The sequence below is a fragment of the Brassica napus genome, chromosome C3 (assembly GCF_020379485.1).
Source record: "Brassica napus cultivar Da-Ae chromosome C3, Da-Ae, whole genome shotgun sequence".
Classification (NCBI taxonomy): Eukaryota; Viridiplantae; Streptophyta; class Magnoliopsida; order Brassicales; family Brassicaceae; genus Brassica; species Brassica napus.
This window is the reverse complement of record NC_063446.1, coordinates 66633119-66705207: the sequence shown is the minus strand read 5'-3', so window position 1 is coordinate 66705207 and position 72089 is coordinate 66633119. Positions and strand designations below refer to the sequence as shown.

The 72089-nt window shown below is 36.8% G+C and overlaps 4 protein-coding genes, 1 long non-coding RNA gene, 2 other non-coding genes and 1 pseudogene across 12 annotated transcripts; 4 read left to right on the top strand and 4 right to left on the bottom strand.

Annotated features, from left to right (window-relative positions):
- Window positions 1-6044: 6044 nt before the first annotated feature.
- Window positions 6045-10083, bottom strand: LOC111211086. The gene is made up of 3 exons (XR_002662271.2): window positions 6322-10083; window positions 6151-6191; window positions 6045-6076 (listed from the first exon to the last, which is right to left on the bottom strand). It is a non-coding gene; the product is annotated as an uncharacterized LOC111211086 (long non-coding RNA).
- A 2029-nt stretch (window positions 10084-12112) lies between these two features.
- On the bottom strand, window positions 12113-13138 carry LOC106357666. Its single transcript, XM_013797352.1, has one exon. The coding sequence runs from the start codon at window positions 13136-13138 to the stop codon at window positions 12113-12115; it is 1026 nt and encodes a 341-aa protein (XP_013652806.1).
- Window positions 13139-34992: 21854 nt separating this feature from the next.
- LOC106421788 (protein SPIRAL1-like 5) lies at window positions 34993-37506 on the top strand. 6 transcript variants are annotated; one of them, XM_048752899.1, is made up of 4 exons: window positions 34993-35351; window positions 35448-36799; window positions 36922-37005; window positions 37096-37506. In XM_048752899.1, exons 1-2 carry the CDS (start codon window positions 35130-35132, stop codon window positions 35523-35525), a joined length of 300 nt encoding a protein of 99 aa, XP_048608856.1. In that variant the 5' UTR covers window positions 34993-35129; the 3' UTR covers window positions 35526-36799; window positions 36922-37005; window positions 37096-37506. The 6 variants fall into 6 exon arrangements, with proteins under 6 accessions (XP_048608856.1, XP_048608858.1, XP_048608860.1 ...); XM_048752901.1 differs by having other exon boundaries at window positions 37093-37506; XM_048752903.1 differs by having other exon boundaries at window positions 36898-37005.
- A 262-nt stretch (window positions 37507-37768) lies between these two features.
- LOC106427278 (short-chain dehydrogenase TIC 32, chloroplastic-like) lies at window positions 37769-40257 on the bottom strand. Its single transcript, XM_013862652.3, has 8 exons — window positions 39758-40257; window positions 39030-39261; window positions 38870-38949; window positions 38627-38780; window positions 38475-38553; window positions 38312-38399; window positions 38178-38224; window positions 37769-38056 (listed from the first exon to the last, which is right to left on the bottom strand). Exons 1-8 carry the CDS (start codon window positions 39861-39863, stop codon window positions 37874-37876), a joined length of 969 nt encoding a protein of 322 aa, XP_013718106.1. The 5' UTR covers window positions 39864-40257; the 3' UTR covers window positions 37769-37873.
- On the bottom strand, window positions 40094-40256 carry LOC125584651. The gene has a single exon (XR_007321561.1). It is a non-coding gene; the product is annotated as a U1 spliceosomal RNA (small nuclear RNA).
- Window positions 40258-42423: 2166 nt separating the features above from the next.
- On the top strand, window positions 42424-48406 carry LOC106426785 (cysteine-rich receptor-like protein kinase 18). The gene is made up of 8 exons (XM_013867668.3): window positions 42424-43545; window positions 43631-43762; window positions 43840-43940; window positions 44039-44249; window positions 44326-44563; window positions 44643-44796; window positions 44889-45124; window positions 47219-48406. Exons 1-8 carry the CDS (start codon window positions 42663-42665, stop codon window positions 47331-47333), a joined length of 2070 nt encoding a protein of 689 aa, XP_013723122.1. The 5' UTR covers window positions 42424-42662; the 3' UTR covers window positions 47334-48406.
- A 6766-nt stretch (window positions 48407-55172) lies between these two features.
- On the top strand, window positions 55173-59565 carry LOC106421774 (annotated as a pseudogene).
- An 11911-nt stretch (window positions 59566-71476) lies between these two features.
- On the top strand, window positions 71477-71583 carry LOC125584765. The gene has a single exon (XR_007321674.1). It is a non-coding gene; the product is annotated as a small nucleolar RNA R71 (small nucleolar RNA).
- The last annotated feature ends 506 nt before the right edge of the window (window positions 71584-72089 follow it).

Genomic DNA, 72089 nt, shown 5'->3' with positions numbered 1-72089 from the left:
TGTTTTAAAAACTCGATAAAACTCGGTAAAATTCCAAAACCCGCCATTAAGTCGTAACTTGATAATTTGTTTTTAATATTTTTGAATTTTATTTAGATTTATTAAAAAATTATAATCGTAATTATTAATTAATTTTTAGCTAAAATCCTAATTTGGTAGAAACCATGATGTGGAATGAAGAAAATGTTATTGTTAGGTGAAGGAAGATGTTGTCGATTAGATTGTTGCATTGAACATGAATAATATGATTTCTTATACCCGATGCCTAATTAATTGTAAAATTATATTTAGTTTCACAGCTATGGCTCGTGTATGTAATGTAATAGATTTAAATTATAATTTTATTATAATAGAGTAATATGGGTTAATCATCCTCATTTGGTAGAAACCTATAGGAATCAATGGGTTTGATTGGTATGGACTGTAACTTTATATTTTTTGCTGTAGAATTTAGTTTTTAGATTTATTTGCTGTATTTTCATTGCTGTAACTTTCTAAAACACTAAGTTTTTGCTTTGAAAATAAATCTCTCTACAGCTATATTTTGATTTTGCAGAGATTTTTTTTGCTGTGAGTTTTTTAAGGAAAGAAAAATTCGATTGGTTGACATATATAGCTCTAAACTAAATTTTATCTGTTCAGAGCATCTACAGCCACAACCAATCATCCCCAGTATTATTATCGTCCTTTTTCAGAATGTATGAATATTATTTCATAACCTATATTAGTTATATGAAATCGTAAGCTTTGGATTAAATTTAGTCGACAGTTTTTAAATATTGAGGAAGTGGGTCTCGAGTAGTGGGAGAATTGGGAACTGACTATCTTGGAATTAAAATGGAGGTAACAAAATGTGTATTCAACGGACGGTAATTTACCGTTGTTTTATTATCTTTTATTTAGTATAAAATGAGAATAATGATCTATGTTTTTTTTTTAAGTTGGACTCAACTATTATCAATAGGACATGTTGCTAATTTAATCGTATTGATATTTGTTATTAATTATGATCGTTTTCCTCTTTTATTCTTTGCCTTGTATCATACATTTGTTCATGGAAAAAAAAAGTAAATAGATTCTGTTAGAATTTCTGACATTCAAACGTCTCTCTTATTAGTAATATATGCTATCCATTATGTGAGGCTTTGTGTCTCTTGGGCCTGCTGGTGGGCTTCGGAAAGGACCTGAAACAAGACATAAGAGATATGGATTAATGTAGGTTCAATAAGGAAACTATTTCCTTGTAGTATTAGGAATAATACAATCCTTTTTTATCTAGGAAAACCTACTATCTATTTTGTATAAATAGAGGTCTAGATTCTCATTGTTAGATACAGAAACATATAAACTCTCTAAAGCATAGAACACGCAACTAGTGCGAAGCTTGTAACGTTTTCGATTCATAGTGATACAGAGTTCGTCTCCGGTTTGGAGAGAACTCGCCAAACATATTGGTGTATCGATTTACTTATTACAAGAACAGCCAAGGTCGATTCTCTACAAGTGGTATCAGAGCTAAGGCTAACCTAGATCCAAGTACAGAGATTCGAAGGCAAGATTCAATAAAACAAGCAAGCAGAATACTTATCTGGTGTGGTAAGAAGGTCTCAGCTCGTGGTTATTGAAGCTTGAAGGTCACGGCGCGTTACATCAACCTGCAAACAAAGAAACAAATAGTTTTCGGGTTAATAGAGAGATGGAAGCAACATCAAAGAAATTTGAAGTAGAGAAGTTCGATGGGAAGGGTGACTTTGGTCTATGGAAATACAAGATGCTATGTCAGTTAGAGATTTTTGGTTTGGGGTCTGTTCTTAAGGAGAGAGATCCTTCTACGGTTGTTGAAGGTGAAGAACAGAAGGATACTAAACTTGATCCTAAGGAGCAAGACAAGGAATTGCGTACCAAGAACCTGATCAGTGTCTGTCTATCTGATCTCATACTACGCAAAGTCATGCACGAGACAACAGCATTAGCTATGTGGAAGGCTCTAGAAGCCGAGTATCAAACCAAGACGTTACCTAATCGAATCTACATGAAGCAAAGATATGCAGGTTTCAGAATGGATGAACATAAGTCTATTGAGGAAAATTTAGACGTGTTCCTGAAACTTGTGGCTGATCTAGCTAGTCTGGATATCAAAATTAGCGAAGAAGACCAAGCTATTCAGATTCTAACAAGCTTGCCTAAGAAGTATGAGTCTCTCGTGGATGCTCTCAAGTATGGAAGCGGGAAGGAGACTTTAACAGTCCGAGATGTTACAAGCTCTGCCTATTCTAAGGAAGTAGAATTAAGGGAGAAGGGACTTCTTAACAAGTCTAAAAATAACTCTGAGGGGCTGTTTGCTGGCGACAACAGAGGCAGAAGTGAGAAGAAGAACGATAAGACTTGGAGAGCTAGATCTAAAAGCAATAACAGATCAAAATCAAGACCTAAGTTCTCTAAAGAATGTTGGACGTGTGGCAAGGAAGGACATTTTAAAAAGCAGTGTCCAGAAAGAAAGAAGCCATCAAATTCAGTCAACATAGCAGAAGAGAAGGAGGAACCATTAGTATTAGTGGCTAGCCAGCAAGCTACTAAAGACGAGTGGGTACTTGATTCTGGTTGTACATTCCATATCACTCCAAATAAAGATGTCTTATTTGATCTTGAAGACATAGAAGGAGGAAAGGTTTTGATGGGAAATAACACTATCAGCGAGATTAAAGGGATCGGGAAGATCAGGATCATGAATGATGATGGATCGAGCGTGATTCTCACTGATGTTCGTTACATGCCTACAATGGGCAGAAACCTCATCTCCTACGGTCTATTGGAGAATATGGGATGCAGATACGAAGGCAAAGACTTCATGGTGCAGTTTTACAAAGGAAATCAGAAGGTTATTTCTGGAAAATACTGTGATGGCTTGTATTACTTACAAGGGACAGTATTGGATGGTGAAGCTGCAGTCGCAAGGCCTGATATCGATTTGACTAAGAGGTGGCACTCTAGGCTTGGACATATGAGTCTAAAGGGCATGAATATTCTAGTTAAGGAGGGATATTTAAACGCAAAGGATGTGAAGACGTTGGAGTTTTGCGAGAATTGCGGTTTGGGTAAAGCACACAAGCTAAGTTTTCCAAAAGGCAAGCACACGTCTAAGGAAGTCCTAGAGTACATCCATTCAGATTTATGGGGTTCACCTTCGGTGGTAGAGAGTCTCAGAGGATGTTTCTATTTTGTTACATTCATTGATGATTTTTCTAGGAAAGTTTGGATCTATTTCCTAAGATCAAAGAATGAAGTGTTTCAAAACTTCAAGGAATGGAAAACATGCGTAGAAACTGAGACAGGAAAGAAGGTGAAGTGTCTAAGGACGGATAACGGATTAGAGTTCTGCAATACACAGATGGACACATTGTGTAAGGAAGCAGGGATTAAAAGACACAGAACATGCGTCTATACTCCACAGCAAAACGGAGTATCAGAACGTATGAACCGTACGATTATGGAGAAAGTGAGATGTATGTTGACAGAGGCAGGCTTAGAGCAAAAATTCTGGGTGGAAGCGGCTTCTACATCTGTCTACTTAATCAACCGATCTCCCAGTACAGCTATTAACTTCAAACTACCGGCAGAGGTTTGGTCTGGAACCAAAACAAACTTAAATCATCTAAGAAAGTTCGGGTGTACAGCTTATGTTCACGTGACTCAGGCCAAAACCAGTCCAAGAGCGATGAAAGGAGTTTTCATGGGATATCCAGAGGGGACTAAAGGTTATCGAGTGTGGTTACCAGAAGAGCTAAGATGTACAGTGAGCAGAAACGTGATTTTCAATGAGGAAGAGATGTTTAAAGACATTAAGGGAGTCAGCGAGAAGAAAAGGAAAACGAAAAAGGTAACGTTTAATCCTGTGCTGATTCAAGGACCATCAAACACAACTACAGACACTGAGACAGAGGATACAGTTCAAGGTGGAGTTTCTCCACCATCAGAAAACTCGGAACCTGAATCTTCAAGCTCAGAAAGTGAAGAAGAAGTTGTGGGAGCTCAACAGGAAAATCTAGACAACTACATTCTTGCTAGAGATAGAATCAGGAGAGAAGTAAAGAAACCTTCTAGGTTTGATGATTCAGATTGCGTGGCTTATGCTCTAGCTACAGCAGAAGAAATAAATAAGGATGAGCCTAAATCCTATTTGGAAGCAAGAAGGAGTAAGAGCTGGAAGTTATGGAACGAGGGAATGCAAGAAGAGATGGATTCATTGGAGAAAAATCAGACTTGGAAGATGGTTGAGAAACCAGAGAAAAAGAAGATTATTGGCAGCAAGTGAGTTTTCAAGCTGAAAGAAGGCATTCCTGGAATTGAGAAACCGAGATACAAAGCTAGATTAGTAGCTAAAGGGTTTTCACAAGTTGAAGGGATCGACTACACAGAGGTGTTTGCACCAGTGGTGAAACACGTGTCGATTAGAATTATGTTGTCACTTGTTGCAAATTATGATCTAGATTTGGAACAACTAGACGTGAAAACGGCTTTCCTATACGGAACGTTAGACGAGGAGATTTATATGGCACAGCCAGAAGGTTTCGTTGAGGAGGGAAAAGAAGATCAAGTTTGTCTCCTGTTGAAATCCCTTTACGGATTAAAACAGTCACCAAGACAGTGGAATAGGAGATTTGATAGCTTCATGAAACAACAAGGTTTCGAAAGAAGTGCATATGATCCTTGCGTCTACATGAAAGGTTCAGACTTATCTTATATGGTTTATCTCTTGATCTATGTTGATGACATGCTCATAGCATCTAAGGATTCTAAAGAAATTAAAAGAATCAAAGATAGCTTGAAGAGAGAGTTTGAGATGAAGGACCTTGGAGCAGCTTCAAGAATACTTGGGATGGACATTATCAGAGACCGGAAGAAAGGAACTCTAAAACTATCACAAGGAAAGTATCTACAGAAGGTGCTTGAAAATTTTAACATGGCAGAGAGCAAAGCTGTGGTTACACCTAGCGGACCACAATTCAAACTTAAAAGTTTGACACAAGAAGAAGAGCACGTGGAAGCAAGTTTCATGAACGTGATTCCATACGCATCAGCCGTTGGAAATTTAATGTATGCAATGGTGGGATCTAGACCAGACTTATGTTTCGCAGTGGGCTTAATCAGCCGTTATATGAGCAAGCCAAGAAGAATACACTGGGAAGCTGTTAAGTGGGTGATGAGATATCTTAAAGGAGCTCTAGATTTGGATCTATTGTTTACTAAAGGAGAAGGTTTTATGGTACGAGGATTCTGCGATGCAGACTATGCAACAGATTTGGACAGAAGAAGATCCGTGACAGGATATGTGTTTCAAGTCGGAGGCAACACAATAAGCTGGAGATCAGGTCTCCAACATATTGTCGCACTATCAACGACAGAATCAGAATACATGGTTTTAGCCGAAGCTTTTAAAGAAGCATTATGGCTTAAGGGGTTTGTTAGTGAATTGGGATTCAAGCAAGATGATGTGAGAGTGTTTTCAGATTCTCAAAGTGCTATACACTTAGCTAAGAATGGAGGATTCGATGAAAAGACTAAGCATATAGATACTAGACTACACTTTATGAGAGACGTAATTGAGGCTGGCGATGTTACGGTTCACAAGATTCACACATCTATCAACCCTGCAGATTTTCTAACTAAGTGTGTACCTGGACAGAAGTTCGAGACATGCTTGGAGATCCTCAAGGTTCTGCCTTAGTAGGTCTCGGTGGCTGCAGGTGACACAGCTGTCGAAGTGATCACCTCGCGGAAAGGCCACAAAATGTATCAGTTTCGGGAAAAGAAAACTGATGTTTTTCGACAGGGAGTTATAAAAGGCTTGGGATGAGTTCAAGAAAAAAAAATTATTATTACCTTTGAAGAATGGTGACTGTAGACAGGAGTTGTCTACACAAGGAATCTGCAAAGTTAGTTCAAATACTAGTCAACCGAATGATTTTGCAGGATAATAAGCTTCAACAGAAGTTGAGATACCATTATAAAGAAGCAGAATCAGATGTCATACCTGAAGGATACGTGTGGCTGTAGCAAGGAAACGTCTACAACAAAGCTGTGAATATAAGGTTATTAGTTTACAGATTCAAAGCTCTTAAAGGGATTGAAGAAACAACTCTGTTTGATTACCTAATGGAAGTGAAGTGGTGAAGAGACGTCAACACCATAAGCTGTGGAAATTAAACAAGGAATAAGTTTAATTTTTCAGCAAAGGAATCTTTCATTACAGGTTTTCTTTAAGAGAGCATGAAGACACGGATGCCTACAGGAAGAAGAAAAAGTCAAAACAAAAGGAGTTACCTTTTGAAATTTGACGTGTCTGATTTGGTCCGTATGAAGGTCGTGTGGTGTAGGATTCACCGGAAGAACACGAAGACTCAAGGGATTTTTTATTGATTTCATCAAGGGACAAGCTGGAAAATTGAGAAATCAAAGGTTAGGGTTTGTTTAAAATTGTCTAAGGAAACAGACAAATAAAACAAATGAAACCTGAGATTATCATGGTGGAGGCGGTGAGAGCCAACGCCGGTGAAGACAAGCGGCGGTAAAGTCAGGATCTTGTCTGGTTCACGGAGAATCGAAGAGAGGAAGTGTTCAGAGAAAAGAAGAGAAGCAAGGATCGGAGAGGGCATGCCACTCCGGTGAAGCGACGTCGAGGAACAGACGAAGCTTGAAGAAGACGAGGCAGCGAGCTCGTCGGTGCTTCGGTTTTCATTTTCGCAGAGAGAGAGAGATGGAGAAGCGGAGAAATCGAGGAGTGACTCAAGAGCCAAGGTGGAGAATGTGAGGCTTTGTGTCTCTTGGGCCTGCTGGTGGGCTTCGGGAAGGACCTGAAACAAGACATAAGAGATATGGATTAGTGTAGGTTCAATAAGGAAACTATTTCCTTATAGTATTAGGAATAATACAATCTTTTTTCATCTAGGAAAACCTACGATCTATTTTGTATAAATAGAGGTCTAGGTTCTCATTGTTAGATACAGAAACATATAAACTCTCTAAAGCATAGAACACGCAACTAGTGCGAAGCTTGTAACGTTTTCGATTCATAGTGATATAGAGTTCGTCTCCGGTTTGGAGAGAACTCGCCAAACATATTGGTGTATCGATTTACTTATTACAAGAACAGCCAAAGTCGATTCTCTACACATTAATGTTTATTTTTCTAACTTGTTTATGTACCAATATAACATGTGGTAAACTTGATGACAAAAAAAAAAGCATGTGGTAAACTTAGCCACGACCATTACAAGAATCATTTGACAAGAATAGAGAAAAAATGGGTTAGTCTCAAGAATATACTGACACTGTTGTGGTGTATTCCAAATATTCTTAGGTGAGATGGGTTAATCTCAAGAATGTACAGAATCATTTGTGATCAGAAAAATCAAGTTATAGGAAGGACGATGAATGCATCAATTACTTTTTGAAGAACTGTTTGAATTAATTTTGTTCGCATATTTGTTAACAAAGTGATTCTATTTGTTCATCTAAAGTTGATTTTAACGTAGGGAGTGGAGATCGTGGCCTGGTAGAGGCAGTTAAAATAATTAGTTTGCTTTCTTTTTGTTTTAAGTGGAGAAGACGTAAACTGTTTTAAATTTTAATATTTTCAATTGTTTTTTTTTTCGTCATTTGTAAATTTCAATCAAAGACCATAGCAGGTCATAAGATAGTTACAAAACACGAAGGAACCTACAATTAGACCCAACAACAACCAAGCCTACAAGGACTAAGCTCCTTTCCAAAAAATATGAGCTATCATGAAGATCAACATAAAGCCAACCAATGAACTTCACCCAAAAAACAACAAACATTTTCAGCCATCAGCTTAAGGAACCAACTACACACAGGGAATGACTTCCTCACCTTCAAAAAATCACGCAACCAAAGCGGGGCGCCCTTTGCAACATATGATTGATAATAACCCCCTCTGATGACACTTTGAGCTACGAGGAAAGCCCATGTATTAGTTGATCTATCTTCCTTCATCATCCTCCACCACTCTAATTTCTTTAGTCTAGTCATGATCTCTGCATACTGACACCTAAAGTTCGGCCATGCTTTTGTTCTGAGGATCACATTAGGTAGTGTTGCATCATCTATCGCCAAGATCACTCTGTTTAGATGATGTGCATGGCAACGGTCCAAAGCCCAAACGAGACCATTATAGTTTGCGTCCTGAAGAGAGTTCGTGTCCGAGAAGGCTCTCCGACTGTGCATTTGAACCTTTCCACGATCATCCCTTACCACCCATGAAGCTCCACTTCTAGCTTGATTCTTGTTCCAAGCTATTCCAACATTGCATTTTAGCCAACCACGCGGAGGAACGAACTAAGATTTTATAACTTCCATCTTTGCCTCATGTTCTTCCTTCTTTCTCCTTGACTCATTTCGTTGAGCCAAAAACCAAAAGTCTGTCTCTTCCTTTATTTTCGACATTAGTTCCATCAGAGAGTACTTTTTCCTTCAAAGATCACCTTGTTTCTATATTTCCATAAATACCACACTATCCATGGAATGGTATTTCTAACTCTCTCCTCGATTGCTCTATTCTTCATCACCAAGAACAGACAGTGGAAATTAGAGTAATGCGAGATACTGTCAAAACCAAATTGAGGAAGAGTGACATTGGCTAAGGCCCACACTAGTCTTGCTATAGAACATCCAAAAATGATGTGATTGATAGATTCGCCCTGAAACCCATAAGCTTGGCACACTGGATCCAAATTAATTCCTCTTTTGACCGGCAGCTCACCAACAGGGATTGCATTACTGATTGCTCCCCATATAAAAGTCTTGATCTTAGGGACAGTGGCCATTTTCCAAACTTCATCTTTCAATTCATTCAACGAGGGTCTCACTTCTGCTATTCTGATCTCCTCTTCTCTGTTCGGTTTGTTGATGAACCAATACCCGACTTGACTGAATAGCTACCATTTTTGTTATGTAACCAGACCCAGTAGTCTTGTTGATCAAACGCAGTATTCATCGCCAGAATTCTGTTGATATCTTCCTCATAAAACAGCTCTTCCAGTTTTTCGATGTTCCAACATTTATTTTGAGAATCAACTAGTTGATCAACCGTAAGCAGCAAGTCAACAAATATATTTTTTATCAACGGTCTTCTTCTCACATCTCCTTCTATCCAAGCGTCCACCCAAACTGAAACCGTCGAGCCATCACCAATATTTTTTCTCAACCCCTGACTTAACAACTCCTTTCCGAACTGAATACTTCTCCATCCATACGATGGCCTAGAGCCATTTTTAGCGTTTAGGAAGTCTGACTTTTTGAAGTACCTACTCTTAAAGAATCTTGCAAACAAGGATTCAGGATGATTGAGGATCCTCCATGCTTGTTTGGCCAAAAGAGCTTGATTGAAGCTTTGGATATCTTTAAACCCTAGACCTCTATGTTCCTTAGCAAGGCAGAGTGTAAACCAGCTAAGCCAATGCATTTTTTGTTTGTGCTCCAATGAATTCCACCAGATGTCAGCCATTGCTTTTGTGAGATTCTTGCATGATTTCTTTGTCAGCTTAAAGCATGACATAGCGTACACATGCATAGCCATGGCGACCGCTTTGATCAATACTTCTTTTTCCCCCTAGAGATAGTTGTTTCATGAACCATCCAGAAAGCCTTGACTTAAGTCTGTCGTATATGTAGGCCATCATTTCCATTTTAGAACCACTGAAACATTCAGGTGATCCCAGATACCAACCCGTTCCTCCTTCTTTTACAATCTCAGTAATCCATTGAATCGCAGCTTTCACATCCTCTTTCACCTTATACCAAAGGTGATAGCCGATTTCTCAAGGTTCACCTTCTGTCCTATAGCCTGCTCATAGACCTTTAGGACTTTCATCAGTTCAACCGCTTGCGCAGCAGAATCTCTACATATCAGTAGACTATCATCAGCAAATAGCATGTGATGGATCATCAGGCCATTTGATGTGAATTGTATGCCTTGAATCCTATCTTCCGCCACAGCTCTTTCAATCAAGTTGATTAAGCCTTCAGTACAGAGTACAAATAGAAAAGGAGATAGAGGAGCTCCCTGTCTAATCCCTCTCTCAGGCTGAATACATCCAAAGGGTTGATCATTGATTAGCGTTGAGTATTTGACCGTTGAGACGCAGAACATAATCTTCTCAATCCATGCTTCTTCAAACCCCAGAGCATTCAGCAAGGCACGCAAACAACCCCATTGCACTCGATCATACGCCTTGGACATATCTGATTTTATTGCCATAAAATCCTTTGAAACGTTTTCATTTGTTCTCAAGGCGTGTATAATCTCATGGGCTATAAGAATGTTGTCAGATATTAATCTCTCTTCCACGAACGCTGACTGAGTCGGAGATACAATATCTTCCATGAACGGCTTCATTCTGCTCACTATTATTTTTGAGATAATTTTGTACAAGACCGAGCATAGACTGGTAGGTCTTAAATCTGCCATGAGCACAAGATCTTCTATCTTCGGGAGTAAGCATAGATGGGTGTAATTCCATTATCCTGGGAAATGATTAGAGATAAAGAATTCTTGCACCTCCTTAGTTACCTGCTCTCCAATGGTGCCCCAGTACTTTTGAAAGAATAACCTTGTCATCCCATCAGGTCCAGGAGCACTACTTGGTTTGATTGAAAAGTCTGTATCTCTAACCTCTTATGTACTCACCTCCCTGTCCAAGAGTTCATTCATGCCTGGAGTTACTCGTCTGGAGAAGCCTTCAAAGATCTTAGAAAAATCTCCATTGTTAGCAGACGTAAACAGCTTGAGGAAATAGTTGATCACCACTGCTCCTTTCTCTGCTTCAGAGAAATGTTCTTAGCCTTTGTCATCTATCAGCTTGTTAATTCTTCTTCTGGATATGTTTGCCTTAACAGAGGCATGATAATACTTCGTATTCAGATCGCCTTTAGTTTCCCACTTATCTTTACTCCTTTTTGTTGCCAGTACAACTCCTCCTCCTTGTAGGCCTGAATTAACTCAGCTTTCAAAAAATTGATTCTGACCACTGATAATCTTGTAGATGATTGTTCCTCCTCTAAAGCCACTTCAATCTGTTTGATCTTATCTCTGGAATTCATCACCTCCTTCCGTTTCCATTTACTCAACGCCTTCCTGCAGCTTTTAATCTATCTGAAACTTTAACCTCGAATAAAGGGTGAGTGGTAAGCCACGCTTTTTTAATCTCCTCTTTTACCTCTTTTTAAACAAAAACCTTGAGTCAAAGCTAAAACTCCCTCTATATGTTTATGAGGACGAGATCAGCTTAGTCAAAACTGGTATATGGTCAGAACCTTGCTTATCCAAAAAGACTTGGTTAGATGCAGGAAACATCTGAAACCATATTTTGTTCCCAAAACTTCTGTCTAGCTTGGATTGAATCGAATGAGTCCCTCTGATTCCTCCCCACGTAAAGCTATTTCCCGTGCTAGAAAGCTCCACCATCTCTCCTATGTCGAGCATGTCATTGAACAGCTGAAATGACACTTCACTTCTTGTAGGACCTCCTATCTTCTCTTCGTTATTTCTTATCTCGTTAAAATCACCCATCATACACCAAGATTCTTTTTTATGAGATCCAATACGAGATAACCTTTCACACAACCTGGGTCTGTCACTTCTAACCATTTCACCATATACACAAGAAACAAAAAAACCGATCCTTCCCGAACTGTACACTGAAGTCCACCAAGTGCTTATCTACAAACTTGAAATCAATATGCACATAATTCTTCCAAAGCAACGCTAATCCTCCACTGTACCCAATAGGATTAACTATCAAAATCCTATCAAAGCCTAACCATGTTTGAAGATCAACCAACTCGTCCCTCTGCCTCTTCGTCTCCATCAAAAACAAGATGTCTAGGAAATGTTCTTTACGCATTTTCCTCAGTCTTGGAATCACCAGATCTTGTGCACGGCCCAACCCCTGGCAATTCCTGCTCACCATCACCATTTAGATATTGGACGGTCCCTCATTTGGGACCACCAATGGTTTCTTAAACCTTGTAGAGCTTTGAGATGGCTCAACATCATCATCCACCTTCCTTTTTAAATCTGTGATCACACCTTCTCCTATCTTCGTCCCCTTAGCCGAATCTCCTCCGAGAGCACGTTTCCGTTTGCTTTTCTTGTGTAAGTTTCCGGCCTTCTTCTGGATTTAGGTTTCTTTAGAGTAGTCCTGGAAGCATTAGTTTCAAAGAAACTAGCACTATAACCCGTTGAACCCTCCATCAGCAAACCGGATTGGGTACTACCAGAATACTCATTCAGGTCTAGCAGAGCTGTAACCACCTTCCCAGATCGTAGGACTCTGACACCCGCAGAGATTGCACTCGCCATTAACTTCTCAGGTTTATGAGCTACTTCCTTTTTCTGCTCAAAGTTGAAGACGATTCCTTTGCCTTTATCAAGATCATTTGTCACAGTAGGCATAGGTTCCAATCTGAGCATGGTTTTTTGACCAATAGGATCATTCTCAAGGTCTCTCAAAGATTTCCTTATCCTTTCGATCCTAGCTATCTTTTCGGGTCCATCAGCTACCATCAGATACATTCTCATCCCTTCCAGAACTTCTTTCGCTATCTTCGGTTTTCCGGACAAAGGATCCAATCCTAACTGATCTTCCGGAATCACCCTAAAAAGCGGATCAGATTCATCCATAGTCTCCATCCTCCATGGTGGAATCCTCTCTGTCGACGCAACTATAAGCTTTTCTGGCACAATATGTACCTTCTTGAAGAAAGGGCATTGAGGTTGCTCGTGAGTAAGACGCTGACAAGTATAACACCTTTTCTGAATTCTTTCATAGTCATATAAGATGTTCAACTCTTCTCCTCCTGGAATCGTAAATCCCTCCCCCCTTCTCAGAGGTTTAGACACATCAAACTTTACATAAACCCTTATGTACTCTTTAACCTGTGGCTTTTCTAGATCAAAAGCAACTTCAATCACTTCTCCAGCAAAACCTCCCCCAGGACCAATAGTGCTTTCTTTGTGTAGTGATTGATCGGAATATTCCTCATCTGAACCCACACATATATATATTGGAGATAATCTGCAGGCGGCTTCTCCACCCATCTTTCCAGAACAAGCGGCCATAAATTCGGCGTGTGGACGCCTTTGTTCAATACATCTTGCAAGTCATGCTCATGTTTGAATATGAACTGAAATCTTTCTTTAGAAAGAGCCACACCTTTAACTCTATCATATAATTTCCACTTCCGACGCATATCCAAAATCACATCTGACATTTTCTGACACTGAGGATTCAAAATACGCCCCACCAGACTTAAAGAGTTTCGACCCGTAGAGTGGTACTCCGGATGATCAGGAAGCACAAACGGTTCCTCTTCTTCCTCTAAAAACATATGTAGTAATGGCTTATCTAACTGTGACGACATCTCACCACTTCTGAAACTCAGATTGACCCCACTCCACTAGAAAAGCCTTACCAAAATTAAAGCCCTTTGATTTGAGATTTTCAACTAAGATCACCTAAGAGAAAATCCTAGATGGTAAAGTAGATCTGGTTGAAGAAGTAGAAAATATCTCTGAAACTGGACGGAAATTGATGAAAGAAACTTGTTATTACACACTGAGGCCTCACTTTGCTAGCGAAATGTATGTTAGCAAACGGGGAATAAAGCCTAAAAGAGGGAATCACTATCTTTTTAATAATTGTTTTTCTGAAAAGTAAAACATTAATTATGTGACAGAATTTGATTGGTAGGATGACTTGTGCTTTATTATATTAAGGATGTCCAAAAAAAATTAATTCGCTAAAATCTTGATATATATATATACTAGGTTAAGACTCGCGCCTTACGCAGGATAAACATTATATATATTATATGTTTATAACATATTATGAAATAATAAATATATATTGAATAATTAAAAAGTCATTATCTACTACTTATATAATTAAATTGGTGCAAACATATAAATAAATTTTATAAATCAAAAAATATTTTTTCTATTTGATATGATATATAATTAAATTTAAATGATAGTAACATATATATGGTATATTTTAATATTAATATTTATTAGATGATGCTTTTTACTCATATTTTTTTATCATTTGTATCTGTTATAGCAAAAAGTCTAAATTAGTGATAACAAAATTTTCACTGTGGTATTAATGGTTTAAGTAATTTATAATATTTTAAAAAATTAAGTTGTCAATATTTTTTCAAATTTTTTATCAAAAAAATGTTCAAAGTAAATTTCAAAATTAAGATATTTATATATTTTTATATGGCATATAGTTTAATTTAAAATGATACATATATTTATATATCTTTTATTTTTGATACTTATTAAATGAGACTTTCAACTTATATTATTTTTTAATTATTTGTATCATGTCATAACAAAAGTTTTAAATCATAGATCACAAAATTTGAATGTGAAGCTTTTAACAGTTTTAATAATTTATACTCGTTTTTAAAAATTCAAAATATAATTTATAAATAATTTTTAAAAATTTTATTATATAGTTACTATGATTGTTTAATTTATTTTAATAGCTTAAAATTAAACAAATATAATTATAATGCACACTTATTTTTATCAAATCTTTATTATTCAAAATCATTAATTGTCATATATACTTTAGCCACATTAGGCAATTCTGTAATCTTATTTAAGGAAATAATGAAGCACATTTAATATTGTATTTATTGTGGTTTAATAAAAAACTTATTATATATTTAGATGGACCAACCTATTTCTCTAAGGATTCTAAGAATCATTATAGTGTTGACATGTGGCTACAAACAAATGTTGCAATGCTTCTCAAATAATATATAGGGGATATTTTGCAAACAAAGGTGTATATCATAGGGTCACGCTGTTTATACAAATAGCTTTACGTTTCTGTCGGTCACCATCTCTTACTTGGTGTTGGACTGTCCATGCCCATGAAATTTTCATGTCTTATGTGATATCATATCATTAAATGAAATGTAAGGCATTTTCTTAATGAAGAGGTCTCTGGGTTGAGATCCAACTAATTCTCCAAGAGAGAGTACTGACAAGTGACAAATAAGTTGATTTCGATTTTCTAACGAGGCTTAAAATATAGGTTTATTTGTGTCTGACCAAGCAAATGACAATTTACGTTTTGACAGAACTTGAACTCTATTTTGAAGCCAACGATACGATCTGGAGGTCGGCAGTTATTCTTAGCACGCTCTTAAACCTTAGCATAAACTGTCCATCAAATTGAGAATTCTGAGGTAACAATGAACCTCGAGATCGTTAAGCAGGAGTATATACTAGTATAGGCGAAAATAGTGCGATCAAAGAAGGGGAAGCGGCAATTACGGGTATCTTTGGTCTTTTGCATAATTTAATTATGGTCGGTGCAAAACAGAACAAACTTTTCTCGGCGATAACTACCAGCCGGCGCCGACTCCGGCGTCGGTTCGTACTTGTTTTTTAATTATTGTTTTCAATTTATCTGTGTTATAGTGTATTGTATCATTAAATATGGTTTCATCGAAATCATTATCTTCGACGTATTTTCGTTTCAAGCGACATGTCTTCTCGTCACAGTGTCTCTTCCCTTCCCGCCGCCGTGGTGAAATTGTCTCGTCATGGACAAACAGTCTGGTGGTTATCTATTGGTTCATTGCGCCGGTATGGGATTTGGAACAGATCTTTCACGAATTAAGTTTCTCCCTAATTGGTGAGTCTATTACCTCCTTAATTGTTGAGTATCATCTCCGGACAAACAGAAATTGGATGTTCTGCGTTGTCGGCGTGTTTCCGTGGCTAGTCAGGCACGACGGTTTATTATCTCCCATAAGTTCCTCAAAAGAATCACTAGTCCTTTGGAACAAAAGAAGAAATCTTAAACCGCCATGGCTGTGGGGACTAATATGGATATCATATTCATTTAAGAATTTGATATGGACGATTGTGTCTTCACTACGTCAAGGAGATGGGTCACGTCTTTACTCGATAATAGGAGGAAAGATGGATTGGTTATGCGAAGACATGTGGTGGAAGATGATGGTTTCAAATGATTATCAAAGTCAATATGAGGGGTGTCTTTGGAAATGGATAGAGATTGCAACAAAACATGTTATCTCCTGCATCGGGAGTGTACGGAATGGGCAACGATGTAACAGATGGATCGTGCCTCCTGATCTATTAAGTGATGAAAGGTGTTGGATCACAATGGATGACAGCCAAACACAAGATCATATAAGACCGAGAACAACGATAGAAAAAGTTAGTGAATCAGTCTATCCTGCAATAGAGTTAGGAAGCATCGTGTTATTACTTTTCTATTATCATGTTCAGCTTAAAAATGTATTTGTTGTATGTTTCGATTATGGTTCTCTGTTAACTCTTTTGATATTAATAAAGTTAAGATGTTAAAAAAAAAAATAATTATGGTCGGTGAAATTAACCGTTGATGACGGTTAGAGAACAATAAAGATAGTGCTTAAAATTGAAAGAGCAATGATGAGAAAATCACGTGGCAGTATAGAGTCAGTGATCTTTAGTTTTTTCAGGAAATTAATTATTTATTAAACTTTAAAGTTTAATCCATATTGGTTCCACAAATAACGGGCACAATCAATATCATATCATCGACTACAATTTCTACATACATGAATGAAATAAAATAACATAGTTTACAAACAAATAAAATCGTATTATTTAATGTTTAGTGACGCTGTACCTGCAAAAAACAAAAATTACAGTGAAATTTGTTCTATATAATTTTTGATATAATTGTATCTGATTTAGTTATAAATTAATTAGAAAAATTATTACCATAGACTTGTATTTTCCATGACTTAATAAATAATATTTTATTATAATCCATGCATTCATTTTTTTATTTTTCATATTTTAAAAAATTAATAAAACAAAGAAATTATCAATCAAAAATTAAAACAGTGTTATCAATCAATAACACTCTATATATGAACTAACGGTGATACTGAAAATGTTCCATGTCTTTTCGGCTGCATGTGTTTTTCAATAATATGATGAGCGACTAGTTTTTTGGCCCAAAAGCAAAGCTGTGATGAGGTGAGATCAGTTAGGTTGATTGGTACGACAAAAAAATGGTTAGGTTGATTAGCGAAAAACGTTCATTGTCAAGAAGTTAATTGGATGATGACGCCAAAAACAAAATTAATTAGATAAACATTTAAATGGCCGAAGAACATTTTTAATGGTGGGCTTGGCTAAATCGTGATAAGGCCTTGCCATCACTACTGCATTTATGTTATTGCAGTGAAAACTGAATTTTAGAAATTGAAAAAAAAAACAACTTTTCAAGACGTTAATATACCTATCGTAAAGTATTACATCAAGTAGTACAAAAAATGCTACGTGAAACGAAGCTGTGTAACTGATGTAAAGATATGAATTGAAACTGATTTAGAGCTAAATTAAAAGTTATTTGGAGGCTAAGCAAACTCAGTTTTACTTTTTTTTTTTTTTTTGACAGCAAACATTTACAGATTCATGTAGACTCTGTAAACAACTCAGTTTTACTTAAAAACGATAAATCATGAAAAGATTTCTAAAAGACTTTGAAAAAAATTTGGAAATATTCCATAAATAAAGATACGAGATCTTCCTTGTGAAGATGGCTAAAGCTAACCACAAAATCTACTAGTCTAAATAGATAGAGATGTAACTCAGGTACAACTTAAAAAAAAGGCCGTAAGCATTTTGATGTTGAATTAAAATAGACACAAAGCATAAAGATAGGGATCATGAAGAGTTCTTGGATTAGTTTGATCTTTGAATACGTTCTCTAGTATCTCTATTTGAGTGTGACATGTTAGACAATTTGGAAGAGAGTCGGTAAAAACATATTTTTTTGTAAAGAGAAATTTTCATCATTATTTCTGTCGTAGTACTTTGTGAAATAAATTAAACATTATATTTATACATGTTACTTTCAGTATCAGATCGACTTAATCCAAACAATTACTCCCCAACCTTTACTTCGAAAGATTCTATTTCTATATTGAATTTAATATTTTCTTTCAAATTTTTATTGAATTATATATTAAGGAAAACAAAATATTAATTTTCTATACTCCCTCAGTTTCATATTAAGTATCACTTTATCATTTTTTCTTGTTACATAAAAAGTGTCATTCTACAATTTCAATGAAATTTATACTTACTTTTAGCTCAATATTAATGGCAAAATGCATTGTTCTTATAAATAAATGTACTTATCTAAAATGTTATTGGTTAAATAGATGACATTAATGAAAACATAAATGCAAACATAAATGCATTTCAATCAGTTTCTTCGTATTTGTGAAAATGTCTATGTGACACTCTTTGTGAAACAGAGAGAGTGCAATCTAATATGCCAGACTTGGCTCGAGCTTTTTTTTCCCCTCTTGGCTTGTTAGTCTTAAAACTATGAGTTTTTTGGTAAAAAAAATTAGAATATTTTTTTTGTGAAAAATTAAATTTAGAATATTAAAAGCTTGCATGTGCATTGGAAAGAAAAATTCATAATGTTGAAAAATAAGAAAATCGAAATCTAAAATGTGAAAACCACAAAAATATTGCATCAAAATTCAAAGAAGAAGAAAAAATGATTAGTATTAGTATATTAGAGTGATGATTGTTTCGGTAGTTTTTAGTTTTAGTTTTTGGTTTTTTGGTTTTTTGGTTTTTGTTTTTTAGATTTTAGTTTTTGGTTTTTAGTTTTTGGTTTTTGGTTTTTGATTTTTAGATTTTGATTTTGGTTTTTGGTGTTGATGTATTTTTCTATTTTTCAAAAATTAATTAATACATTACTTTAAAATAATACAACAAAATAGTAATAAATATTTAGATTTACAATTAAAATTATATAAATATTGTGATTATTATCCCTTATATATTAAAGCATAAGTCACTTGAACAATCAAAATTTGACATGTGTAATTTCTTTTCAAAAAAAATCAAACCTGTTTTCAAAAAGTTAAAATTTTACATTGTACCAAAAGAAAACAAAACTGTATCACCACGTTGTTTGATTTTAGATGTTTAGTAACTGCAAAAAAAAGAGTTCTTGTTTTTTCTCTAACTATTATCATGACACGTTTAAAAATTCAGCAACTCTCAATATTAACTGTTTCATCTCCTTTCAATCAATTTTTTCTGTATTTCTCTATGCTTTTCTTCTATATCTATTCATCTTCTTTGTCTTTTTTTTTTTAAAACAGTGAGTATGAGAAAAATCTTTATTCTTCTCTTTTCTTTTAAAAATAATTCTCTATGCTTCTTTCTTCAGAAGTATAAGTTGAAGATTATATCAGATTCTACAAGGGAATCAAAAGTCATATTTTTGTTTCAGAATACGACTATCAGAGATATGAAGTGATTTTCAATGTGAAAATCTATATTCTTCTGAAAAAAGGTAAACACATTTACATTTGTAATTTCGATATATAAAACTGTTTAAATAAATGAAACTCAGTTTTGTTTACATTTTTATATATCAAAGAAATAAGAATCAAGCTTTTGTGAAACAAAACATGATAAAAGTTAAAAGGGAATTACAAAAATGAGAGTGTTGTTAATTTCTATTGTGTCATATATGTGAGGCTCCGTAGGGAGAACATATTCCAATTAAATATTAATTGTTTATGTATATATTATTCTAAAGTTTGTTAACTCTACTAATCTACCTATGAATTTTTTTGCAGATATATAATTTTTGTAAAAAAACGTCTGTGTAGGTAAATATTAGTTTAAGAGGTTTTAATGACAGTTTACGTACGTTTGATATTGAAAAAGTTCTATGAAATCTATTCTTTTATACTTTTTTTGGTAAGATCTATTCTTTTATACAATATGCTAAACTTATGATCCAATGAGTTGTCTAGGTTTAAAGAATATGTAATTTTGATAAAGAAAAATATGATTAAAATAATAATTTATTTTGATATGTTGGTAATCATATCAGTTTTATGATTAACAAACATGGAATACAGTAAAATTAATTGATCTGTGCGATCGCACGGGAGGAATACTAGTTTTAAAATAAAATACAATCAACCTCTAGTAATGAAGCTTGATATCTGTAAATGCCGGTTGTGTCTTAGACAAACCGGGCTCAATGGAAGGAAGAGCTAATCGCTTACATCAATACTCAAAAGGATATTTCGATCCCGCTTGTCCCGTGCCCAAGGTGACTTAGAGGCCGCGCCCGAACATCTCAATTTACAAGATAACATAAACTTTATAACGGAAACGTTACACCAAAAATTGGTTGGGATTACATGAACTGATGAACCTATTTATTTTGTTAAAGGTTTGTCCGATCCAACAATTACAATGTTAGGCCTTCGGTTTTAAGCCCGTTTACAAGCCATATCCAACTGACATACGCCATCAGATTAGCTAGTCGTTTGAAAACATATTCAATTATTCTCTATCAAACACTATGAGAAAATATCTAGTATGATGGCAATTCGTCATCTCTTCCACTACTTTTTATTAGTGCGAGTACTTGACGACAGTAAATAAAAAAGTGTCGAGCACGTGCTAATTTTCAGATACTCTATTAGGCTTCTATTATTAGACAGCAATTTGATGATGTATCTGTAACTATTCTCAATCGTTTCTGGTTAATTGATCAAAAGCTCGATCACTTTGCGATTTTCTTCTGTTAATTGGTTTTTCTTTAATCATCTTTGTTTCTCCGCTTTGCATATGAAAAATAAACTAAAGGCAAAACGATTCTCTACAATCAGGTGGGAAGTATTTCTTCACATCCATTAGCAGATTTTTTATTCTTTAAGACATCAAAATACAATGTCATGTTGATCTTGTAAAACAGAAACTCTAAACAGTTGTTAAACCCTAATTATCTATTCTTCTCTCGGCACTGTTGGAATTTAAATAAGCCTTGGTCGGGCTTATATTTGCAACATCAAAAATTGGCATGTTAGGCTGTCAGCATTTTAGTTGGTCTTTTTTCTTCTCTCAAATATCACGCAGAGATGGAACACGTTTTCAGTAATATTTTTTTATATTTAAGAGAGCTTAAAATGTACTGTGGAAACGTATTTATTGCCATTTGTGTCAATAATTTTATGGAATAATTTAAATTTAACATACTCCCTCTCTGTTTTAAAATAATAGACTTTTAAAAGTTTTACATTCCGACTAAAAACTTGCTAGTTAACAATCTCGTTTGTATTAAAACAATAATAACTGCCGGTAATTCAACTAATCAAAAATTATACTGTAATTAACATAAAAATTTTATGAAAATAGTTAATGTAATTTGATGTTTATAACCATTTGCTTTTTGCAGTATAACTTTTTATTAGTTGAATCACCGGTAGTTATTGTTATTTTTATACAAACGAGATAAACCAGTAGTTTTTGATTCGTTAAATATACCGGTAGTTTTTGAAAAAAAAAAATTTTGTGCAAACATCACTTAAACTAAATTAAAAAAATATTAAAACACCTGTTAAAGTGAAATGGAGGAATTATCAAATAATTTGGTTTATTTCGCTAAAAACAAAAAAAATAGTTTGTTTTCTCCCATTTAATTTATGTAATTAATCATTTTAAATGATGTCATTTTTTATTCTTTTCATCTCCAATATGATTTTAAATAAATCAAACTAAAAATATATGTAAAATATCTTATATGCATTTAAAAGAATCTAAACATGTGACATTTTTCCGTAGATGTGACATGATATACGGCTTGACTCTTGATTTTAAATATAGAGCAATTAGGTGGTTAAAGTGGCTTTAATAAAGACTAATTAGGTGGATTAAGGATATCTACCTAGAAATTACGTTAAGTGTTAAGTTCAACTTATATATTAATAATACAAATGGTGGGAGTGGCTCATTGCTATAGATGGATGTCCTACTAGCGCCCTTCCAACCCAACTAATCGTAGTGGACAAAACTTAAATTCATTTGTACGGTTCCATCATATGCTTTTAATATATGTTTTGGAAATTATTACCAAACAATTTTATGCGGACGGTTTTTAGTTGCTTTTAGATTAATGTGTAGCCGTCTAAAGTTGGGGGATTTTTTTATTTTTTATTTTATTTTTTTAACAACAGGGCGATATTAAAATATAAAATTTGAAATTGAATTATTTCGGTTATTTTAAATATGTCTATTGATATCACTCAAACCCTAAAGAGTGAATTTACTCTCTCAAATAAGAGGTTCAATTGCAATACTTAGGGATCGAATCCACAAGGAGTTAGAGAACCTAATAAATCTAATGGGATTTGTTAAATAGGATGATTTAATGATTAAAATGTAAAATTGCAATTTAGTTGAACAAGTAATTGCTCGATTGATTGGTTGAGGTTTTAGTGCTTAAAAGAAAATAACTAGACTTAGGGTTTTTATTCAGGAAACTTGGAATTATAATCCTACAGATGCCTAATGAGTTGCAAGCATGATAATGTAGAGCTCAACTACTGAACAACAAGTCAATCAGCTCTCGCGTTTCTGGACTTATCTATTAACTAGATCTAATGACCCAAACAAGAGTGTTCGATCAATAGCAAGTGTCGATCGATTATCCTATAGGGATATCGATCGATACATCTTCCACTCCGTCGATCGATTATCCAGTATGGATATCGATCGACGCGCTTCTAGTTAAGCTTTATGCGCGGGTTGAATGATGCTCACTAAGCTCACTAGATCAGCTCTCGCATTACTCTAGCAAGAATCTTAGCTCAATTAGAATGGTTTCAGAATGAGAATGAAGCTATCGCTTTTATCTAACAGTCCTAAGGAAAGTTCTAGGTAGCTAATCTAGAATCAGACATTAATGACAATCCTAATGATTATTATCACAACTCAGCAATCTATAGTTGGGACTAATCCCTCATAACATATTTAAACCCTAAATTCTAACAATGAAACTACTTAGACATGGCCATACAATTCATAACAACAATTAGGTAAGAAAACTTCGTTAGAATAGTAAATAGATATCAATGGAGTTCCAATCACAAATATAACTTTGGATATTCTCTCCAATCTATCAAAATCCTAAGAGCCTTTTGCTGATAATAGTAAAAAAAAAACACAAGAAAGCACTTTTTGCCTCTAACATGGTGGCAAAGCTTATATAATTAGGTTAAAACTCGTCAGGAGTAATCTTGTAAATTGGTGAAGACTTGGGCTTCAAGTCGGCTAAGACCAAACGGGCTTTCTGCGCGCTTCGTTGTCGATCGATGTTCTGATGTGAACATCGATCGATATTCGTTCCTCAATATCAACCGATGGTCGAGCTCGATGGTCATCTCGGGTGCTTGCTCCAAATATCTCCAAAATGCTCCAAAATCATCACTTATCTCCAAATCACTTCTGGTCTTATAAATATAATAAATAGACTCTATAATATAATAATTAGTAGTAAAAACACCTATAAACCATGGGTGAAAGTGGATAAAATCCATGGTCTATCAATTCCCCCAGACTTACCCTTTTGCTTGTCCTCAAGCAAAACAAACAGGCAGTCTCTCTGAAAGAAGTTTGAAAACAGCAGGGACTCACACAATTTTAAACTTAGAATCATCACCTCTACAATATTGCAATCCACATCTAAGAAGTCATAATCACAAAAGCACATTATACCATATCCTAGCTTAGCAACCGAATTCACCTAGCTAACAACTTAGCAAATCTTGTCTGACATTTCCCTCTACCAACCTCATTTCTTAGCATAAATAAAAGTGTAGGCTTTACCTTGGCAGTATCGATCACAGGATTCAAGGATTTTCAAACAAGTATTTGGACCTGCAGGTAAACATTAGTTCATATCCTCTCTCTCTCTACTAATTTTCTCTCTTAGTCAAAATCTGCTTATATTTGCAAGATCATTGACCAAGATTGGACATGCTTCCATGAATCAAGCCTTAATGGTGGTTGCCACCAAGTCCTGTTCACTTTTTTGACATATATCCTAGGATTATTTGTGAAGCAAGCCTTAATCGTTGTAGCCACCAAGTCGTGTTCTAATCTTTTACCTATATAATTCTTATGAAGCAAGCCTTAATGGTTGTAGCCACCAAGTCCTGTTTGAATCCCTTCCTAATGAACCTCTAATAGATATGTATATATATATATATATATATATATATATGATTTTTTTTAATATCTATATTTCGAAAATAGAGAGAGAGAGGGTGATAAATCTATCTACACAAGGCGTTACTTTCCAGACTTGTTTGAAGAATCCGATCCCATGTATACCAAGCCCCAAGACCAGTAGTTGTGTCAAGTTTTAGTGTTGGATGTCAGCTTTGGTTCCTTCAAACAATCTCAGCAAATGTAACATAATTGACAGGTTGATCAACTTTAGTATCTTTAGTATTATCTGCAATCAATAAGTCTAGAATAGTGCTAAAGAGTGGTTAGATAACAAGCAAAAATCTAATAAGTTCATTATCACCTTCTTGACTCAGTAAAAACTTTATGTTTGAAAATATTTTTAAAATTCATGAATAAACTAATATCAGTAAACCTCCTCCAGACTTAAACTACACTGTCCCCAGTGTAAACTCTGTCGAAGTTATGGTGGTAATTAAATCATAAGTACTTAATGTAACAAGTTATAACGATATACCAGACCAGAATGACTGTCGACCGATGTAAGGATGTTGATATAGGTCACGGCAGGTGATGCTCTGTCGATCGATGTCGACAGTGTCTCGTCAGTCGATACTCACGGCAATCGTCTACTCTGATATCTTTATATATATAATGACCTGCAATAATTAAAAACCAACATAAATAGTAGATTAATAAAAACCAAATAAATATTACCTAATAGTGGGTTGCCTCCTACTCAGCGCTTTGTTATAGTCATTTAGCTTGACTTTGGAGGTAATTTGGGCTAGTGATGTTGAAAGTTGGCACTTGTTGGGAAACAAGTCTCCATCTCTTCTTTCCGCTTGTTGAACCATGTACCAGTGAAGTCTCGCATTGCTTCATCTCTTCTGCGCCATTTGTCCTTCATTATTGTAGTTGCATCTTCTATCTTCTGCAATCTATCTCCAAGACTCTCAAGATTGAACTGATGTCTCATAACTGTGGTGTATGTGTCAGCTGAGATCTCCTCTCCACGATTGTGTGTATCAGACATATCTGATGTCACCTTTTGTACTAGCCTCCCTCGGTTTGAAGTTTCGTCGACCGATGTCTGTCTGTGAAAGTCGGTCGATTTATTGTTGCGTTTGTCGATCGATAATGATGCTTATGGTCGACCGGCAATGTAACTCTGAATCTCCACTAATTCCCCTTGAATAGCTTCTATCTTGGAAGTCAAAGCACTAATGGCGAGGTCCATTGGGAAATAAATGTCATCATATCTCCTATCAAGCCTCTCTTCTATAGTTTCCAGAGCTCTGTAGATCCCTTCTACCAACTGATCTATCTCTTTCCTGGTGTGAAAATCTAGTTGAGACTTCATCGTATGTGAGTGTGGTGGATTGTCGTCGACCGATGCTTGTAAGCGGTTGTCGATCGATGCTGGTAAGTGACTGTCGATCGATGCTTGTCGACGTCTGTCAATCGATGTAGGGCGAGAAACGTCGATCGTGCGCTGAATTCTGGCTATGTCTTGCCTCATCTCTTCCATGCAAGTAGTTATCCAACTGATACTATCATTCAATGGATAGTAGACTCCATCAAGCTTCATCTGGAAGTCTTCTTTGTTCTCCGCAGACTCCATAGAATATCTCATTGATTTCGTCCTTGGTGTAGATCTCTGGTACTAGCTTGGATTGAGTGAATGAGCTAGCATGTTCTAGAAGACAGATGTAGTTTGGGTCATCTCTTGAAGCTCTTTCCACAAGTCTTCTGATATCTTTGTTGTGAACACGAATGGTGTGTCCATCTACATCTCTGGCATATCCCTGATCATCATTGTAGATTCCATACTCATCATTCTCTTCCTAGTAGAATTTCCTAGTACCAAAAAGATCAAAGGCTCTTCTGCCAAATTCAGGACGTCTGTCGACCGATGTTGACTCAACGTCGATCGATGGTCGAGTAGGATGCCGAGACCTTTGTTGGAAGCGTTTATCTATGCCACCAACTGTGTCATAGAACTCCTTTGTAACTTTCTGCTGGTATTCTGGAAAGTTGTGTTGTTGCACGAAGAGGTTGTCTGCTCCATTAGCCGTCTGAAGGATGTCTGCAATATCCTCTCGAGATACATGCAGAGTACGTCCATCTATTGCCTTTGCGTAGCCATTTGGGTCTCTGAAAATACCAAATTCGTCTAGAGTTAGATACTGGTTATCAAATTTATCTTTTTCGCTTACAGTGGTTTTTGGTTTTGGACGGATGTCGATCGATGTTGTATGGTTGATGTCGATCGATGTTGAAGGATTGATGTCGATCGATGGAGGAATCACTTTGTCGATCAGATGGCTGAAATGTTTTCTTTCCCAAGCAGCTTATGCTCGTTTCTGATCTGTTTCATCGCGTCTTTGCATGTTGAGAAGTTCCTCATATGTGAAACCCTCATGAAGTTCATCAGCTCCTTGATCACGGTATGTTGTCTCTACTGCGTAGCTCTCGTGATGGCGATCATCTGCCCAACTTCCAATTGAGTAATCTCCGTCTCGGGTAGCATCGACGTTAGTATCGATCGATGGGTAGTAGGCGATGTCGGTCGATGCTCGAAGGCGGTTTGGTTGATGAAGTTGAGTGTCGATCGATGTTAAACCGTTCCTGTCGATCGATGGCGACTTCTCTTTCCAAAAGGAATGATGGAGAAGTCTATCTTCCTTTTCAAGAGTCGCTCTTTGCTTTATAGCTCGTTCTTACTCATAATCTTCATCATACTCCTCCGTATGCATGTTGTGTGTTGCCATAGTGGGATTGTAGTATTCGTTTTCCCATTCTCCTTAACTACTGTCATCCGATTCTTCTCCTGCTGTGTCGGTCGATTTTTGCTGGGCACTGTCGATCGATGTTGCAGTGTGAGTTTCGATCGACGCCGAGTATTCTGTCTTGTATTCGGCTCCACAATAGCATGCTGCAATGATTTCTGGATCATTGATTTTTATGGAGATCGCCTGTGACTTCTTGACTGGAATAGGGTTGTAGTGGACATGAGGATCTATGAGTGTTAGGCACAACTGGTTGGTTTGCAAGTTGCATACTGCTCCCACTGTTGCAAGAAGGCTCTCCCAAGTAATAGAGAAGAGTTCTAGTTTAGCTTGATATCCAAGACACGAAAATCAACTAGAACTAGGGCATTACCAATCTGCACCTCTAGGTCACAATTCCTCCTGAATTTCTCTGAGCACAATCCACAAAAGTGAATAATTCCTTGGAAGGCTCCACCTACAGACCCAGATGATCTGCCATAACCCTAGGTAGGATGCTGACTGATGCTCCTGTGTCGCACAAGGCATGTGGGAACTCAATACCCTTTACCGTGCAAGGTATTGCAAATTGCCCATGATCACTCTTCTTCTTCAATGTAATAATTTTCTTCATCTGTTCTCTGGCTTCACAGATCATTCTCCTAATGTTTTCTTCTGTCTCTCTAGTTTCTCTGAAGAACATCCACAATCTGTGGGTAAAATAAGCTTCATCGAATGGCTTATCTAGAGGAATCCTGAAGACTCTTTTTTGGAAACTTTCCTTTTCTTTTTCATTAGCCCTCCTCTTCAGATGTTTCGCCACTTTTTCTTTTCTTCTTTTTAGGGTTCTTCCCGTAGGAACCTTATCAACTTCCATAGAATCTGCTCCATCATCCGAAGGTGTCCTAACGGTCTCTGGTGGGTTTGCTAAAGGCTTGGGTTTGGGCCTGGGTGCATTAAGACGTTCAACATCTATCTTTGGCATCTGCACTCGGTACGTAAGAGGTGCTCGTCGATCGATGGATGCTGGAGGTTGTCTATCGATGGGAGTCTCTTGATGTCAATCGATGATGGGGTCAGATCGATCGATGTTTACGTAGACAGGGCTGGGCAGATGTCGGTGTTTTGCTGCGAACTCCTCGTGAGTCATGATCCTCACGGCATTGCAAGATGCGGTTGATTCCGTAGGTGTTGTCGATCGATGTCCAAGACAGGATGTTGATCGATTTTGGATGACCTCTGTCGACCGATGTTCATGGCTTGGCGTCGATCGACACTAATGTGATCCGCCAAAAATCATCAGACTTTCTACTTCGAAATCTCCTTCTTGCAGCTTGTCTTCCTTCAGCACTTGCCAGAAATCATCCCCAATGATGGCATTCACGTGGTGCTTCATCACATCATCTTCTACCCCTCTTGTCATGGCTCCCTGCCTCTTAACAGCTTCTCCTGTCTGAACCACCTGCATCTCCAGCTTCTTCACATGAGTGCTTAAAGTCTCAAACTTTGTGTTCAGGTTGGTGTAGATAGAATCAATCTTCCCATTGAAGTCCACTGTCATGCGCTGCTGTCCCTCAAGAACTCTATCAAGCATCTCCTCAATCTTTCTCTCTTGAGTTGGCGGTGGTGGCTTCTGGTAGTAGGAGCTTCCATAACCCGTGTTGTTGTTGTATTTGTTGTTGTAGTTGTTGTTGTAGAGTTTCTGGTGCTGCGAACTCTGGTTGAAATTGCCCATATTTTCATATGAGTTTATGTTTCCACCCTTGTTTCCAGAACCTTGGAATCCAGTTCCACTGATGAAGTTCACATCTGCTTCCTCTGCTCTACCCTCTGTGTCTACAGCCTCTGCATCTTCAACCAAGCAGACCTACTTCCTGAGAAGCTTGTGAACACTGTCCATCTTTGCTTTCACTTCATCCATCTGATCATTCCCAAGGATGGTGGCAGATCTCTTCCTCTCAAAGTAGTGTTCTTGGTGCTGTTGCTAGATGCTAGGTTTTCAGTGACCTTCACTGCCTCCTCTGGATTCCTAGTGTTGAAGTTCCCATTACTGAAAGCATCAACAGCCATCTGGTACTGCACCGCGATGCCTCTGTAGAAAGTACTGAGCAGTTGTACTTCATTGAATCCATGGTGTGGACAGTCTCTCAGGTAATACTTGAATCTGATCCAGGAGCTTCTAAATGATTCTGCAGGCTCCTGGGTGAATGTAGCGATCTTGCTCCTCGAGTCTTCAGCATGCGCTTCATCAAAGAAGTTGCATAAGAATGCATTCTTGATGTCGCTCTAGGATGTTAGAGATCCTGGTGGTAGCTACCTAAGCCAATGCGAAGCATCTCCAGCAAGTGAGTTTTTGAAGAGCTTGCATAGGAGGTAGTCTTCAGAGACCCCCTCGACTTTAATAGCAGATATAAGATCCTCGAACCTCTCCATATGGTCCATAGGATGCTCCTGAGATAACCCATAGTAGGGTGTATGTCCCACGAGTGTATAGTATTGCGGCTTCAACTCGAAATCCCTCTGAATAGTTGGAGGTCGAATGACTGATCTGTTGTTGTAGAACTGATGTGGATGGTTGTAGTCAGCCAATGTTCTCGGTCGAGCGGCCTCATCTACATGTAGAGTAGCGCATGTAGCATTAGTATCGGACTCAGGGATTGCAGCCCCCTGAACATCTATCCTCTGACCTGCTGCATTACGCAGATGACCCTCCTGGTCATGCAGGTCTTCTCTCTCATCACGTACAAGAATCAAATTCGCAACCATGTCTCTCGGTTCAGTATCGATCGATGTTTGGACGGATGTATTGATCGATCTCGGATGGAAGATGTTGGTCGACGGGAGATGAGTGTCTTCGGTCGACGGTGGTGAGCGAGTATCGGTCGACGGGACTAGTGCTTGGGTCGACGGTGGTTGACGAAAAACGAGCGACGAACAAGCATTGTTGTCGAACGATGAGGAGCACGCTTCTTTTCGGATTGAACGCTCTAAACTTGCAGGATCTGGTGAGAATAGAAGTCGAGTTTCCTTGTTGCTTGTAGTACTGCTGGGCATGTACCTGAAAATCCAAGAAAAAAATTTTATGTCAAAAACTTTTAAAAATTAAATCTAATAGGCGATCAAAGCTCCCCGGCAATGGCACCAAATTTGATATCACTCAAATTACCCTAAAGAGCGAATTTACTCTCTCAAATAAGAGGTTCAATTGCAGTACTTAGGGATCGAATCCACAAGGAGCTAGGGAATCTAATAAATCAAATGGGATTTTTTAAGTAGGATGGTTTAATGATTAAAATGTAAAATTGCAGTTTTGTTGAGAAAGTAATTGCTCGATTGATTGGTTGAGGTTTTGGTGCTTAAAAGGAAATATCTAGACTTAGTGTTTTTATTCAGAAAACTTGGAATTATAATCCTACAGATGCCTAATGAGTTGCATGCATGATAATGTAGAGCTCAACTACTAAACAACAAGTCAATCAGCTCTCGTGTTTCTGGACTTGATTATTAACTAGATCTAATGACCCAAACAAGAGTGTTCGATCAATAGCAAGTGTCGATCAATTATCCTGTAGGGATATCGATTGATACACCTTTCACTCCGTCGGTCGATTATCCAGTATGGATATCGATCGACGCGCTTCTAGTTAAGCTTTATGCGCGGGTTGAATGATGTTCACTAAGCTCACTAGATCAGCTCTCGCCTTACTCTAGCATGATTATTTGCTCAATTAAAATGATTTCAGGATGAGAATGAAGCTATCGCTTTTATCTAACAATCCTAGGGCAAGTTTTAGGTAGCTAATCTAGAATCATGCATTAATGACAATCCTAATGATTATTATCACAACTCAGCAATCTATAGTTGGGGCTAATCTTTCATAACCTATTTAAACCCTAAAATCTAACAATAGAACTACCCATACATGGCTAAACAATTCATAACAGTAATTAGGTAAGAAAACTTTATTAGAATAGTAAATAGATATCAATGGAGTTCCAATCACAAATATAACTTTGGATCTTCTCTCCAATCTATCAAAATCCTAAAAACTTTTTGTTGATAATAGTAAAACAATAAACACAAGAAATCACATTTTGCCTCGAACATGGTGGCAAAACTTATATAATTAGGTCAAAACTCGACAGAGGTAATTTTGTAAATTGGTGAAGACCTGGACTTCAAGTCGGCTGTGACCAAACGGACTTTCTGCGCGCTTCGCTGTCGATCGATGTTCTGATGTGAACGTCGATCGATATCCGTTCCTCAATATCGACCGATGGTCGAGCTCGATGGTCATCTCGGGTGCTTACTTCAAATATCTCCAAAATGCTTTAAAATCATCATTTATCTCTAAATCACTCATGATTTTATAAATATAATAAATAGACTTTATAATATAATAATTAGTAGTAAAAACACCTATAAACTATTGGTGAAAGTGGGTCAAATCCATGGTTATGACCTATGATTGAAAGCATATTTAAAGACGGGTTGAAAGTAGTTGGGTGCAAAACGCTTTCAATTATCAAACAAGGAATATGCGTATGAAATAGCTGTTTGAAATAGATATTTTTTTTTTTTTTGAAAAAATGTTTGAAATGGATATTTGAACAAATTTTTTTTTTAAAGCGGCTAAAAACTGTCTGAAATATAGTTCAGTTTGCCAAATATATTTATTTTTTTATTTACCATTCTTCATAATAGGTTTTTAGTTTTCTTTTCGTTATTTTAAAAAAAAAAATTGTATTCATCACATGTACGCAGGTTATATAAAACCATCAATTACAAATACAACTTTGGTTATTTATAAAGACAAACTTAAAATAATTCCAAACACAATCATCAATATAGACAATGAAGGTCCTATTAGGAAATGATGGTTTAGTTTATATATATTTAGTAATTTTTCTTTGGTTATTATTTTCCCATTTAGAGAAGGCAATATCATATCTTGTAAGTTGCAATCACACTATTCGATTTAACCCCACTATTTTAAGATCCTTGATATTTTTAATTCATCCTTTCACTAAATGATAAAAGAATGAGATGAAAATCAAAAAATTTAATAAAAACATCGACCCAACCCACATGGTTCTGTTGATTTAAAGGATGACCAATTTTATCATGAATAAACTCATGAAAGTGTCAGTTTTAACCGATATTCAAGAAATCTGTAGTCGATAAGTAGACGCTCTATAGAAGATTATCTATTAGATGGATTATATGGAACTTAAACGGGTCTAGGCGTTAACAAATTATTGATTTATTATATATATATATATATATATATTACATTTATATAAGATATTTTTGTTATTAGATTTAATTATAAAATTATTTTGATAAATTATCAAAATTAAATATATAAAACAAAAAGAATTAGATAAATTTATGGATTTTTACTACCATAATTACTTAATTTAACAAATTTAAACAGATTTAAAACGGTTTAAACTGGTTTTAAAAGGTTTAAACCGCTTTGAAAATCAGATTTAAAAAAATTGTTTCGGCTAAGACTGATTTGCCGCATAGGTGGAAGTCTAGACTCCGGTTAGACCGATTTTAGAACCATGGGTTTAACCGAGTTGATATCCAGCTATTATAAAAGTTTTACTAATACTAAGTGCAAGTTTTTATTCTGTTGTTTCTAGAAAGATAGTATTCTGTTATTTAAAAACATTTCTAAAGAAGGATTTTTAATTTACAGCTTCTATCAAAGTTTAAAATAAAATAAATGCATGTGCCTTTTTGTCATTACAACTCAACTAAGACTCTGAAATGCATGTGCCTTGAGGATTGAAATATTCATCCAAAAATATTTCAAAGTATATATATTCATTTAATCTAAAAATATTTCAAAGTATATTCATTCAAAAGTATCTCAAAAAAATCATTTTGAAATATTTTTGAATGAGTATTTCATCATTTGAGATATTTATTTATATTATCGTAGCTTTAGTGAAAGATTCTAAATTGAGAACCTTACATTACAGTCTACAGATGCTCTTATAATTCGTTTGCATCCCCGATTTGTAGATAAGACAGAACATCGATATTTAAACTCTTTTCATTGATATTTTAGTATTTTACTATGATTAGTTATTTGATATTTTATGTAACAATGATTTTTGTTTGTAACAATAATATTAAAACTATGTAATTTTTCATCCGAGATTCATAGTGGATTGATAGTATATCACCTGGCCCAGACACTATGTAAAATGCCATCAGTTAAGTTCGTAATTCTTCTTCAATCTTGTCTATTCCTTGACTTTCCCATTTTGTTGTTCTTTCCGTTCTTTTAACATAAACCTTCGGGTTTCATGTTTAAGAAACCAGTGATATAGTCTAAAATACAAAGTTATTACTCTTTCGGTTTCAATTTAGTTGTTTGTAGGATAAATTTTTTGTTTCAAAATAAATATTGTTTTATAACTTCAATGCATAATTTATTAGTTTTATATTCTAATCTATTTTTCTATTAGTTAAAATCTGTTTAGGTGTATTGTAATGATACATTAATTTTTTAAAATATGCAAAATTAAATATTTTTTTAATCTGTGTGTCAAAATCTAAAACGACAATTAAAATGAAATAGATGGAGTAATATGTTAAAGTCTAGAAATCGCAAAGAATTTTGATTTCTTCTTTTTTTTAAATTAATTATGAAGTCGTTTTGGAATTTTTTTTTTCCCTCGTAAATCTGAATATTTTTCTTGTTGTTAAAAATGTGTTATAGCTATCAAACACATTTAAGTATTACGTACGGAATCTAAGCTTGCTTCACCCTCCATAAATTATTAAATTCATCATGCATTTAATGTCTTTTCAGACATAAAATTAGACTCGAATATTGCTCTAAGGTTGGAACTTTGTTTTGGCTAGAAGTAGTAACTTGTTCTAAGAACATCTCTAGAAGCAACATTAAAACTTTAAATATAAGGTTTCAAGAGCAACCTCAAATTATAAGATTTACAACATTTCAAAATTTTATATTTTTTTCAGTCTCTACAGTTATAGCTTTCAAATAACCATGTTAACTTGTATATTTATCATTTTAACCTGTATACTATTATATTTCATAAATATTTTACATATAAAATGTTAGTTTCGAAAAATTTAAGCTTCTAACCTACATATAATTAATATAAATTTAAATATTATTTTAAAAATTCATTAATTGATCTTGTATAAAAATATTACAAAAACTTATATTGAGTAATTTGATATTTTACTTTTATTTGTGATTTAATTTGTGTGTTTTATAATTCTCATTTATTATAATATAATGTTAATACTATTTGTAATACTTTTAAATATATGTTTTATTATTCATACGGTATTGTAAATTTTATTAACTTTGATCAATTTTAAGGACTATAATGCAAACAATTTTTTTTTAAAAAAGATTTAAGGTTATACCATTGATGAACACCTCCTTCAAACCTCAATTTGAGGCTTATATTTATTTTAATGAAATGTGAAATATATTGATCAAGGTAGGAATAGACATTTACATGAAAGTAGGAAGCCAAAAAAAAAAATTTACAAGGCTGTAAAGTATGTTTCTTATTCTCCTATGTATTAAGCTGAGACTTCAAACCAACGATGCATCAATCTTGCATACTTATGATCAGCCTTATATCAAAGTGAAGTAATTTTGTTGTGCAATGCCTTATCAATTTGAGGTTTATCTTACCTTAAAATAAGGTTGTTTTCGGAGATGCTCTAAAATTTAATGATGATAAAAACATTACCTTATATGTATGTAGTTTAATTTTTTTCATTTCGAATATTTGGAATTATTTTTATTCAGATGTGAATTATGCGTTATTCATTTATAAAATTAGAAAAAGTTTTCTGAAATATCCAAGAATATCACAAAATTAAACTTTACTTCCAAAATATACCAATACTATATAATTAAAAGTTCAAAAAGGTACAAACAAATTTTAGGTTTAAGACGAATTCATAAACGTTTAGTTAGGGTTACTAAACTCATCATTTTAAATGTTTACTTAATTATCTATGAAAGTATTAGTCTCATCATATCTTAGAAAATCTCCACCTGCTACCTCTTTTTAAGCTTCTCTCTCTATCTCTTATATCAATAGTTTAATATATCGCATTTTCCTGATCAAGCTAAACAAGTCTAGTAACTATAGGGTTTGAAAAACAGGTAAATAAATCACTAATCAAGCCTCTCAATCCAATAATGAGCCGAGGTGGGAGCTCTGGAGGCGGACAAAGCTCACTAGGCTATCTTTTTGGATCAGACAATGAGACTCCAAAGAATCTCCCATCGGCTGCCCCAAAGCCTACACCACCATACGGCATAGATCCCACCGACGACGAAAAATCTGACCAAAAGCCTAAGATCTCTAACAACAACAACTACTACAGAGCTCAGGGCCAAAACTCTGGCAACTTCGTCACAGTAAGTCTTTATTTTTCTTCATATTCTGAATTAATCAAATTCTGTACCTTTTTCAAATATGAAAAATTGTGGGTTGAGCGAATATTATAATTTCAGGATCGTCCAACGACGAAGGTTAAGTCGGTTCCTGGTGGAGGTTCGTCTCTTGGATACTTGTTCGGAGTAAAGGAATGAAAATGAAGTCATATAACTAGGGTTTGTATTGTGATCTAGTGAGTATTTTATGTGTACTGAATCTACTGATCCTTATCTAGACCTCTACACTTCTTATTTATATGTATGTACGAAAACGTGTGTTTTGAGTTTGCAGTTGACTTGTTCAACTTGGCGAATAAATGGTTTCTAGTCATGGACATATATATATATATATATATATATATATATATATATATGCATCTTTAGTATGGTTTTTCTCATATATGAATATGCATTTCGGTATGCTTTTTCCCATCTATGTTGCCTATTGCTTCCTCTTTAGTAATTGGGAAAGTGGAGCTTCTTCTTTTGCACATGTCCAACGTAAACTAAATTGGACATTTTTATTTTTGAAACAAAGGAATATAATAACCACCGGGTGATTGTGATCGAGTGGTAAGGAGACGGGACTGAGACGCCAACACGTTTCAGGTTCGATCCACCTGCTGTTTGAAACTAAGTCACAATTATCCTGGTCACCTAACACGGATATGCGCATATGTTTTAGGGCTCATTTGAATACCCGGAGAGAGGGTCTATCCGTGGACTGCACTTCTCTTTGGGGATTAGTCTGGACCTTTCCATGGACCTGGGATACCCCAGATTAATAAAAAAAAAACAAAGGAATATAATAATTTGAAGCTCAAATACGTAGAAAACTGAATTTTATTTTTATGTAAAATGCTTACAATATACTAAATTAGAAGCAGTAAAACAGATTTTCAACTATTAGATCACAATTATTGATAAGTTAGTTTGAACATTAATTGTATAAATTTATTTCAGTCTTGTTTACACAAGTCAAATTATATAAAATTAACATGCTAGATTCTTCTTTCTTGCCTTTTTATCATTTAGAAATAATTTTTTTTTTTGAAAAGGTCATTTAGAAATATTATCGACAAATTAATTTCAAACAGGTTTGGAACGTTTTTAAGTTTGATGTAATTTCCAAATCGTTCGTTCCAGCAACGGTAGTGAAACACCGCATGGAAGCCACGTGGATTGATGTTAGGATCTGTTTGAAATTATGGGGTAAATTTGCAATAATGAAAACTATGTTGTTATTTTCTATAAATTTGTGTAAACTTTTTCCCCGAGTCCCGGACCTTCTCAAACCTTCCTCTACTAGTTACAACAAACTAACATTCTCCAAACTCAAAACAAGTATTCGATCGCTGAAGAAAAAGTTCTTACTGCCGGAGGAGTTGTGACTTTCAATTCATTTTGCTCGGTTGCTGAACTTGAAACCGGTAATAATCACCATCTTAATCTTGCACATTAATCTCTGTGATGCCTGTTTCTTTTTTTTCATTTGGTCTTCTCTTTTGTATTTTCTTCAAGGTATTAGACTTTCTCTTCTCATATGTTTCAGAAAGAGAGAGATCAAATATTATGCGGCCTTTTCCTGCTCCTATAGACAAGCTCAAACCAATATTTTCGGTTTCAAGATCACACGGTAACTCGTGTACCTTAATTCTTCAGTTTCAGTTTGTCACGAGGAAGAAAATAAAACAGAGTGATTTCTTTTTTTTTTTCTGAGAAGCAGGTAAAGTAGTGAGAACCATTATACCCAAGAAACTTGAGAACGTGAACAATAGCGAAAGAGAGACAATGAAGAAAACTGAGGAAACAGTAGACCCAGTGGTTGCCTTCAGTAAACCACCACCGTTTACACCATTTGTCGGTCCATTGCTCGTGTATTCGCTTCTTCAATCATGGTTTAGCGGCGATGAAGACCGCTAGTTACATCTTGGAATATATTTATGTAATTATGTATCATATGAGATGTCTGCATGCCAAAGTTTTCTTAACCATAATCTCTAAAATTTAGATATCAACCGAGTCTTTAGTAGGCAGAATCTTGTGAGATCTTAATGCATGTGTGGTGTTGTTTTAAGTCGATCACTTGTTTTTTTTTAAGTTTTGTGTGTTTGTGATCAAAAGAGTTTTGTAGTAATGCATCTAGTAAATAATAGTTAAAAAAAAACTGATCTGGTTTCACTCACTACTAATTTTGTTTTCGACCCATTTTTAGAGCACCAGATTGAAATTGCAAGCATCATTTGTTGTAACCAGTCTTCTTTGAAGCAGTCGAGATTCTCTCCACGCCTTGAATTTTGATCTTTTGCAATGTTACAAAAGGTGACTATATCCTTTGGTAAAAGCCAGTAACTAAACCGGTCAGAACCAGAACTAAACCACATTTTGCAGAGTTGAAATGATTAAGATTTGTTATGTTATTTTATTTCCTTTTGTCAAAAGACTGAAATAGAAATCACACATGAAAACCATCAAAGTAAAGATTCATCTGAAACAAATTACTTTCAAGAATGACCTTTTCCTGAATGTGAATCTGTTAGCTTAGTGCTGAAGTCCCAAACCTTCTTGGCCAATTCTGAATCTTGGCCAAATGATGATGGTTTAGTAATGTTGCAGTTTCTGAAGTATTCTCCTGTGACTCCTGCAACCTGAGGACTCAATGCTAAGTAGCAAGTTGTTGCCGCACCCTACAAAGTCCAGTACTAAACATATTAAACTAGATAACCAAACAAACCAAAGCAAGACCGGTCTATATCTTTAACGAGCACCAGTTCTCTCCTAGAATAGTTGAAACTGATAAAAGTATACCTGCGGAATAGTCTTTATGAAATAGCTAGCCAGTGCACTAACAGCTCCTACATCAAGCCAGTGACAGAGAGGATCATAAGCAAATCCAAAGTATGTATTTGTTTACAACATGTGCGTAACAGAAGAGAAGTTACCAGCTAAATAGCTATTGAAGTGGCGCCAAAGACTTGTCATAATGGCTCCTGGATGAAGTGAATTTACTGTTATATTGACTCCATCTTCCTGTTTTATGATCATACCAGAACTGAATCAACATAGGTTCTTGATTTGATAGATCCATTTCCTTGTTGTACTTACCTTCAGTTGCCTTGCAAGCTCGTTGGCGTGTAATACGTTGCAGAGTTTAGACTGACCATAAGCTGAAATGCTACTGTAACTGCAGTAGAAACAAAAGCAACGAACAATGTCACGTTTTTTTCAAGAAAAAAGACATGATATCGAAGAAGTACCTTGATACGTCGTTGATCTTATCAAACCGGACTCCTTCAGGATAGGAGAACCGATGAGCTTCTGATGATAGATTAACGATCCTTCCTTCTCGTTTGCTTTCACGTGATGTGTTCTTCATTGTATCTAGCAGAAGCTTGGTCAACAGAAAATGACCTGAAACATGATGATGATGATGATGATGATGAGACTATAAAGCTTAGGACAAAGGTATAGTAATCTTGGTTTGGTCTCTCTTAGCTCACCTAGATGGTTAGTTGCGAATTGCAGCTCAATATTGTCCTTAGAGAGCATGAAAGGACATGCCATTACCCCAGCGTTGTTGCTAACAAGATTTGAGAGATTACAAAACATTAAAACCGTCACAAAACACTAGACATGAACTACTGTGTTTCGAGAGCTTACATCAAGATGTTTAGTGGAAGACCAGTAGATTTGTAGTCAGATGCAAATCTCCTGACTGATTCAATTGAGCTGAGATCTAACTCCATGACGTCGAGTTTAGCACCAGGGACTTGATTGAGGATATCTTGCTTAACTTTAGCACCGGAGACAGTGTTCCTCACCGCCATAACCACGTGCACACCACGCAGTGCAAGAACACGCGCTGTCTCTACTCCTATACCACTCGATGCTCCTGAAAACATGAACGACGAAACAAAAGACAACTTAAGAAACCAAACAAAGTCCATAAAGCTCAATGCAGGGTAACAAACTAAGCTAGCTATTTTAATTTTATCTGTAAAAGAACATTGCTTATAAAATCTTATACACTCTGTCTCTGTTTCAGCTGAAACAGAGACAGAGTGTATAAGATTTTATAAGCAATGTTCTTTTACAGATCTCAAGTTCTCTCCCCTATCAGTGAAATGGTCCCAACCATGCTGGACACTAAAGTCACCAGGCAAAGACAGAATCCAATTCAAGAAAAGCTCATTAGAAAAAAGATTGTTACTTTATGACTCAACTATCCTAAGTGTAGGAGGGACAGTCAAAAGTCATATCATTTTTGCCTACAGGTGAAAGTCAAATCTGAGAGAGGAATAGAGAGGGCCCTAGATCTTAAAGTACAGAAAAGTAAACATATTTAGACAAAACTCAAGTTGTGAAAGAAAGATTTGATAGAAGAGAACCAGTGACAATAGCAGTGAGGCCAGTTCCGTCAACTCCATGAGTGACTTCTTCTGCAGTGGAACTAGACGAGAATCCAGATGCTCCTTTCGATCCCCAAAACCACATCTTTGAGGGTAACGAAAAACACTGTGACAGTCCTGTTGACTTATTTTAATGAACAAATAGGAAGAATAATAACCCGATGAGCTTACGTCTACGAACTAAGTCAAAAGTTTCTATTTTAAGATTCTTTTTTTTTTTAAGGATTTAACAAAATAGCTGAACAGCACATAATTTGAAAAGTAAAGTAGTTGGCCACGTGAACCAACCAACTAAATATTTGAACTGGAGACTTGGGAGAGGCCGCGCGAACGCAGGCCTCCGAGCCACAAATATTGACGCAGGCTCTCCCACTTGGGGAGACCTTAAGCTAAGTAACCTTCCGTTATGTGCAATGGAAGTCACTAGCTTAGGCCACTCTTCTTCAAGATCAAGAGTCGACCCCGTCCAGGTAAGTACCTTACAATGATCGACCATCTTCTTCTTTTATACCACGCAAAAGACGAGTGTACTAGAGTTATGCTTCCGATGTGGGAGTTACGCTTGTAGACATTATGTATCCTCAAGACAAAGTTTCGTACTTATGGGCCCCAGCATATGGGCCTAGGCTTAAGGCCTTCCTCGTTGAAACGTAGATTATTGTTCAAGCTTAACACAGTAATGGTTTACATTACTACAAACCTCCATTATAATCGGATAATCGTGTCTTACTCTTATAAGCGTATACCGGTTATTCGCTTAACACAGTAATTAACTCAAATTATCCGGTTAACATGTTTTAGACTTTTCTCACAAACCTCACACCAATTGTGTATTGCTTTTAACAACTGTAAACCTCACACCAATTGTTGTATTGCTTTTAACAACTGTGTTGTTATTGTGGACGAGAAAGATAAATTTTAAGCACGAAGAAGTAGACCAATAGATACAAGAAGTGCCTTTTCTGAAACCCCACAAACCTTAGCCAAGATTTTTATCTACATACGAAATTATTGTCCTTGGTAAACGGGTCCTAGGCTGAAGAAGTAAGAAATATGAATTCGTAGATGTTGACTTATTTTCGTCTAATGACCGATCTAAATCTAAGCCTCTAACCGGTTATCATTAAAAAAAAATACAAAACATAAGAAAAAAAATAACGAAAACAAATAAAACAAGAGAAAAATCTATTCATTTCCTAATTGGATAAAAAATAATGGTAATCTATTGTTTCTTAATGAACCATATGAAACAAATATTTCTTGTAAATGGAGTAAATTGTAATGAATTATAAGAAATTCACTATTCTCATTCATCCTTTTAGTCACCATCTAGAGTTTTAATATATTGGTTATAATTCCTACAATTTCGGACATTTTTTCATTTTGATAATGAATTTGTGTTTTATTGTCTAATACTACAACACTAATCTTCTAAAAACTTGGGATTTCTTTGCCAATAAAAATTTATAAATAAAATAATACCCATATTTCTTGTAAATCATAAATGCATACTTTTATTAATTTCTAAGTAAATTTTGCTTAATAAATATTTTTCCTGATGTGATGTTAAGTTCTTTGACTTGTTAAAAAAAATTATTCGACCACAAATGATTGGATTTATTTACGATTACATTAATAGCATTATTATACATTCTCTTGCATCCTTCAATTTCTTTTTTCTTTTTGCATCCTTCAATTTCCTGAAGTTTTAAAAATTAAATTTAAAATATTACCCTTATTCAGGTTGACCAAAATCTCTTAATTGATTCCAAATATATTAAACTTAAACATATTTATTATAAATAATAAATTATTATATTTTAAAATAGTGGATAGCATTTATTGGTGGATCTATATCAATTATATTAATATTTTAGAGGTTCTATTTAAAAAAAAAAGTCCACATAAAAGCACATAACGTACGTGAAAGTTCGAACACTTCCAAATTTGAATTTTCCTTTTTGGAAAATTTTGAATTTTGTTTTATTAATAAGTGTGATGATTTTCTAAATGCTCTGCCAGCAAGTCTACTTTCTAAAATAAATTTAATCGAAAGACCATCATGCTTCTTATATATCTTTTACTAACTAAACGAGGAAAATATGATGAAGTTAGTTTCTCATCAGAAATAAATGCATTCACAGTACGAGACTTTGTCCCCGTTGAAAATGATGCTAGTGATTCACAAATTGGCATGCATGTTATTCCATAAGTCAAGGCCAAGACTAGTCCTTTCGATTTTTCGGATATCCGTTGGATTTGTTTCGATACATTGTTCGTTTGGATTCAAAAAATCCGAATATTCGTAACTCTTCGGAGCAAAAAAAAAATATTAAAAATTAATATAAGTTAAAAACGGAGTAAATCACAAATAGCTGTATATCCCCTCCTCTTTTATACAAATAAACTTTTATCTACAACTAAATATATAATTTTATATATTATTATTTTAACATATAATTATATTAATGTTATTTACAAAATTACTTATAAAATTTTTAAACTAAAAGGAATATAAAATCTTTATAAAACAACAAAATTTTCTTAACTTTTGTGTTTTATAAATAAATTTAGTTTATTTTAAAAATTTATGAAACATATAGTTTTGCTACTTATTACTTTTATTTTATATTATATAATTTTTTTAAAAAAAACAAGTTTTTTCTAGATTTGTTTGTGTTTAACAATTTGGATGAAATGACCGTGAAGATTCATAATTTTTACGGATATCCGTATTTTTCGAAACAAATTAAATCGAAAAATCAATTAGCGAAGCAAATCACGAATACCAGAAATTATATTATTATCCGCTCCCACCCGGCCACCCCTATTAATGTCATTCAAGTACTAATACAACCATTCACACATTATCTAAAAGACAAATATGGCAAAAAAGAGCTATGAGACAGTCCTCTGTTTCTTCTTCTTCTTCTTCTTCTTCGTCATCATCATAAGCTTCAGTTCCATTGCTGTTTCTGCACAAGTTTGTAAAAACACTACTGGAATATTCATACCCAACAGTACTTATGACAACAACCGTCGTCTCATCCTTTCCACCCTCCCTTCAAACGTCACGGCTCATGACGGCTACTTCCAAAGTTCGATCGGGCTTGGTCTGGACCGAGTCTACGCCATGGGGATGTGCGCTCCAGGCGCTGAACCTAATGTTTGTTCTCAGTGTATTGAGACCGCATCTGATGGCTTACTACAGAACTGTCAAAACCAGGTAGACGCTTTCTCATGGTCGGGTGACAAAACCCTTTGCCTTGTTCGCTACACTAACCGCTCCTTCTCCGGATTACTCGGCATGGAGCCACGCGGAGCGATCGCCAGTACTGCAGATACCAATCTGAATCAGACTCACTTTGATAGCGTGTGGACAAAGTTAATGTTTGGTATGATCTCTAATATCTCATCTTCCTCATCAGCCGGGAACAATGCGTCTAAGTACTATGCTGGCGAAGACGATGTAGTTCAATTACCGGACTTCAGGAACATATCAGCGTTGATGCAATGCACACCAGATGTTTCTTCCGAAGATTGTGACGTTTGCTTACGGACAAACGTTATTGACTATCAGACGTGTTGCCGTAGGAGGCAAGGTGGAGTTATATCGCGACCAAGTTGCTTTTTCCGGTGGGAGTTGTATCCTTTCATTGGTGCTTCAGATCTTATTTTCTTACAGCCTTCAACGCCGCCCTCTCTTACACCATCTCCTGTTTCCAAAGAACCGTCTCTCACAGTACCCTCTCATATTTCCAAGAAAGGCAAGTTTCTATTTTTAGAATAGAGCAACTTTTTTATTTTTATCTTTTGTGTAGTTATGTTCTTGGTGAATCGGATTTTGTGCAGATACAAGAATCTCAGGAGGAGTTATTGCGGCGATTGTCGTTGCTGTTCTTGTTGCCATAATATTGATTACTCTAGGCGTTGTTATTTTAAAGAGAAGAAAGAAAAAGAAAGAAATTGAACTTCCAAATCCAAGTGAGTTTATTTATGTTTTGAACATTTAATTTTGTCTTGAATTTTTTCACAAACTTTTTTTTTTGTCTTAAATGAAGCCGAATCGATCCAGTTTGATTTAAGCACAATTGAAGCTGCTACAAACAACTTTTCTGAGCGTAACAAGCTTGGTGAAGGAGGATTTGGTGAGGTTTACAAGGTATATACACATATAGACTCTCTTTGTCCATCTAGCTTTGTTCTTTTGTTAAGACTTCGTGACGTGATATGTTGCTTAATTTGTAATTATTTTGAAAGGGTATGCTCATGAATGGTACTGAAGTTGCGGTGAAGAGATTGTCTAAAACATCAGGACAAGGTGAAGTAGAGTTCAAGAACGAGGTTATTGTTGTTGCAAAACTTCAGCACAGGAATCTTGTTAGACTTCTTGGGTTTTCATTACAAGGAGACGAGAAGTTACTTGTCTATGAGTTTGTTCCTAACAAAAGCCTCAACTATTTCCTCTTCGGTCTGTTTTATTAACTCAGTTTCATTTGTTTCTCTTCCTTGAACCTAGCTAATTTTTATTTTGTATAAGTATGCAGACTCTAAGAAGAGAACTCAGTTGGACTGGACAGTTAGACGCAACATCATTGGGGGAATTACTCGAGGGATTCTATATCTTCATCAAGATTCACGGCTCAAGATCATACACCGTGACCTCAAAGCGAGTAACATTCTCTTAGATGCTGATATGAATCCGAAGATCGCTGATTTTGGAATGGCAAGGATCTTTGGAATCAACCAAACTGTAGCCAATACATCAAAAGTGGTCGGAACCTTGTGAGTATATACTTTCTTGGACCTATTGAAGTTCAATTAATGAACCCTTTTGTTGCTTATTAACTTGTGTATTTTGCAGTGGTTATATGCCACCAGAGTATGTGGCAAATGGGCAGTTCTCGGCTAAATCGGATGTCTATAGCTTTGGAGTATTGATTCTTGAGATCATTAGTGGCAAAAAAAATAGCAGCTTCTACCAGATGGAGGGTCTAGTTAACAACTTAGTCACATATGTTAGAAATTATCAACTAAATAACTCTCAATTTTTTTAATTCTCTTAATTAAATTGATCATAGTTATAAATATATTACAATAATTTATACAGGTCTGGAGACTTTGGGAGAGTAAATCATTGCACGAGCTCGTAGATCCTGGCATCAGAGACAATTGTAAAAGTGATGAAGTCATTAGATATATTCATATTGGGCTGTTATGTGTTCAAGAAAATCCTGTAGATCGTCCCACAATGTCTACCATTCACCAAATGCTTACAACCAGCTCAATTGCGCTGCCCCTCCCTCTGCCACCTGGATTTTTTTGCGGCACTACAACAAAACAGCGGCATACTGAGGGAAAAAATCGTCGGTATGTCGTCGGAATAACGCTATTCCGACGACATACCGACGAAAAAAGTCCTCGGAAATAACTCCTCGGAAATTCATCTTTCCTCGGAAATTTCCGACGGAATTCCGAGGAAATGAATTTCCTCGGAATATTCCGAGGACTTTTTTCGTCGGAAATTCCTCGGAATATTCCGAGGAATATGTCGTCGGAATATTCCGAGGGATACACTTCCTCGGAATATTTACAAAATTCAAAAAAAAAAATTATAAATTTATTTATTTAAATTGAAATTAAAAAATATAAAATTAAAATTGAAATAGAAAACATATTTAAAATACGAAAAATAATAAAATAGTTTTTATAAATAAAAAAAATGTTTTATAAATACAAAATTAGTTTTAATAAATATAAATATTTTTATAAATATGAAATCATCTTTTATAAATCCAAAAATCGAATTTATATACAAAAACGTTTTGTAAAATCGAATTTATATAAATGTTTTGTAAATACAAAAATAATAAACAATTTATTAAAAAAGTTCTAAATCAATTCAACACAACCAAATCACAATTCTAAACCTATTACACAACAAATCACAATCCTACCCAATCACCCTAACAAAAATCTATCAAAAAACTTCTAAAATCATCAAATCTACTTAAAAACCTAACAAATAGGACCTAAGAGAGTGAGATAAGGTCCTTACATGATTTGTAAAGGAATGAAAAGGATTCGCCGGAGAGATCGTCGCGAGAGAAGGTGGAGAACGCCGGAAGGAGAGAGAGATCGCCGGAGAGGAAGAAGAGAGAAATGGGGAAGAAGAGAGAAATGGGGAAGAAGATGCGGTTCGAGTTTATAAAACCTTGGGTCTGACGGATATTTTCCGTCGGAATTCCCTCAGTATTTTCAATTTCAATTTTCGCGAAATATTTGGCGGCTTGTTTGCCCGGTTAAATGAAAATATTCCGAGGAAATTCCGACGGCCACTTAAATATCCGTCGGAATTTCCTCGGAATATTTTCATTAATTCGAGGAAAAAGAATATCCTGTGCATGTATTTCTATTAATTTATATTGTTCCTCGGAATTTCCTCGGAATATTCCGAGGAAATACCGAGGAACTAATGTTTGGGGTTTCAAAACATCAATTTTTTTTGCCGTATTTCATTTCTTATACAATTGTAATGCATACCATTGAGGATTCTTTGTATAGATGAGCATAAACCATGAAATAACAAATTTCAAAACGAATTGTAAGTATTCCCTTTACCGTTCATTAAAGTGTATAAGTGTTTCTCTTATGTTGTGGGGATTTCGTTCATACAATCGGAAAAGTGTTTATTATAGGGTAATGAACAAATTTTTGACTTCATAATGAACGTAAGACACTTAATAAGGGTTATATAGGTGTTATTCAAACCGCAAAACGTTGTTTTCGGTTTAAAAACCCTACTTCCTCGGAATTTCCTCGGAATATTCCGAGGAAATTCCGAGGAAACCCTTTTCTTCCTCAGAATTCCGTCGGAATATTCCGAGGAAATTCTGAGGAACAAGTGTTTGGGGTTTCAAAATCTCGAATGTTTTTTTATAAACGGATCGATCGATGTATTTATGTCCAAAAACGCATCGATCGATCACTAAGATGGACCGAAGCGTAACAATGTGATCGATCGATGAGATTATCCCATCGATCGATCAAGGATATCAAGTGTTCCTCGGAATTTCCTCGGAATATTCCGAGGAAATTCTGAGGAACTAGTGTTTGGGGTTTCAAAATCTCGAATGTTTTTTTATAAACGGATCGATCGATGTATTTATGTCCAAAAACGCATCGATCGATCACTAAGATGGACCAAAGTGTAACAATGTGATCGATCGATGGGTATATGTCCAAAAACGCATCGATCGATCACTAGTTCGTCGGAATTTCCTCGGAATATTCCGACGGATTGATGTTTCCTCGGAATTCCGTCGGTATATTCCGAGGAAACCCAAATTTTGGGTTTCCTCGGAATTTCCTCGGAAATTCCTCGGGAAATTCCGAGAATTTCATTTTCCGTCAGAATACCGATGTTTTCTTGTAGTGCAGTAACGAGCCAAGATCGAATCCACTAGCCCAGGGACTGGAACCAGGTCAATGGAACAGCAAGTCTTTTACTTGTTCTGTAGATGAAGCTACTATCACCGATGTTATTCCTCGTTGAATACTCAACATGTTATGTTTGGTTTAAGTTTTTTTTTCCACAAACGCATGTCACTTTCTCATATATTCCTTAATTTTTACCCATAGTTCATTTAGAATGAATGCGTTTCTAGACCATGATAAGAGGTAGTTCACTATAATTTTAAAACAAAGATTAAGCAATCAATATCTTATAGCTTGGCTTGGGAAATGAAAAACACAAAGAGCTGTTCTTATACAAAGAAAGTTTATTACATTAACCTATCAAATTAGGGGTTTCACCCATTTACATAAATTTATTAACAAATATATTTAAAAAAATACTATCAACTTCCATAAAACCATGAAATTAATATATTTTTAATATGATTTTCGTGTCTTGGTTTAAGTTATTTGATCTCGTTTGATTTTCATTAGTAAATCCTAACGAAGTCCTTGACTAATCCTAAGAATATATAGTTTATAATGGTCACCTGCAATCTGGAGAAATCTATATATTTAAAGTTGAATTTTTCCCTTCTTATGACATGTGCAAGGGGGGTTTGTTGACATGTGTCCTCATGTTTTTTTTTTGTATTTAAATTCTTCTTCTTTTAAATTATTGCAATTTTCTCCATCAATTTCTAATTGTATATTATCTAATCTTTCTCACACTTATTAGTCTCTAAAATTCAAGAAATAAATAAAATAATATAAATATATTTTAAATATTTAATTTATTCACACCTAAAAATAGCAAAACTTTTCATCATTTTATTATTTTTACTAATTTTTATTATTTCATTTACAAATTATATTTATTTCACTATTAGTATCATAAGATAGTCAAATTAAGAATAAGAAACTAGACAACCAACGCATAAACTGAGAAAGCGGGTCAAAGGGAGAATAATAATCGAAAGGCCAAAGCCACCAAAAAGCAGGAAAATATATGCCTAAAACACCGGAATCACAACCAGTAGCTAAAAAGTAAGAAACACCTCACAAACTAAACAAGAACATACAAGACGGCATGCAACTGAAAAACCACAAAGCTCTGGATAGAAGGGACCAAAGCTCCAAGAGACTAACTCTGCACACCTATACCAAGGAAAACATGGAAAGAAAAGAAACAACTTGAGAGAGGGAGAATGGAAGACAACCACCAAAAAATCAGAGACTAAACTTGAGACCAGAAATAACCTTCCAAGCCCACATAGCATACACGAAAGAAAACATTATCCAAATCTCGAGTGGCAAACATGGTGAAAGGGAAAGCCACCAGAGATGCGATGAAAGCTGCAAAAAGATGCAAGAATAGAGAGGGAAAGGGAGACGGAGCGAAATCAGAAAACTATGGAGCCGTCCTCGAGCTATGAAAGAGAGCATAGAAGTTAGAACACCAAAAACTAGATCTTGAAAACCAAAACGAGCAGAGACTACTGACGGTAAGCCAGCGACGAGGAATACAAAATCAAAGACGAATAAACTCTGACCCAACCAAGGAGTTCCTAACATCAGCTGAAATCTAAGGAAGAAGAGGAGCAGTCAATATTGACTGGAACAGCCTACAATGCCGTGAGAAGCAACCGAACAACTGAAAACTCATAAACTCGATCTGCAACAAATACCATATAATCTCATAGGTGAAGAAGGCAAGAAGAACAAGAGAAAAATGTGAGTCTTTTTCCGGTGATGGTGAGAAGCACTGCACACCAGAAATGTAACGAAATACATAGACGGTGAGGGCTCAAGTTTAAAATATTGGGAGAGGGCAAAAAACATCTTAAAAATTATAATTTTCAAAAATATGAAAAAAATATAACACAATTTTGACGATGAAACTGTTAATCTTAGAATCAACAAATGCTAGATGCAAAGTTATTGAAAATCAATATTAGTTTACGTTAGAGGCTCATTTGACTACTAACAAGTACTATACACACAACAACACATTATTCAAAAAAAAACAAACGCAAAATATATTAACTTATTACCTACTACATAACACACTAAAAACATCAAATAATGATCTTAACAAATAAAAACGACAACATAATTACATTATCAAAAAAAAAAATCATGCTCTTAGCAATAATAAAACAATATTCCGCGCGAACACCCCCTAGTATCTAGTAAATTAGCCTCGCTAAAATATTGATGATTGATTACGCGTTTAAGCACACACCAATTAACCTAATGTGCCAACAATACCACAATCGAATGGTATGTCATTGTAGCATTTTAGGATCGAATCCACAGAGAACTAGAGACTTATAACACCAAGAATACACAAACCTTCCTAATCTAAGCAAACAAGAAGATAGATGATTTGTAACAAACTAATATCCTAGAAATATAAACAAGGTGATCTCAAATCCAATCAAGAAATAAGTGCAAGAATTCAATCAAATACTAAGGATGGATCCATGGTAAGGATAACTGATATAAAATGATCAAGGTTCAATCTAAAGGTGGCAACATTCAATCAATCTATCAACCTTAGGCTTAGACACAATCCTAAACAAACTCTATCTCTAGATGGATGTTCATTCACTAAGATAACTCAAGCATCAAATCTCTTTGGTTGAATATTATCTAAGCAATCATTAAAATCAAGTCTATTAGCCATTTTAACACCTTTAACAACAAATCTCTTTGGTAAAGAATGTTAAAAGCTTAGGAAAGTTGGTTCAGACATTTCATCAAACACCTTTCGGGTATAAAATGTCTAGAGCTCAATTTTAGAGAGGCCAACTCTAAAATAGCACTAAGATCACTCAACAAGCAAGGAATAAGAAGGATCTACAATAAAACACCCTAAATCTACACTTAAGCACCCTAATCTACCTTAACCCATGAATCCAAGGAGTGTCTACTCTCTAATCTCCATGAGAAACCTCAAACCCATGATGGATTCAAGGCTCATCATGTTTATGAGAAGGAGAAACAAGATATAATATGAAGAACTTCCTTAGATTATGATATAAAGATTCAAGCTTTTTACAAAGGAGGCAATGTTCTTGAGAGAAAAAAATGAGATTTTTCTCAGATTAGGTCTTAAAGGTGTTTATAGATGTCTAAAAACGAGCTGGGTTAACCCAACAAACCTGGGTTAACCCACAAAAACATAGATATTTTTCTCCGTAGTGACCAGAAAAGGTCGCTACCAGAGGTCACTACGATCTGTAGCGACTTGTCATGCCCGCTACGTGTGGCCGCTAGGATACTTGGGAAATTTTTAGAAGTCTTGAACGCATAGCGACCTCGTAAAGTCGCTATGGCTGGCCGCTGTAGAAGGCGCTTCAAATCTAGCGGCCTCTACATCCCGCTACACATGCCCGCTACGGTACTTATCTTCTGTAGCGACCAGAATTTGCCACTACGCCTGGCCGCTAGGATCCTTCAACGACTCATCTACATTCTTTGGGCATCAAAACACTCCTTGGGGCACATAGTTCATCATGAAACTCCCTCCAACACCTGATAAGGACTAATGCATGGAAATGCAACCTAAACATGTGTAAATGCTATTCCAAAAGACCAATGTGCACAAGAAAGGATAATTAAAACAATGTAAATATGCAAGATATCAACTTCCCCAAACTTGTTCTTTACTTGTCCTCAAGTAAACATTCAAGATCAATTAAAGAGGAGGGAATTGAAAATGGAAACACATAACCAAAAGAGACACTTTCTAGCCTTCAACCTAACATCCTAAAAGTAACATAGCAAATAGCATGAGCAACTCTCTAGTGCACTCTAGTTTCTCAAGGCCTATTAAGACTCTTTTATCCCTACCCAAGGCTCATTGTCATCCAACCAACAAGTTCCTTGGCCAACTCTCACATTCATTCACACACACACACAAGGTGAATTCTTGCAAATGGATATTTGATCTCAATCATTTGGTTTGGTGAGAAAGAGTGGTCTAGTGTGAAGAAAAATGGGTTTCAATTGCATCATTTATAGTGGCTCACACTCAAGAATATGAGCAAGATCATTATGCAAAATTTATCTAAGAAAAGGAGCAATTCATGCATACAATGTTTGTTCTCATCATTCTACCATTTTCTTAAGTAGCTTTAAGTTCTACCAGTCCTTTCTTTCTTTCCTTTGATTTAACTAACTAGAGACTTGTTCTTTTGAATTTAAACTTTTAGACTTAGGTCTGTTCTTTTCTTTTCCTCCACTCAACTATTGTTTCTTTGATTCCCTTTTTTTTTTTAATATTTGGGAGGGGGTTCTATTGATACTTTAGAGCTTTTCCTTTCTAACTTTCTTTGTCCCTAGGGGTTTCTTACCTTAAACACTCTTTTTGGTTCATCTCTTTCGCTCAATCTCTCTCATTCCCAAGATCAAAAGAATTTAAGCTTACAAACCCAAAAAAAATCCTAGAGGCTAGCTCAAATGAAGTCCCAATGCTAGCCAAAGATTAGAACAACCCCATTGTCGCTCCTAATACTCTAAAGATTTTGCACATGACATGATATCAATAAAAGACCCCACTCAAGCAAATTAATGTTGGCTTCAAAGAATGGTAAGGGTTAATGGGTATGAGAGTGCCATTTGGGTTAACAAAGATTGGTACAAGGAGAGAAAGATAACCCAAATGTGTATAATATCCATGATCAAGTATGCAAATGCCCATATGCAAGAGAGATTAAGTTCATTAAGCCTTAGTTCATTTGGAGTTGGTTTCAAAAACAATGTCAATCATCAAGCAAGCAACATGTGTCAAGAAAAGTTTTCAAGGCTCGAAGCTTACAAGCTTTTTTCAAAAGATGCTTAAGCTACTTGATATATTTAGCTAGGATGTCGAATCGAGTTCTAGACATGTGTTCTTTACAAGGTTTCTTCCTATGCATGAATGCAATCTAAATGCTTCTAGACTCAATCCTACAGATGCAAATGATGCAACTAAATTTTTCATTTTTTTTGTGGATAGGTATGCACAATGGAATGCATGAGACTCAATGACAAGTAGACAAAAGAAAACACAATATGAGATAGTAGACTCTCCCCCAAACTTACTTCACACAGTCTCTTGTGTGAGAGTAAACTCGAAAGAGAGATCAAAGGAGAAATAAAATATGAAAGAGCTAAGTATTTACAAGGGTGGAATGCACTTACTTGAAGTTGGCTGTCATGATAGAAGGGAAATGAGGAGGGAGGACTTGTTGTCGCCTTGGAATTTTCGACATGATCTTTGGGAATTTTTGAGAATTCCCCCAAACTTGTCCCTAAGCTTATTCAAACACACTAAAGCAAGAAAAAGATATATAAAAAAAATATATACAAAGGATACCATGGGACTTCCTCCCAAGTGAGCTTGTTTTAAGTCTCTAGCTTGACTTTGTGTGCTTGCTAATCATAAGTATCAAAAGGCTGAGCCAATGCACCTTTGGTCTTTCTCCTACAAGAACAAGAAACCAAGTGTGCAAAGAAACACACTACTGTCCATAGAAAATAGACAGATTTTTCCTCAAAGAGCTTCACTAAAGATATGACATGAGTTATGAAATGCTCCTTGAGGTTCAGATGATCATAAGAATCAAAAGCATTAGGTGGAAACACAAAATCAACTACAGGTTCAAACGAGGTTTTAACAAAGTAGTCAACTCTATCTCCATCAATCAAATAATACACAATGTTCACATTCTCATGATAGTTTTCAGCATGGGGGTTTTCTATCTCAAGCAAGAGCTTATCCACATCAAGTTCATCCCCTAAATCAGCAAGTTCAAGAAGAGGTCTAGAATTCTCAAGCAGCAAAAAGTTGGACTCAAGATCAAATGAAGCACAAATATAGTTTTTGACAAAGCAAACTTCAATGTGATCTTTAGCAAGCTTTTCTACTCTCAACTCATCTAGTTTCCTAGTTTCACATATCAGATCAAGACATTCATTTATGAGCACAAGAGAATCAAGATCATGGGTGTTATCCTCACCACAAGGCAAGCAAATTTCCTCAAGTTCAAGTTCTAAAGTGGAAATGCTTGTACCTTCCAGCTGGGGTGGTGGAACCCAATACATTACCTCATCAAGGGCACAAGCAACATCAAACTCACATTGGGTAACATCTCTTCCTTCAAACTCTGCTCTATCCCTGATAAGGTGTATCCGGATCATTTGTGCTAGGTGTCCTATTGGCTTGCCCCCGTACTTTTTCGTTGTCTGAAGCCGGTGTAACTCCACTCGTTGATCTGGTGTGAGTATGCGTATATCAAAGGGTGGTGGCTTCACATATGGCTGATCTTCAATGTGGTCTTCAAATTTCTCTTCCTCTTCTTGTGGCTTCTCAAAGTAGCTTGAAGCCATCTCTACAAATAACAAAAGCTAGAAGAAAAGGTTAGTAGCTATACAAAAGCAAAACAAAGCATACGAAAATAAAGCTTAATCTCAAGAAAGTTTGAAATTCTAATGACAAATCTAGTTAGTTCCCCGGCAACGGCGCCAAATTGATTACGCGTTTAAGCACATACCAATTAACCTAATGTGCCAACAATACCACAATCGAATGGTATGTCATTGTCGCATTTTAGGATCGAATCCACAGAGAACTAGAGACTTATAACACCAAGAATACACAAACCTTCCTAATCTAAGCAAACAAGAAGATAGATGATTTGTAACAAACTAATATCCTAGAAATATAAACAAGGTGATCTCAAATCCAATCAAGAAATAAGTGCAAGAATTCAATCAAATACTAAGGATGGATCCATGGTAAGGATAACTGATATAAAATGATCAAGGTTCAATCTAAAGGTGGCAACATTCAATCAATCTATCAACCTTAGGCTTAGACACAATCCTAAACAAACTCTATCTCTAGATGGATGTTCATTCACTAAGATAACTCAAGCATCAAATCTCTTTGGTTGAATATTATCTAAGCAATCATTAAAATCAAGTCTATTAGCCATTTTAACACCTTTAACAACAAATCTCTTTGGTAAAGAATGTTAAAAGCTTAGGAGAGTTGGTTCAGACATTTCATCAAACACCTTTCGGGTATGAAATGTCTAGAGCTCAATTTTAGAGAGGCCAACTCTAAAATAGCACTAAGATCACTCAACAAGCAAGGAATAAGAAGGATCTACAATAAAACACCCTAAATCTACACTTAAGCACCCTAATCTACCTTAACCCATGAATCCAAGGAGTGTCTACTCTCTAATCTCCATGAGAAACCTCAAACCCATGATGGATTCAAGGCTCATCATGTTTATGAGAAGGAGAAACAAGATATAATATGAAGAACTTCCTTAGATTATGATATAAAGATTCAAGCTTTTTACAAAGGAGACAATGTTCTTGAGAGAAAAAAATGAGATTTTTCTCAGATTAGGTCTTAAAGGTGTTTATAGATGTCTAAAAACGAGCTGGGTTAACCCAACAAACCTGGGTTAACCCACAAAAACATAGATATTTTTCTCCGTAGTGACCAGAAAAGGTCGCTACCAGAGGTCACTACGATCTGTAGCGGCTTGTCATGCCCGCTACGTGTGGCCTTAGAAGTCTTGAACGCATAGCGACCTCGTAAAGTCGCTATGGCTGGCCGCTGTAGAAGGCGCTTCAAATCTAGCGGCCTCTACATCCCGCTACACATGCCCGCTACGGTACTTATCTTCTGTAGCGACCAGAATTTGCCGCTACGCCTGGCCGCTAGGATCCTTCAACGACTCATCTACATTCTTTGGGCATCAAAACACTCCTTGGGGCACATAGTTCATCATGAAACTCCCTCCAACACCTGATAAGGACTAATGCATGGAAATGCAACTTAAACATGTGTAAATGCTATTCCAAAAAACCAATGTGCACAAGAAAAGATAATTAAAACAATGTAAATATGAAAGATATCAATGATCACAAGTGTTAGTCCAGAACTCTAACGATAAAGTTGAACTCGACGGTCCAAGTCTACCACAAAAATTATCAAAGTTTTCAGTTTCTTATTAATGTGCATGTCCATTCAAGTAGAAAACTCAAACGTCTGAGTTGTTAATGAGAACCATAAGAACACGCACGCAAACATTAATTGAATCAACTAAAAGAAGCAAAAAATGTCTAAGGCAAGTTAAGATGCTATTTCTTGGTATGATCATGACTGCTGCGAAAAGCTGTCCATGTGAATAAGATAGAACCATTTTTCGTATATAGATCCGTGTGCTGCCGAAAAACCAGCGTCATAAAGTCACTGATTGAATTAAATCACTGATTATAACAAAATGGAAACACCCTCTAACATCAAGGGTGACTTTAGGGTTAAGTCTCCCACTATAATTCAAACTAGTATTATTAGCTAGCATGCAAAGTCGTTCAAGTATACAATTCAGACTTAAATTTATAATATCCACACATTTCAACACAGACACACACGCATGAACTGAAAAATCTAAAGATAATAAAGATGGCAAAGAAGAGCTGTGTATCAATCCTAGGCTTCTTAATCATAATCTTTAGTGCTATATCTGTTTCTGCACAAACATGTGATGAAACTGCTGGAAACTTCAAACCGGATAGTCCATATGCCATGAACCGCCGTCTCATCAACTTTACTCTGGCTTCTAACGTCACGGTTCACGACGGCAACTTCTACGGTTGGATGGGCCTAGACCCGGACATAGTCTACGCCGTGGGGATGTGCTCTCCAGGTGCTGGACCAGAAGCTTGCTCCCAATGTATCCAGGACACCTCAGATAGTTTACTAAAGTCATGTCCCAACCAGACAGACTCTTTTACATGGTTAGGTGAAGAGTTTCTTTGCCTTGTTCACTACTCTCGCAAACCTTTCTCCGGGGTCCTCATCTTGGAGCCATCTAAAGTCCTTTACAATTCCGTGGACATAGAAAAAGAAAACCTGAAGGAATTTGATAGTGTATGGGATGAGTTAATGTCTCGTACGATGACATCGTTGGTGAGAAACAATTTATCTACTCCTACTAGTAAATACTATGAAAATGAAATAGCTCCTGTGCCGGGTTACAAGAACATATCGGTGTTGATGCAATGCACTCCAGATGTTTCTTCAGAGGATTGTAAACTTTGCCTAGAGAAGAGCGTTGACTACTATAAGACATTGCACCATGGGAAGAGAGGTGGCATTGTGTTGCGGCCAAGTTGCTTTTTACGGTGGGAATTATATACGTTTTCTGGTGTTTTTGATCATATTAGAATGCCACCTCCGTCATCACCACCACTGCCTTCACCGCCGCCTTCAAAGACACCTTTTGTGGTCACCAACATGCCTGTGAAAGGCAAGTCCTTTTGGTAACATTTTCAGAGACATTCTTGATTTGATTTTTAATGTATTGTGTAATTATGGTTTTGGTGAATTGGTGGCTTTATGCAGATACAAGTTTATCGGGAGGAATTATCAGTGCTATAGTCATTGTTATTTTATTTTTCATAGTGTTGGTAGCCATAGTCGTTGCTATTTTCAAGAGAAAGAGAAAGCAAAAAATTGATCTTCCAAGTGAGTTTTTTGTTTCTATTTAAATCCTTAACTGATATTTTAACCTTAAGAAGTTTTTTTACGAACTTAATGTTGGTCTTAAAAATAGCGGAATCTGTTCAATTTGATTTAAAGACAATAGAAGCTGCGACCAGCAACTTCTCTGCTAGTAACAAGCTTGGTCAAGGTGGATTTGGTGAGGTTTACAAGGTATTTATATGCTATTTGTCCACCTCATTTTCTTCTTTCGTAGAGAAACAATGAAATGATGATGCCTTATTTGTGTCTCGAATCAACGGATTTAATAAAATCCCTTAATTTATTAAACATTTTTAGTGGTTAAGAAGATTAAATGGTGTATATTGTTAATAGCTTGGAGGATTAAAAACATGACTATTGCTTTTCAATTGGCTGTTTTTTGCATTAATTATTACTTCATCAATCTTACTGATTAGTGTACCCGTTGTATTTGCGTCTCCTGGTGGATGGTCAAGTAACAAAATGTTGTATTTTCTGGTACATCTTTTATGGATTGGATTATAGTCTTCTTGGTGGTTATCCTTAATTCTTTTATTTACAAGGGTATGCTCATGAATGGAACTGAAGTCGGGGTAAAGAGACTGTCTAAAACATCAAGACAAGGTGAGGTAGAGTTCAAGAATGAGGTAGTTGTTGTTGCAAAGCTTCAGCATAGAAATCTTGTTAAACTTCTGGGATTTTCGCTACAAGGAGAAGAAAAGTTACTTGTCTATGAGTTTATTCCAAACAAAAGCCTTGATTATTTCTTGTTTGGTCAGTTGAACTTAAACTATACTCTTGTTTGTTGTTTTTTCTTCCTGCACATAGCTAATATATATGTGTGATTATGCATGCATGAATATCTAGACCCTAAGAAGAGAATTCAGCTGGACTGGACAATGCGATGCAACATCATTGGTGGGATTACTAGAGGAATTTTATATTTTCATCAAGATTCACGGCTCAAAATCATACACCGTGACCTCAAAGCAAGTAATATTCTCTTAGACTCGGATATGAACCCAAAAATTGCTGATTTTGGAATGGCAAGGATCTTTGGTATGGACCAAAATGTAGCCAATACATCAAGAGTGGTTGGAACCTTGTGAGTATCTACTTTTTTTTTGGATCTGGTGAATTTTGATCAAAAGCCCTATTGCTGAGAATTTACGTTTATGTTTGCAGTGGTTACATGCCTCCCGAATATGTGACACATGGTCAATTCTAAATAAAATCAGATGTTTATAGCTTTGGAGTATTGATTCTTGAGATCATTAGCGGAAAAAAGAATAGCAGCTTCTACCAGATGGAGGGTCTAGTTAACAACTTAGTCACATATGTGAGCTATAAACTCGTTAGCCCCAAACTTTGGTCGATTCTATAAAATTGTGATGATAGTTCTGAAAATTTATTACACAACCTCTATAGGTATGGAGACTTTGGGAGAACAAATCATTGCATGAACTCATAGATCCCGTTATCAGAGAAGAGAGTAAAAGAGATGAAGTCATTAGATACATTCATATTGGGCTGTTGTGTGTTCAAGAAAATTCTGCAGAACGTCCAACAATGTCTAGGATTCACCAAATGCTCACAACCAGCTCAATTACTCTGGATGTGCCTCTACCACCTGGATTTCTGTTTAGGAATGGACCAGAATCAAACCCACTAGCCCAGAGGTTGGAACCGGGTGAACCCACCAGCATGTCTTTTGCTTGTTCGTTAGATGAAGCAACAATCACCGATGTTAGTCCTCGTTAAAAATCCAGCATGTCTGTTTTTGTTGAGGTTGTTTCCACAAATGCTTGTCAGTTGTTTTATATCCTTAGATATGAAAAATAATTAAGCGTCACTACCGGTTTGAAATACTCAATATAGAGAACCCGCTCTGAAAAATTTGCAAGCAACACATAGCTTTAGTATAGTCATATTGGGAACAAAAATGAAAATGTCTACAAGGCTGCAGTTAAGTGGTAGACGAGATTTAGGAACGTGTTAAAACATTCCTCTAGGGTTTGATTCTTCTTTGAAGCAAAATCAAAGCTGTGTGAAAGGTCTAAACTTGAGTTTCGGCTCTTATAATTTATATGGTAGTCCGATAACATGATGGTAATCCGATAACATGCAACTCGACTATTCTTAACATTAGCCGAAAAACATTTCAAACTCTGGTAAATCTTTTGGTGAAAAAAATCTACTCTATATCACAAAATGCGTTCTTACCGAAATTGACTGGATCAGCCATGCATATAAAAAAATCCCCTTGTTAGAACAAGCATCTCGGGCCATTGGGGAGAATCATGGCAAACAGTGATCAGATACGTTGACACTGTTTTTTTATGCGTTCAAAAAAAATTCCTCTCACATCGTCCAATCGTTTTCACAATCTTTTAATAGTTTAATAATGATGTTTAAATGTTGAGTTGATTACACTAAGAGACACTTTCACTACAAGAAAACACGCCGAATTTCGACGGAGGTTCCGACGGACTTCAATGTCGTCGGACGTTTGTGACGGATTTCCGACTAATTTCCGATGAAAACCAAAAATTTGAAGTCGTCGGAATTCCGTCGGCCATTTTCGACGGAATTCCGACGAAACATGGCTCGTCGGAATTTTCCGACGACTTTTCGACGACATTCTGATAAAACATGCAACCGTTGTAATCGTCGGATATTCGTCGGAATATACCGACGAACTTCCGACGACATTCCGATTAACAGATATAACCGTTACCGTCGTCGGTATTCCGTTGGAATTTTCCGACGAATTTCCGACGAACCATGTGACCGTTGCCGACAAATATATATGACCGTTGTATAGCCGTTTGAGATTGGAAAATACCGACGGTATTCCGACGGACTGCTTTACATCCGTCGGAATTTCGTTGGAAAGTCGTCGGATGGCCGTAAGCAATTTCCTATAAATACAACCCCTCCTCATTCAACTCATTCACACTTCATTCTCTCTTCATTCTCTTTAGTCATAACAATTCCGTGAAAATCATGTCTTCAGAAGTTTATTATCGTTCGTGGATGGATAAACCTCATTTGGATCCCAACACCAATTTGCTTACGAAAGAATACGTTCAAGGGATTGGAGAATTCATGAGGCTTGTTCAACAGCAACCGGATGCAAAAAGTGGTATTTTAAGATGTCTCTGCTCTACTTGCAATAATAATAAGGTTATAAAAGAATTTGATGGTTGGACTCATTTGTATATGAAAGGGTTTTCACGTAATTATAAAGTTTGGTACCTTCATGGGGAAATTGGTTATGAATATGGTAGTACTAGCGAACCTCAGCCGGTTAGTGAACTTCAGCCTGATATTAGGTTAGAAGAATCTAGAACGGATATAGATTATGGTGTAGGTACTGAGCAGATGGTACATGATCATTATAGAGGGGAAGAACCAAATCCCGAATCTAGGAGATTTTTTGACATGTTGGATGCAGGAAAACAGCCTTTGTATCAAAATTGTAGAGATGGTCATTCAGCCTTATCATCTGCTACTAGATTAATGGGTATTAAGACAGACTATAATTTGGCTGAAGAATGTATGGATTCGATTACTGATTTTGTCAAAGGTATTCTACCTGAGGATAACCTTGCACCGGGTTCATACTACGAGGTTCAGAAACTTGTTGCCGGTCTTCAACTACCGTACGAAGTGATAGATGTATGTATTGACAACTGCATGATCTACTGGAGAGCGGATGAGACACAGAATGTATGCAAATTTTGTGGGAAACCTCGTTATCAGGAGACGAGGGGAAGAGTTCCGATCCCGTTCAAAAGAATGTGGTATTTTCCTTTGACGGAAAGATTGAAGAGGTTGTATCAGTGTGAGCGCACATCAAAAGCAATGAGATGGCATGCAGAGCATTCCACAAATGGTGAGATTAGACATCCTTCAGATGCGAAGGGTTGGAAACATTTCCAGTCAACATATCCAGAATTTGCGGAAGAGAGAAGAAATGTTTATCTTGGATTATCTACTGATGGTTTCAGCCCATTTGGAAAGCATGGAAGACAATATTCTCTATGACCAGTTATTGTGACACCGTACAACTTACGGCCGAGCTTGTGCATGCGACGAGAGTTTTTGTTTCTCTCAATTCTCGTCCCCGGGGCCAGATCATCCTAAAAGATCACTAGATGTGTTTCTTCAACCACTGATATATGAGTTGCAACAACTATGGGCGCATGGTTTTGAGACATACGATGTTTCGTGCAAAGAAAACTTTCAGATGCGGACAGTACTTATGTGGACAATAAGTGACTTTCCAGCATATGATATGTTATCTGGATGGACAACACATGGGAGGCTATCATGTCCATATTGTCAAGATGACACATATGCTTTCCAACTAAAGAACGGAAGGAAAACGTGTTGGTTTGACTGTCACAGACGATTTCTACCATCTGATCATCCATACCGCAGGAGTAAGACTTCGTTTACGAAGAACAAGCAGGTGTTTGATGGTCCACCTGAGGAAGTTAGTGGGAAAGATTTGTTGAAGCAGTTTAGGTATTTTGATGCAGAAAGGACGCCAGATTTAGGTGGACATGAAAACATTTGAGTCAGTGCGGTTGGAGAGCTACATAACTGGCACAAAAAGAGTATTTTCTGGGATCTGCCATATTGGGAGAGTCATCTATTGCGGCATAATTTAGATGTCATGCATATTGAGAAGAACTTCTTCGACAATCTGATGAACAAAGTCCTTAACATCCAAGGTAAAACGAAGGATAATTTGAAGTCAAGGTTGGATTTAGTCGATATCTGTGATCGTTCTGAACTTCACGTTGATGAGAACGGTACGACCCCTTTTCCCATTTATCGGCTGGATGGTGCTAGAAAAGAAGAGTTCTTTGATTGGATTACAGATAAAGTAAAATTTCATGACGGATATGCATCAAATTTGGGGAACTGCGTTGATAGAAGCGAAAGAAAGTTTACTGGCTTGAAGAGTCATGATTGTCATGTAATTATGCAGCGCCTCCTTTCGTTTGCTTTTTCAGCATTATTGCCACGTAATGTTTATGAAGCAATTGAAGGTATCTTATATTTTTACAATTTAATTTATTTTTATATTTAACAATTATGCTTATATAAACTTAATACTTATGAAAATTATGTCTTTTATCTATGTAGGGATAAGTGTTTTCTTCCGCGACTTATGCAGCAGAGTAGTGACTGAAGAGGGTATTAATAATTTGAAGACAAACGCACCAGTCAGCATGTGCAACCTTGAGAAGATATTTCCTCCATCATTCTTTGATGTAATGGAACATCTTGCTATTCATCTTGCAAGAGAATTTGAATTTGGTGGTCCTGTGCAGTACAGATGGATGTATATTTTTGAGCGTTATATGCATCATCTGAAAAAGATGGTCAAAAATCAAAGCAGGGTGGAAGGATCTATAGTGGCACAGGTGATCAATGAAGAAACTGCAATCTTTGCTGAAAATTATTTTCCACCAGAAGTGCATACAAAATACCGAAGACCTGCTCGGCATGATGACAGAGGGGAGAGAGCAACATATCATGTTACTGTCCCAAGCATGTTCAAGGAAATAGGACGACTTAGTGGAAAATTCACGAAGCGGAGACTTACGGACACTGAGCACGCTCATTTGCAAACATATTTGCTCACCAACTGTGAAGATGTTCTACAATATGAGAGGTAAAAATATTTATTCATTTATTGTTAGATTAATATTCAATAAATTTATTTCATATTGATAATATTTTTGTATATAGTGTATATATGGCGGAGTTGCGTATGACTCACAGGCATGCAACAGAAGATGAGCTTCAACAACTTAGAGATAACTGATTTGCTGCGTGGCTTCGTAGATATGTGAGTCATATATATCATATTACACTATGAAAATGAGTAGTTTAAATTTAATATAAACTAATTAACTTTTCAATCATATATGTTTTTAATTTATAGGTGAATGATGGTTTGGCCAGAGGTCTTGTGTTCGATGATTGGATACGCGAATTTGTGCCGAAACCAAACTATGTGGTCAAATCATATCCAAAATTTTGTACGCGAGGATATGCATTCACAAGGAAAAGTCATTCTAAGACAACATATGATGCTGGTGTTTCATCTTCTTCCGGTGACGATGTCTACTACGGCAACATAAAAGAAATATTGGAAATCCAATTTCCTGGAATGGTTGGATTGCGTTGTGTAGTATTCTATTGTGATTGGTATGACACCATCCCAGATAGAGGAGTGAAGATTGTTGCGTTTGGTGTTACATCAGTTCATTCGCGGTGGAAACTTCAATATTATGATCCCTTCATTCTTGGTTCGCAAGCTGATCAGGTATGTCAATCTATTCATAATTCTTTACCAATATAATTAATTAATGTTATATATTTTACTAATACGTGTATAATTGATATGTATAGGTGTGCTACATCAGTTACCCTCGGGTGACGTACAGAGACGGTCCATGGGTTACTGTAACGCAAATCAACCCAAGAGGACGAGTGGATGGAACTTCTGATGATGATGAACCATTGCAACCAGAGTCTACCAGCAACGCCCAGGCAGTTGAAGATTTGGCAAATGTTGAACTCGTTGAGAATTTGACTATGTTTGGACTTGATGTTGTTGTACATTCGGAGCCAGAAGCCGAGGTTGGGGAGTTTGATGAAGATAAAGAAGATTCTGATTAGTTTTTTTTTTTATTGGTCCGTCGGAAATCCCTCGCAACATACCGACGACATAGCGACGACCAAGGGTTTCATTGAAGTTTGGAAATGTCGTCGGTAATTCGTCGGAATATACTGACGACATTCCGATGAACTTATTGATGTCTCGAGTTTTAACCCGATTATCTAACTGCAAGTGCACAGTAAAGTACGCAGTAGTAATACGGGATCGAATCCACAGGGACCGATGATCACACGTAGAGTTGCAGACAAGTTAATAGCTACAGTGAATCAAGATATATTTTTGATGGTTTTTGTTTAATTTTCTCTAGTGTCACAAAGCATAAACAAGCATGTAAAAAGATGATTTAAACGAATTGAAAACTATTTTAAAACAAACGTTGGGCATTGGGAATTCCCAGGGATTTCTTTTTAATCAAGATACAATTAATGGCAGACACAGGGATATATTAAGAACCGTCTAGAACTCAAACACGATATTAGAATTAACCTACTTCCGTAGCGCTAATTCTCTATGTTATAGAAATCTCCACACTAACTTCCGCTGAGTTTCAATTTCTAAACAAGCATTAAGAACAGGTTCAATATGTTCACAAAGCGCAATAACATCAACTTCCGAGGGTTAAGGACACTTTGCTCATCTAAAGTATTTTCGGAAGTTCAAACAATCACTTTCGGTGCATCAAACAATCTGAAATCATGAACTAAGTGATCAATTCAGTTCAAGCAGTAAGAAACCCATTAGATGAAGAACCAAAACGTAATCCCTTAGTCTACACACGTTTTATGAATCAAAACATCAAGAAATCCCCTATGAGAACCCCTAAACCCAACTAGATGACTACTCACACATAACTAAACAAGAACAAAACGATTTTGATGAAGAAAACATGATAAGATTGTATTAAAACAGAGTAAAAGTTCAGAAGATCTTCTCCAAATGGTTTTGAGATGAACTCCTTCACAAATCTTCACAAATCACACAAAAGATGAACAAAAACTCTCAAATCTCTCTCTAGAACTTGTAAATCTCCTTCTTGGTCGCCCCTGGTCTTTTCTGAGTCTCAAAGGTCGAGTTCCTTTTTTGAATTATTGAGGGGAGTGGGTAAAAAGGAGTGAAAAGCTCGTGTGTGCGTGTGGAGCCCGTAGCGCCTGAGATCGGTCGATCCACATGGCCCGGATCGGTCGATCTCGTGTATGAAAGCCTAGGATCGGTCGATCCACATATCCCGGATCGGTCGATCTAGTGCTCTGTGCGATCAATACTTCATTCGGTCCATTGTTCGGTCCATCTTGCTTCTGAATAAATCCCGAATGCGTTCTTTTCTTTCAAGCTATCTAGTAACCTGCATATTACACTTAAGAACACCAAAACGCATCAAATAGACCAAAACATTAATTAAAACCGACCATTTAATTGCTCCAAAACGAGTTTAAAACCGTTAAAAACACGGAATATCAACTCCCCCAGACTTGAATCTTTGCTTGTCCTCAAGTGAAGCGGATTAAAATTTGGGAGCTCACTAACCCTCAGTAGACCTTACCTTGTGATTTCGCTAACCACTTAAATCAGAGACTGTCAAGGCTTTCATTCCAAATCCCCACCAAGACCGCGCAAACCTTTCCATATTTCAGACCTGCAAGTCTCAGTTTCAAGTAATCAACTCTTTACATTCATTAAAAAGGGCGTGACCTTTCCACCAAAGATATCTCCATCAGGTATAACGGGCTTGGTGTTTGGGAGGCTGTTTTAGTGTTTAATTAGGTGAGGCTCAAGTGTTTGTGGGTATCAGCGATAACAAAAAAAATGCAAAACATTATGCAAAATCGCTGGAGAGACCGAGTATATTGATAACCATGTTTTCGAACTGCTCAAGTCTCAAATGATCAAAAACCAACAAATCTCAAACTCTAACCCCAAATTTAAACAAAGCATCATCTCTAGTACATAAAATAAAAATAAAATGTCTAAATCAAATATACTGAATGAGATATAAACATGAATAAATTTTTTTTTTTTTTTTTTTTTTTTTTTTTTTTTTTTTTTTTAGGAAAACTTATACAAACCGGAATCGAATATATACACTGCGATGCAATCACACACTTACAACACCCAATTTTTCTATTTACACCTCTAGACACACAGGTCCGTGTCTAACCACCTAAATGTTCCGATCCTACCTAAGCAGTCGGATGAACCATGTCTACCCTAATCTCTCCATTGTTTTTGCACATGTATGCACATATGATCAGTGTGTAAGAATGCATGGAGATGAAATAAAAGGGTAAGGTGTAGGTGAGGTACCAAACTATTGATGAGTCTGGCCATTCAGGATTATTAAAGAGTGGTAGAATGTGGTAAAGAAAATCCTGAATGTGTATATGGTGTACCGTTTCCTGATGTTGATTCCTGGTCAAAAGAAATTAAATTCATTAATGGTCAAAAATAGTTGAGTCGACTACAATTCACCGAGACTTGATAAAAGATTTAAGGAGAGGTTGTTTGGTCAAGTGGTTCCTCGGTTTGTCTGCGCTAACAGTCCTGAAAAATGGTCAATATGAAATGTAAAGCACAACACACAAGGAAGTAGTCTAATAATCATCACAGGGTCTGAGAAAAATACGTAGAGAGTTTTTAAAACACAAAGAAAATAAAAGAAATAAAAGCAATATGGTACATAAGTAGCATCCTCCCCCAGACTTACTTCACACCGTCTCGGTGTGAAAATAATTCCAAGAGAGATTACCGATCAGGCGTTGCGGTCAGTACGCCTCTTGGAGCGCCTCTCCAAGGCTCCATCATCATCAGAGTCCTCCGCTGCCTCAGGTCCAGCAGCGGTGCCGTGGGCGCCTTAGATCGACCGATCCATAGGCGTTGGATCGACCGATCTCTGCCTGATCGTGATACATGCCTGAAAATCATCTAAAAAACACATCCAAAAATCAATTCACACCAAAAAAAAAAACATAATCACAAAAGAGAAAGAAAATCAAACCATGTGGGTTGCCTCCCACTCAGCGCTTGTTTAAAGTCGCGAGCCTGACTATTTTGTTGTCCTTAGGCGAGATCAGGTTCCGATAAAGGAATATTGGTTCCTTCTTCGGGTTTTGCATCTGTGAAGTAAGGTTTTAGCCTCTGCCCATTGACGGTGAATTTCCTCCCATTGTCTTCCAAGACAACAGCTCCATAAGGTCTAACCTCTGTGATGGTGAAGGGTCCGGACCAACGAGACTTAAGCTTTCCAGGAAATAGCTTGAGTCTAGAGTTGAACAGAAGGACTTTGTCTCCAGCAGCGAAGTCTCTCGGGATTATCTTTCTGTCATGCCATGCCTTAGTTCTTTCCTTGTAGATTTTGGTGTTCTCATAGGCGTTCAACCGAATCTCGTCCAGCTCGTTCAACTGAACCATCCTCCTTTCTGCTGCGGTTTTAATGTCGAAGTTCATCAACTTCGTTGCCCAAAAACCACTGTACTCCAATTCCACAGGTAGGTGACAAGACTTTCCATAGACCAGATTAAAAGGAGTGGTGCCCAAGGGAGTCTTGTAGGCGGTTCTATACGCCCATAAGGCGTCATCAAGCTTCACAGCCCAGTCTTTCCTTGTTTTGCCTACAGCCTTCTCCAAAATCCCCTTAATTTCTCGGTTCGATATTTCAACCTGCCCACTTGTCTGAGGATGATAAGGTGTAGCTACCTTATGCTTTACTCCATGTTTCTTCAGCAGTTTATCGAACGTCTTGTTGATGAAGTGAGAGCCTCCATCACTAATAACCACTCTCGGGATCCCGAATCTTGGAAAAATGACTGTCTTGAACATTTTCTTGACAACACTAGAGTCATTTGTCTTGCTGGCTACTGCTTCCACCCACTTGGAGACATAATCAACCGCAACCAGGATGTACTCATTTCCATAAGAAGATGGGAAAGGGCCCATAAAATCAATTCCCCATACATCAAAAACTTCAACTTCAAGGATGAAATTTTGGGGCATCTCATTTCTCTTACTGATGTTACCCTTCCGCTGACATGCATCACACTTTGAGACAAACTCATGGGCGTCTCTGAAAAGTGTAGGCCACCAGTAACCAGCCTGCAGGACCTTAGAAACCGTCTTGAATGTTGCAAAATGGCCTGCGTATTCTGAACTGTGGCAGTGGAAAAGAATCCCTTGCATCTCATTCTCCAGAACGCATCTCCTGAATAAACCATCTGAGCATCTCTTGTAGAGGAAGGGATCATCCCAGTAATAGTGGTTCACATCTCTCATGAACTTCTTCCTCTCATATCCCTTCAGGTTCGGTGGTTCAATTCCAGCACATAGGTAGTTTGCAAAGTCTGCAAACCATGGGAGATCATCCTGAATTTGTCTCATGGCACAGCAATCAGCCTGATCCAAATACTCATCCTCCAGCAAGGTGATCACATAGACATTCTCCTCGGGTAATGTATCATCCAGTGGTGTTTCAGCTTCCACTCTCATTCGGGAAAGATGATCTGCCACTCCATTTTCTGCTCCTCTCTTGTCTCTGATCTCAATATCAAACTCCTGTAGGAGTAAGATCCACCTTAAGAGTCTCGGTTTAGCATCTTTTTTCGTCATCAGGTACTTCAAGGCTGCATGATCTGTGTGCACAATTACTTTCGAGCCCACCAAATAGGACCTGAACTTCTCGAAAGCATAAACTACTGCCAGCAACTCCTTCTCAGTGGTAGCATACTTGATTTGAGCATCATCAAGCGTTCGGCTGGCATAATAGATCACATGGAGTTTCTTGTCTTTTCTCTGCCCCAAAACAGCTCCAATCGCGTAATCACTTGCGTCACACATTATTTCAAATGGCAAGTCCCAATCTGGTGGCTGCACAATGGGAGCACTGACTAGAGACTTCTTGAGAATCTGAAACGCAGCGAGGCAGTCAGCATCAAAAACAAACTTCGCTTCTTTGCACAGCAGACGGGTGAGTGGCCTCGCTATCATAGAGAAGTCTTTGATAAACCTCCTGTAGAAACCGGCATGTCCCAGAAAACTCCGAATATCCCTCACTGTCCTGGGAGGCTGTAGGCTGGTCATAACTTCAATCTTTGCTTTGTCAACCTCGATACCCTGCTCTGATATCCTGTGACCCAAAACAATGCCATCTTTCACCATGAAATGACACTTCTCCCAATTTAACACCAAGTTCTTCTCCTCACATCTTTCCAGCACCTTGCACAGATTAGCAAGGCAGTCGCTAAATGAAGAACCGTAGACTGAGAAATCGTCCATAAAAACCTCCATAATGTCCTCAATAAGATCAGTAAAGATCGACATCATGCATCTCTGGAAAGTTGCAGGAGCATTGCACAATCCGAAGGGCATTCTCCTGTAGGCAAAAGTACCGTATGGGCAGGTGAATGTTGTCTTCTCTTGGTCGTCTGGATGAATGGGTATCTGAAAGAACCCGGAGTAGCCATCGAGAAAACAGTAGTAGGGGTGGTTGGCTAGTCTTTCCAGCATCTGGTCAATGAAAGGAAGTGGGAAGTGGTCCTTCCTTGTGGCTGAGTTTAGCTTCCTGTAGTCAATGCACATCCTATGCCCTGTGACTGTTCTGGTAGGAATCAGCTCATCCTTCTCATTTGTGATGACAGTGATGCCACCCTTCTTAGGAACCACATGAACCGGGCTCACCCAAGTGCTGTCTGAAATTGGGTAGATCACCCCTGCACTCAACAGCTTTAGAATCTCCTTTTTCACAACTTCCATCAGTTTGGGATTCAGTCTTCGCTGGTGCTCTATGGACGTCTTTGACTCATCCTCCAAGTGAATCTTGTGCATGCAAAGATCTGGAGAAATACCTGTAATATCATCCAAAGAGTACCCCAATGCTTTTCTATACTTTCGCAATTTTGAAAGAAGCAAAGCGGTCTCCACATTATTCAGGTTAGCACAAATAATAACAGGATATGTGGAATTCGGTCCCAAGAATGCATACCTCAGCCCAGCTGGGAGGGCTTTAAGTTCCACCTTTGGAGCATTCTCCTCACTCCAATCTGGTTGGGAGGATGACGGTTTGACGGTTTTATCGGTGCCTGAGTCTTCAAGGCTGACATAGGCGACATGCTTCTCAATCGGTGAGGCTGAATCCAAAATCTCAGAAAATCCAACCACTTCTTGGTTCATGAACCCGAACTCACTCTCCCTTTGGGTCAATGCGACTTGTAGAGGATCATCAGTGTGCAACTCTTCATCCATTTCCTCCACCAGTTCAGTCAATGTATCAACCCAGAAAGTCTGTCCATCAATAGTCGGATTTTTCAGCACCTTCTCCACATTGTATCTCATCGCCATGTCTCCTAGACGTAAGTCTATATGCCCATTCTGTACATCAATCATGGCTCCAGCAGTAGCTAAAAACGGTCTGCCCAAAATGAGAGGATCTTTAGGTTCTTCTTCCAGCTCCAGAACTACAAAATCGGTAAGCACGTATCCCTTTCCAACACCAACAGGGATGTTCTCTAGTACACCGACTGGTCTTCGCACTGATCGGTCAGCAAGGACCAAGGAGATCCTTGTAGGTTTGTAGTTCGTCATGCCTAGCCTCTCAGAGACAGAGAAAGGCATTAGGCTCACTCCTGAACCCAGATCGCAGAGACTCTTCTCAAAAGTAAGTGATCCAATGCGGCATGGTAGAACAAATGCTCCGGGATCTTCACGCTTTTTAGGCATGACATTTTGTAGAACTGCGCTACACTCCTCATTGAGCATCAACACACCCCGCTCTAGGCTCATCTTATCGGTAAGAATCTCCTTCATGTACCTTTTAAGAGAAGGTACCATCTTCACCGCTTCAACAAATGGCAATCTCACATGTAACTCCCCAACAAGGTTCTTTAGCTTCTCGTACTCACGTTCTTTGATCTTCTGCCTTGGTCTGGATGGGTATGGAGCCTTAGGAACATAAGCAGGAGGCGCCACATACACCTCTTCAGGTTCAGAGGAATTTGGCTTCGTCGACACGGGATCGGTCGATCCAGATGGACCGGATCGGTCGATCTCCTTCCCCTTGGATCGGTCGATCTGTTCTTGAGATCGGTCGATCTCTTTCTCTTTCGATTCCTCAATCGTTTTTCCACTCCTAAGTGTTATAGCATTCACAAACTCCTTGGGATTCGTCTCTGACTTCCCTGGTAGAAATCCAGGTGCTGTTCTGCTGCTGGAGGCGGTTTGAGCAACTTGCTTTTCCAAAACTTTCAAATGGGTGTTCAAAGCTTCGAACTTCCCATTAAGCTCTCCATACATGTTATCCACCTTGGTGTTTATCTCTGCAGTGCTATTCTTCTGACCTTCTAGCACCATTTGCAGCATCTTCTTAATTTCGTTATCCTGAGAAGGCTGTGACGAAGAGGCATTTCCTTGATTCTGATAGTTGTTGTACTGCTGCCTTTGCTGAAATCCTGAGTTTCCCGAGTTGTTCCCCTGATATTGATTTCTGTTCTGAAATCCTTGGTTGAACACACTCTGGTTCTGATTCTGGTTCTGCCTGTTTCCTGCCTGAGGGTAGGACTGATGTTGTGGATTCTCCACATTGTTGCTTCGGTAAGACAGATTATTTTGCTGATTTTGATTCCATCCAAGGTTCTGATTGTAGCTCATGTTGTAGTTTCCTTGACCACCAATGTAGTTCACATCAGCTTGCATATCATCTGAATCATCACCAACAGTTTCTTGTGAGGAACGATAGCCTTGCTCCTCCACAAATTTCACAGATTTCTGATCTCTCTTGAGAAGCATCTCAATCTTGGCATTCAGCTCATCTATCTTCTTGGATTCATAACCAACACCCTTCTGGCTGGTGTCAAACCTTGACTTGCGGTTTGCTTTGCTGGATGACAGGTTGTTCAGCAAGGTGTAAGCTTCTTCAACAGTCTTGGTCATGAAATCACCATTACTTGCTGTGTCCATGGCATCTTGACTCTCTTCATGAACTCCATTATAGAAAATGTTCAGCAAACTCACATCAGTGTAGCCATGGTGAGGGCAGTCCTGTGTGTACTCCTTGAAACGCTCCCAAGCCTCATGAAAGCTTTCTGAATCAAGCTGCTGAAAGCTTCCAATTCTGCTTCTCAGATATGTGGACCTTGACTTGGTGAAGAAATGCTGTAGAAAAGCAGCTCTTGTCTCTTCCCATGTAGTAAGAGATCCTGGAGGGATGGACTTTAACCATCTGATAGCTTTATCAGCTAAGGAAAACGGGAACAACCTGCATTTCAAAGCGCCTTGAGGAACTCCATTATGTCTGCTGGTGTCACAGACTCGCTCAAAATGCTCCAAGTGATACATCGGGTCCTCAGACGGGTTTCCATGAAACGGATTTTTCTCCACCAAATTAATGAGACCAGTCTTGATCTCAAAGTCTCTTCTCTCAATGGGAGGTGGGCGAATCCCAGAACGATCGGCATAGAATGCATCTGGTGTATCATAATGTGCAAGCGTCATCCTAGGCATGCCATAGTCTCCAGCCTGTTGTCTTGCAGCTACACCAGCCTGCTGATTATCACCAGCATTGTTGCCTTCTCGTTCATTTACAGGAATTGGATTTTGCGGGTTGTCCTGAAATTGGTCTTCTTGGTGTTCAG

Excerpts from the sequence above, each read along its gene's own strand:
- LOC106427278 (XM_013862652.3), bottom strand. The coding sequence starts at position 39,863 with ATGTGGTTTTGGGGATCGAAAGGAGCATCTGGATTCTCGTCTAGTTCC. Across the intron at positions 39,262-39,757 it reads CCTCACTGCTATTGTCACTG|GAGCATCGAGTGGTATAGGA; the intron begins GTTCTCTTCTAT and ends TCATGTTTTCAG. Across the intron at positions 38,781-38,869 it reads ATTCGCAACTAACCATCTAG|GTCATTTTCTGTTGACCAAG; the intron begins GTGAGCTAAGAG and ends ATCATGTTTCAG.
- LOC106357666 (XM_013797352.1), bottom strand. The coding sequence starts at position 13,138 with ATGGCCGCTTGTTCTGGAAAGATGGGTGGAGAAGCCGCCTGCAGATTA.
- LOC106421788 (XM_048752899.1), top strand. The coding sequence starts at position 35,130 with ATGAGCCGAGGTGGGAGCTCTGGAGGCGGACAAAGCTCACTAGGCTAT. Across the intron at positions 35,352-35,447 it reads ACTCTGGCAACTTCGTCACA|GATCGTCCAACGACGAAGGT; the intron begins GTAAGTCTTTAT and ends TTATAATTTCAG.
- LOC106426785 (XM_013867668.3), top strand. The coding sequence starts at position 42,663 with ATGGCAAAAAAGAGCTATGAGACAGTCCTCTGTTTCTTCTTCTTCTTC. Across the intron at positions 43,941-44,038 it reads GATTTGGTGAGGTTTACAAG|GGTATGCTCATGAATGGTAC; the intron begins GTATATACACAT and ends TTATTTTGAAAG. Across the intron at positions 44,250-44,325 it reads CCTCAACTATTTCCTCTTCG|ACTCTAAGAAGAGAACTCAG; the intron begins GTCTGTTTTATT and ends ATAAGTATGCAG.